Here is a 72,089-nt window from a genome sequence, read left to right as displayed (position 1 = left end):
TTTGTCCCCCTGACACCTGGGATGCACATTAATTGATGGAGGAATGACATAACACTACTCCCCAGAAATTCTGGTTACTGAGATGATGCATAAACCCGCCCTGTTAAAACGTCTTCCAGAGGTAGGGAAAAGGGGCTAGGACGGAAAAAGAAAAGTTTCAAGATTTTGCTACCTGTCAATAAAAGTCCAAAAGAATAATTGAAACAAATTTATTTTCTTCCTTCCAACAGGTTGGGAGGAAAGTATTTAGCTGTAAGCCAAATCAGGATGACTGGTAATTTAACAGTTTTCTAAACAATAATACTTAACCAGGAAAAGAAATACTCAATGCAATTGTACAATATGTGAACCCAAGCTATTATCATTATTAGTAAGAATCTAAATTTCCCCTTTGTTTTAACAGGTTTCAATAAATTTCAGTATCAAACATGGTCGCCGCATCTCAAAAAAGATATAATTGCAATGGAGAAGGTACAGAGAAGGACTACCAAAATGATAAAGGGAATGGAACAACTCCCCTATGAGGCAAGGCTGAAGAGGTTAGGGCTGTTCAGCTTGGAGAAGAGACGGCTGAGGGGGGATATGATAGAGGTGTTTAAAATCATGAGAGGTCTAGAACAGGTAGATGTGAATCGGTTATTTACTCTTTCGGATAGTAGAAAAACTAGGGGGCACTCCATGAAGTTAGCATGGGGCACATTTAAAACTAATCGGAGAAAGTTCTTTTTTACTCAACGCACAATTAAACTCTGGAATTTGTTGCCAGAGAATGTGGTTAGTGCAGTTAGTATAGCTGTGTTTAAAAAAGGATTGGATAAGTTCTTGGAGGAGAAGTCTATTACCTGATATTAAGTTCACTTAGAGAATAGCCACTGCCATTAGCAATGGTTACATGGAATAGACTTAGTTTTTGGTTACTTGCCACGCCAGGTTCTTATGGCCTGGATTGGCCACTGTTGGAAACAGGATGCTGGGCTTGATGGACCCTTGGTCTGACCCAGTATGGCATGTTCTTATGTTCTTAACTCTAACTTTGGTGCTTCTTACAGTTTCAGAGGATCACAATTCTTTTCTTAAAATCTTTTACCTCTTGATACTTTGCAGCTTTTCCTGGAAGGTAGGTATAACACCAAATGAGTACAACTGTAACTCAGTTACTAGGGAGTCAACTGAAGAGGCTTCCCCAAAAATAACGTAAGAGCTCTTTTGAGTGTCTAAAAATGTGTGGTGTATGTAGAAAGTCCATCTAGGACTCGCCAGTCGGCCATTTTGTGGTAGTGACTCTCCCACTTTGGTGGCTGTGAAAAATGTCACTTAATAGGGTTTCAGATGTTAATAAGAGAGTCACTATCAGATGTTATCAAAGCACTGACTGAGAGAGGAAAAATGTGACTGCTGGGTCTTCTTCCAAAGAGATATGGGACAGAACCCACCCAGGCCGTCTCCCAGGGATAGAGAGGGAAGACAGAGTCTTGATGGAAATAACTTAGATGGAATGCAGTTATAAGTAAAGAACTGGAAGCATTAACTTTTATTTATTACTCTTTAGCAAGTTTTAAGAACAAGAATGCAATAGCAGTAACACTGTCAGATCACTGTTTAACAATTTTCTTGTTATATTTTAGTAAATATCTACACAATAAAAAAAAATAAAATAAAAGAACTGATTCTTTACCCCAAAATAGTACTTATCAGATAAGTTGGCCATTTTTCTCGTTCTTTAAAAAAAAACCAAAAAAAACTACTTTTCTCTTTTGCAAGGTATGTTTGTTTACTGGTTCCCCTTAAAGAAGTCGAGTCTTTGTGTATACTTCTTGTTTTACAGGCATAAAGTATTACCACGATCTCTGAAGAAGGTATTACCTGTTATTACTCTCCCTTATTATTTGATGTTGGTGTCTTTCTTGATTGCTTTCTTTATATATGTGCATCACTCTATTTTTGTCTCTGTTGTAGAATGTAACTCTCTGTAAGTGTTCTCTTTCTCTCCTTTATAATATGTGAATTAGGGTTGGTAAATACGATAGTCTCAGTTTTTTTTCTAGAACCCCTTGTGTAAGTATTAGTGATATTTCAGTTGTTTTTTTTTCTGGTCTAGCTAGAGTTTTGATCTGGATTGCATGCACTTATCTGGTCTATGCTACTCTGACACTGGTCTTCGTCCCCTCCACTGATGCTTGATATCGTGGCTCGCTTAACACTTATTGAGGTCAAAGCTTGAGCAACTAGAGGGGCCCGATCACCTGATCAGTTGGGGAGCATAGTCTCCTTGCTTTCTGCCTAACTAAGCTTTAAATAACAAATAGAATGTGTTGCTAATTACACTGAAACTGAAATATATCTTCCACAAGTGTACTAATGGAGTTACCTCAAGCTGTGGTCCAGGAGTCTTGTTGAACTTGGTGAGTTAGACAAGAAGGAAAATCAGTTTTGTTTTTATTTATCTGTGCACAGTGGCTTTGGAGTGATTAGCGGTGAATACACACACTCACACTCCTTGCACGCACACACACTGATTTCACCTTAATATTTCTCAGGCCAGGTCTTTAGGTGGTATAAGGCTGAGTCAGTTTCTGTAAATATATTTCTCTTCAGGCTATAGAATAAGAACATAAGAAATTGCCATGCTGGGTTAGACCAAGGGTCCATCAAGCCCAGCATCCTGTTTCCAACAGTGGCCAATCCAGGCCATAAGAACCTGGCAAGTACCCAAAAACTAAGAAGATCCCATGCTACTGATGCCAGTTATAGAAGTGGCTATTCTCTAAGACATCTTGATTAATAGCCGTTAATGGACTTCTCCTCCAAGAACTTATCCAAAACCTTTTTAAAACCCAGCTATACTAACTGCACTAACCACATCATTAACTGCACTAACCACCACCCTTCCTACAATTAGAGCAGTTAGTAACTTTCCCTCCCATATACTTGTTAAGTATAGTCTTTACTGCATTGTAGATATTCCTTAAGGGGCCGATTTAAAATTTTAAGCGCGCGGGGTACATTTGTGTGCACTACCCAGCGCGCACAAATGTACACCTGATTTTATAACATGCGAGCGCTAACAGGCGCATGTTATAAAATCCGGGGTCGGCGCACGCAAGGGGGTGCACACTTGTGCATCTTGCGCATGCCGAGCCCAAGGGGAGTCCCGATGGCTTTCCCCGTTCCCTCCAAGGCTGCTCCTAACTCTCCTGAAATAAGAGTATCAGTATCCTAGACTTTTGGATAAATCCTACATCCCACACAGTCCTACCTAAATTGCAGTAGGCTCCAAACAGCTACACCCACCTGCGCCTGTATTACCGGTGGAAGATCCTATGGAGGGTCTTCAAGATTATTCCTCTTTCTCCTGTCTCCTTTACGTGACCCCTCAGTGTGAGAGGCCTGAGATAGAACTTCAGGACTGTGTGAATATAGCTCCAGTCCCAAAAGAGAAGGGGTGGAAAAAAGAATCTCCTCGAAACAAAATTTGGATCAAAGTTACTTAATAGCAAAATGTCTTCTCTGATCACTGTCACTGTAGCCCCTTTTTTCTTCAGAATAGGAGATTACAGGTCTTCAATTCCCAGGTTCCTTGATCCAGGGGATGACTTTTCCCAGAAGATTCCAAGTTCTTGCTTCCAGTCTCAAAAAACCTCAAGTATAACTCTCAGGTATTGCTGGCGGGGACCCTTAGGCCAAGATGGGGTTGATGCAACCTGCAGGGAGGAGTCCTGCAGGTCCCCACCGTCGGCAGATGGACTCAAATGAGGCAGAGGCCCAACTGGAGCTTCGCCTTTACCAGCCCTCATTCCCCTTGGGTTGAGCCTTCGGGTACAGGGGCTGGCAGGTCTTAGGAGAGGCCTCTACAGATGGCGAGGATTCTTTGATGTAGCAGAACTGAAGCGGACTGAGACCAGGAGAATCCTGAGACAGGCCGGGATCAGTGGCAGATGGTGATCAGAGAGGTCCACGAGTCAAGCAGTGGTTTGAGGCAGGTGGCAAGCTAGAAGGTCAAGGAGTCTAGCAGTGGTCAAATACCTAGTATCCATCCAAAGGGCAGGAGGATGGGTAGGCAAACAGGAAGGCAAGGAGCAGAGCAGGCAGGCAGACTAAGAGACAAAGATGAACTGGAGACTGACCACAGAAACTAAAGACAAAGACCAGAGAAGAAATGAAGATACTGGAATGGAGAGCAAAGTCACTGAAAAACTAAGGAGCGAAGGCAGGAACACTTGAAGGCACAGGAAATGAAGATAGAACATTTAGGTAACTTGCACTACTACAAGGCAGGCTGATATGTCCTGAGGCATGTTGCTATTCAGGAGTTGCCCTCTTATAGGGCAGTACTGGTGACATTGTCTTCAGAGGCCACGTGGCTTTTCCCACCAGACCCAGGGAGAGGGGCATGCTGCACAAAAGGCCCCAGCGACGTCCTGACGCGCCAGAGAATGGCGGCCCTGCTCAGGGAAAGCTGATGATAGCATCCCACCGCGTGCACTGGCGGCGCTCCACTGCAACTTGGCCAGGCCAGAGGTAAGTGCAGTAGTCCATGGGGCAGCCTGCAGACCGCCAATCGCAACATCAGGGTTGCCCCACACTAACAGAGTGCCTGGCAGGGAATTCCCTTAACAAAAAGAACAACTAATGAGGATTAAAGGCCTCATTTAAGCAGAAACTAGACAGAGCTCATTCCTCTTCAAGAAACTGCACCTACTATCCTCTCAACCCCTAGTTTTTAGCAAGGTACACCCATTCAGTCTGCCTAGAGGAGGAGCTGAAAAGTGGTATTCCTTGCATATGATTCATGGACTACTTGGGACATCTAGCGGCCAGCTGGTAGGGGTGCAATACAAGTGTGAACCATTTTTTTTTTTGATGGCTAGATCCCTATTGACCCCAGGGCCACATAGAGAGGCAGCAGGAGCCAAGTATTACCCCCATTAGACGTGAAGATTGGTGATGGTAAAGAGGTTTCTTTCTCTTTTATTTTATTAAATCAGGTTAGTATGTACCCAGCAAGGGGCTATCTATAAATGATATCACACTGATGGGCAGGGAGAGGTTTACCACTTTGGTGATGGGGGGGGGGGGGTTCTAAATTGAAAAGGGGTTTGGAGATTTATAACAAAGTGTGATGAGAGGAGGATGGGGGTTGATTTCATGCCAAAATAGTGTGATGTCATTTATGAATGGCCCCTAAGAGTCAAGAGACTCTTCGAGGGTTACAACATGGGAGCAACATCATAAGGCTGGCCCAATGCTAGCAACAGCCTATAAGAACATAAGAACATAATAATAATAATAATAAGAAGAAGAACATAAGAACATAAGAAATTGCCATACTGGGTCACACCAAGCGTCCATCAAGCCCAGCATCCTGTTTCCAACAGTGGCCAATCCAGGCTATAAGAACCTGGCAAGTACCCAAAAACTAAGTCTATTCCATGTTACCATTGCTAATGGCAGTGGCTATTCTCTAAGTGAACTTAATAGCAGGTAATGGACTTCTCCTCCAAGAACTTATCCAATCCTTTTTTAAATACAGCTATACTAACTGCACTAACCACATCCTCTGGCAACAAATTCCAGAGCTTAATTGTGAAAAAGAACTTTCTCCAATTAGTTTTAAATGTGCCACATGCTAACTTCATGGAGTGCCCCCTAGTCTTTCTACTATCCGAAAGAGTAAATAACCGATTCACATCTATCCGTTCTAGACCTCTCATGATTTTAAACACCTCTATCATATCCCCCCTCAGCCGTCTCTTCTCCAAGCTGAAAAGTCCTAACCTCTTTAGTCTTTCCTCATAGGGGAGTTGTTCCATTCCCCTTTATCATTTTGGTTGCCCTTCTCTGTGCCTTCTCCATCGCAATTATATCTTTTTTGAGATGCGGCAACCAGAATTGTACACAGTATTCAAGGTGTGGTCTCACCATGGAGCGATACAGAGGCATTATGACATTTTCCGTTTTATTCACCATTCCCTTTTTAATAATTCCCAACATTCTGTTTGCTTTTTTGACTGCCGCAGCACACTGAACCAACGATTTCAATGTGTTATCCTATGTAATGCTGTTATTAAGATAAAGAAGGGGAGAGGGTCAAATTATTTTTTTTGTTAAATATAATAGATGGGAAGATGCTTTAAAACTAAAATTTATTGTAAAATTGGCTCTCATAGTATAGGGTTTCAGGGTTCCCATCCCCAGCTCTTAGTAAAAGTTGGCAGCTGATTGGAGCTGTCATAGTCCATGCTGGAACCTAGGAGCTGCTGGAAACTGTCAGTGTACTGTATACATGGTAGCCCACGTGCTTCATGCTAAGCTGATAGGACAATTGTTGCAGTTGGGATTTGAGTCAGAGAGGGACAGTTAAGAGAGAGATGAGCAGAAGAGTTTTGTTTGTCTTAGCTCTACCAGAGCCTGCCTAGCCACTTTGACGAATAGTATAAAGCACAGAGAGGAAGGCACACACTATATAAAGTGTATGAGTTAAATTATTTTCATTGTTCTAATGAACTCCAGGTAAGAGTCAGAACAGAGTCAGTTAATTTGGTAAGAATAATAATTCTGGCTGAAGTATGGGTGATTTGGTCAGTTATTGATAGCAAATTCATGTACTACCTGAACCCGAGGAGCGTGATTGTGAAGTGAATTTAAGTTCACATCAGTAATACCACTATGTATATATCTGTTATAGTTTTGTTTCTCCTGTAGCAAGTGGAACAGGAGAAATTAAAGTCCAAGAGAGGGGTTTATCTCCTGAGAGAACTTCTGCTATGTGGTAATAAAATTCATGGTGAAAGGAGAAACATCTTCAGAATTATGTGACAAGGTTTCTGACAAGCTAATATTGGGTTTAAAGACCAATTTTCATAAACTGCTGGTCCAGTAGCTGGTAAGGTAAATGAGTACCAGCATTATACTGCAAGAGATGTACTAATAATAAAAAATAATAACTAATAATAGTGCAGTATTTACAGCAGCATTCCTGACATTAGGGAAACAAATCAAACACTAGAAGAGAGTAGTGTTCAGTGTTTTACACTCAGAATTATGAGTCTGCTGAGAATTAAGAAACAAACACCAGATACAAGTACAGTAGTATGATGTGATATACCTGTGCTGCAGGAAATGAGAGGGAGCTATTTTAGATTTAATTCTTAGTGGAACGCAGGATTTGGTGAGAGAGGTAACGGTGTTGGGGCCACTTGGCAACAGTGATCATAACATGATCAGATTTAAACTAATAACTGGAAGGGGGACAATAAGTAAATCTGCAGCTCTAACACTAAACTTTCAAAGGGAAACTTTGATAAAACGAGGAAAATAGTTAGAAAAAAACTGAAAGGTGCAGCTGCAAAGGTTAAAAGGGTACAGCAGGCTTGGACATTGTTTAAAAATACAATCCTAGAGGCACAGTCCATATGTATTCCATGCATTAAGAAAGGTGGAAGGAAGGCAAAACGATTACCATCATGGTTAAAAGGTGAGGTGAAAGAGGCTATTTTAATCAAAAAAACATCCTTCAAAAATTGGAAGAAGGATCCATCTGAAGAAAATAGGATAAAACATAAGCATTGTCAAGTTAAGTATAAAACACTTGATAAGGAAGGCTAAGAGAGAATTTGAAATGAAGTTGGCTATAGAGGCCAAAACTCATAATAAAAACTTTTTAAAATATATCTGAAGCAAGAAACCTGTGAGGGAGTCGGTTGGACTGTTAGATGACCGAGGGGTTAAAGGGGGCTCTTAGGGAAGATAAGGCCATTGCAGAAAGACTAAATGAATTCTTTGCCTCCGTGTTTACTAATGAGGATGTTGGGGAGATACCAGTTCCGGAGATGGTTTTCAGGGGTGATGAGTCAGACGAACTAAACGAAATCACTGTGAACCTGGAAGATGTAGTAAACCAGATTGACAAACTAAAGAGTAGCAAATCACCTGGACCCTAGGGTTCTGAAGGAAATAAAAAATGAAATTTCTGATCTATTAGTAAAATTTGTAAACTATCATTAAAATCATCCATTGTATCTGAAGGCTGGAAGATGGCCAGTGTAACCCCCAAATTAAAAAGGTCTCCAGTGGCGATCCAGGAAATTATAGACCAGTGAGCCTGACTTCAGTGCCGGGAAAAATAGTGGAAACTATTCTACAGATCAAAATCACAGAACATATAGAAAGACATGGTTTAATGGAACACAGTCAGTATGGATTTACCCAAGGGAAGTTTTGCCTAACATAGAAACATAGAAACATAGAAATGACGGCAGAAGAAGACCAACCGGTCCATCCAGTCTGCCCAGCAAGCCCCACACACCTGTTCCCATACTTAACTGTTTCTCCCGGCTCTTAGTAACCTTATGTTCTAATTCCCTTTTCACCCCCACCATTAATGCAGAGAGCAGTGCTGGAGCTGCTTCCAAGTGAAAATATTAAGTTTGATTAGTTGGGTAAGCGGCAGCATAGCTCTCTGCCATGAAGCAGAGGGCAATGCTGGAAATGTGTGAAGTATCAGTTTTTCTTTTCCCCTGTCATTGAAGCAAGGAGTCATGCCGGACATGCACCGAAAGTGAAGAATGCCTTGAAAGTCACATTAACTATCATCAAATATTGAAAAAGCCTAATAATTGGTAATACCTATAAGCCCATGACCCATCCCTGTTTTTTTTTCTTTTTTTCTGTTCTTTTTTAATTGGGAGATGGATGCCCTCATCCTTCTACTCTGTGAAGGTGGACACCTACCACCGGCCACTGGCATCCCGCTCCGTTAATGCCTCTGTGGCTACTGCCGCTCCATGCAGTGTTTTACTACCTGCTCTTTATATGCGTCCTCTAGAACTGATGGATCCCATCCCTGGGTTTTTTTATTATTTATTTAATTGGGAGATGACAGCCCTCCATCCTTCCGCTCCGTGAAGGTGGACACCTACCACTGGCCACTGGCATCCCGCTCCGTGAATGCCTCTGTGGCTACTGCCGCTCTGTGCAGTATTTTACTACCTGCTCTTTATATGGACACCTACCACTGGCCACTGGCATCCCGCTCCGTGAATGCCTCTGTGGCTACTGCCGCTCCGTGCAGTATTTTACTACCTGCTCTTTATATGTGTCCTCTAGACCTGATGGATCCCATCCCTGTTTTGTTTTTTGTTTTTGTTTTTTATTTAATTGGGAGATGACAGCCCTACATCCTTCCGCTCCATGAAGGTGGACACCTACCACTGGCCACTGGCATCCCGCTCCGTGAATGCCTCTGTGGCTACTGCCGCTCCGTGCAGTATTTTACTACCTGCTCTTTATATGCGTCCTCTGGACCTGATGGATCCACAATATTTATCCCATGCCCCTTTGAAGTGCTTCACAGTTTTGGACTTCACCACTTCCTCCGGAAGGGCATTCCAGGCATCCACCACTCTCTCCGTGAAGAAATTCTTCCTGAACAAATCTGCTTCATTTTTTTGAAGGGGTTAATAAATATGTGGATAAAGGTGAACCGATAGATGTAGTGTATTTGGATTTTCAGAAGGCGTTTTGCAAAGTCCCTCATGAGAGGCTTCTAAGAAAACTAAAAAGTCATGGGATAGGAGGCAATGTCCTTGCATGGATTACAAACTGGTTAAAAGACGGGAAACAGAGAGTAGGATTAAATGGTCAATTTTCACAGTGGAAAAGGGTAAACAGTGGAGTGGCTCAGGGATCTGTACTTGGACCGGTGCTTTTCAATATATATATAAATGATCTGGAAAGGAATACGATGATTGAGGTAATCAGATTTGCAGATGATACAAAGTTATTCAGAGTAGTTAAATAACAAGCAGATTGTGATAAATTGCAGGAAGACCTTGCGAGACTGGAAGATTAGGCATCCAAATGGCAGATGAAATTTAATGTGGACAAGTGCAAGGTGTTGCATATAGGGAAAAATAACCCTTGCTGTAGTTACACGATGTTAGGTTCCATATTAGGAGCTACCACCCAGGAAAAAGATCTAGGCATCATAGTGGATAATACTTTAAAATCGTCAGCTCAGTGTGCTGCAGCAGTCAAAAAAGCAAACAGAATGTTAGGAATTATTAGGAAGGGAATGGTTAATAAAACGGAAAATGTCATAATGCCTCTGTATCACTCCATGGTGAGACCGCACCTTGAATACTGTGTACAATTTTGGTCGCTGCATCTCAAAAAAGATATAGTTGCGATGGAGAAGGTACAGAGAAGGGCAACCAAAATGATAAAGGGGATGGAACAGCTCCCCTATGAGGAAAGGCTGAAGAGGTTAGGGCTGTTCAGCTTGGAGAAGAGACGGCTGAGGGGGGATATGTTAGAGGTCTTTAAGATCATCAGAGGTCTACAACAGATAAATGTGAATCGGTTATTTACTCTTTTGGACTAAGTAAGCAAGTAGAACATTTAAAGCTAATTGGAGAAAATTCTTTTTCACTCAACGCACAATAAAGCTCTGGAATTTGTTGCCAGAGGATGTGGTTCGTGCAGTTAGTGTAGCTGGGTTCAAAAAAGGTTTGGATAAGTTCTTGGAGGAGAAGTCCATTAACGGCCTCTGTTGGAAACAGGATGCTGGGCTTGATGGACCCTTGGTCTGACCCAGTATGGCAATTTCTTATGTTCTTATGTTCTTAAGGGGAAGAACTGACAAATGCAATTGAAATTGGCTTTATTACCCAAACTAATTTAATGGAAGTTAAAATCACAAATCTTTTAAGAACTGAAAATGCAAAGTCAAATTGTGGATAATGAGAACAGTAAATAACTTTCAATTTCACAATTCATCAGTGAAAGTTATGTTGGAAACCATACCAGCTTCCAGCGTCATTACTGCTGTTGTGTACATTTAAGTGTTTTATCAGTACAATATATCAGAACTTCCTCCGCTCAGAGAATTATGGACACTGAGATGAATTAACAGCATGGGAAGAGTGTGTTTGAGGTGTGGTGTCTGGGACCCTATCCAGGATTACCAGAACGGGGTTACATTCATCTATTATCATTGTTTTATTTTGTAGTACAGATGCTGTGATCAGTGCAGAAGTAGCACTCCTCCTATGTAAATCAACAGTGCCATCTACTGTTCAAGACTTAAATTTGCCTGTACATAAATTATAATATCTTTGAAGCAGATACTGCATAATGAATATACAAAGGGTTTTGTTCATGTCGGCATAAGTGTCACAGGCTATCTAAAATACGATACCACTAGCAAAGTATCTGACTTCAACTGATGAGATTTTTTTTCCTCGTCCATATGTCCCAGTGGTCACAATTCTACCATTCCTCATAGTTGAAGCAGAAACAGTTTTGATTCATCCAGTTACTGAATGGAGAAGAAATTTGTGAAAGAAAAGTTATTTGGGTTCAGTGAATAAAAGTAATCAAAACCTTTTATTAATAGGTCATCACTGAGAATCCCTCTGTTTTTCGGGAAAAAACAGTAACAAATAAATTACCTTTGCCCATGTCTTTGGTTTGGCCTCTGCTTAGAATCACAAAATACATTTTCTTCATTACAGAATATAGGTCATTCTTTGTATTTCTTTATTAGAAACATTTGTTACTCACCCTTATTGCAAAAATAGCTCAGGTTTATGAAAATAGCAGAAATGATAAATCCAAAACAGAAAATCCTAACCATTACAGAATAGCAGCAAAACATAACATATCAAAAACATAGGTAGTACTTAACATGGTACACTATGATATATGCAAAATCTGATTTGAGATCGATGGATCTGGACAGAGCGTTTCATTAGGAAGAGGAGATTCTTGCTTAAGATAAGTCCCCCTGAGATCACGTGATGCGGTAAGCAAGAGAGGATGTGCTCCACAGGGTTCCAGGTGCCACGCTCCATTTTTTTCCGTTTTTCACCATATTAAAACTATTTTGGGCTGCATAAACAGACCCCGGTGAATTTATGTCGATCACTTCCTACATGCAACATTCACCTTCGGGAATGCCAGTTAAGACCGGCAAAAAGGAAAAGGAGAAACCTAAAGCTGTTGAACCTAAAATGGCGACTGCGCCGGAACCGCAAGGCAGTAAGGGCTCTAACAGCAGTACACCTGGAGAATTTAAAGCAGAAATTATGGAAGCACTGGATGTTAAACTTGCATCGATATCTGCACAAATCTCTGAAGTGTGAATGGCATTGACAGAGCTTAATCTCCGCTTTGAACAGAATGAGGGAAGGGTGGTTGTGCTGGAGGATGATGGCCTAGCTATAACTACTAAACTGCTGGTGCTAGAAAAAATGGTTGCAGTGCAAACCTCAAAACTGGACGAACTAGAAAACAGAACCCGTCGATCCATCCTACGCTTCCTAGGCCTATCGGAATTGATTGCAGGCGAAATTTGGGATCCTTTTTAGAGTCATGGCTGTCAGAATCCCTGCATTTGACGGAGCTCCACTCGTCTTTTCGGATCTAAAGGGCCCATTGGCTAGGCCAGTGGAAAGAAAGGGACCTCAGGCCAAGAATAGTCAAAGCGAAAATTCTGAATTTCGCGCATAAGCAGGCTATACTTCAGGCTTACCGTAAAATCCTGGATCTCTCCTACAACTCAACAAGGGTCCGGATCTTTCAGGACTACTCAGCCCGGGTGTCAACTATGAGGTGGGGGTTCTCTCCAGTGTGCTCATCTTTATTTGAAAAGCAGATTAGGTTCTCGCTTCAGTTCTCGGCCCGGCTAAAGATATGGCATGCTGATACAATTAAATTTTTTGACTTATGTTCTTATGACTCAGCGGAAGAGGGGCAGAAATTTTTGGATTCAGCTATCCGCTGATACCATGCCACATTATAATCCTGCATGGTGGTGTCTTAATACGACTGCCTATGGAATTCCAACCTTACCGCCTAAGATTACTGCTTCAGGATCCGAGACAGACATTTTCATGTTTCTGTAACTACTTTGCAGGAACTGCAGTTGATTGTGATGCATGGCCCATGGCTACATTTTGTTTGGGTGAGACTGAAATCCAGATTTTCTCTTTTAGTTTAAAGAAAAAAAAAATATTTCCTCTAATTGGGATAAGACACAACTTACCTTCCTATGATGGAGTCTTATCGGACATTAATATGTTGGAGGGCTGGACTAATTATACATTTAGACAGTCCCTTGGTAAAATATATTTGCTTTCTGAGGCGGTGATCGGAACCGCATCATTAACATGATCTCTATCCCCGTTTTATGGGGAATTTTGCTTTCTTGTATGACTATGGAGATTGGGAGAGGGGAGGGAGGGAGAAAGGTTGGGATAGTTGGAGGGGTCGTATATTTGTGTTGTTTTGTGCATGTATGCAGAGACTGTCATGGTGGTATAAGGTGTCCTTGTGGTGAAAATTGGAAAACCGGAAAGGCTGTTATGAGAGGGGAGGTCATATCTTTTGTTGCCTCACGTAGATGCTAGACTAATAATACTATTTTGCAATTAGAAGCCCAGCTTGGGGCAGCCAAAAAGAATCTCATCTCAACCTTTGTCAGCCCATCATGCAACCTACTGTGCTATTCTACGAGATCTATATTTCTTATTACAACAGAGAGCCCATAAATCACTTCAAGTCTCTGAATATAATTTCTTTCGCTTTGGGAACAAAGCGGGTAAACACTTAGCCAATTTGGTCCATTTGCACAGAGGGAAAACCTTTATACCTCGTATGAAAACATCACATAACCAGTAGAAAAGATATCTTTGAGGTTTTTTGAATCTTTTATGAAACTCTCTGCACTGATGATGTCCAAGGGGGGACTAATGAAGAGGAAGTTTTTTTCAAGCATCTCCCTTTGTCCACTCAGCTGTCTTTTCTTAACAGACCGATCCTATCACTAGAGGTTTTAAATGTAATATCCAATAGTAAATCTGGAAAAGCCCGAGGACCAGATGGGTTCTCCTTTGATTTTTATAAACTCTTAAAATCTCAGTTGGCGGACCCATTAACGTCCTTCTTTACTGAGGCTTTCAACAAAAAGGCATTTCTATCTCATTTCAATATGGTACACATCACCATGTTCCCTAAACCAGGAAAGGATCCCCTGTTTCCTGCATCCTACAGGCCTATTTCCCTCCTCAACTGTGACTTAAAAATATTAGCCAAAGTATTAGCCAACAGATTGAGTATAATACTTCCCCATCTCATCTCAGAACATCAGGTTGGCTTTGTAAAAAACCGACCTGCCTGCTCACATATGGTTAAACTCATCACAGCACTTTCCTCCTGTATTCTTTATCAGAAACCTGCTTTGGCAATAGGATTCAATTCAGAAAAGGCCTTCGATATCTTTTTTCAGTGCTCAAAAGTTATGGGCTTGGCCGCATCATTCTCTGGGGCCGCATCATTCTCTGGGTCCAGCTTGCCTGAGGGGCCCGAAACGCCATACCTTGCCGGTTTCCGGATCTGCTGTTGTCGGTGACGTCCGAGAAGGAGGAGCCGGGTAGACTATAAAAACTTGTCTACCCCGGCGGACGTTGCCGCATCATTCTCTGGGTCCAGCTTGCCTGAGGGGCCCGAAACGCCATACCTTGCCGGTTTCCGGATCTGCTGTTGTCGGTGACGTCCGAGAAGGAGGAGCCGGGTAGACTATAAAAACTTGGCTACCCCGGCGCGACAGTTAAGCCGCGCGCGGTGAAGGGGCGCGCTCGGCTTTGTCCGGCTTCATCCGGATCGGACGGCATTGGGCGGCAATGGACGTAATTCCTCAATGAGAAGATGCGGTCTTAGTGAACGGCGGCAAGTTAAGTAAAATTGTTTTTCCTCCTTGTTTGATTTGGGAACAAACTTGTTCATTATTACTTGGTGAAGAGGTTACAAATTGCAATTGATTTGTTCTGGGAGTTCTGCCATGCCTCATTCCAAGAGGAAGGCAAAAATAAGAGAATTATCCATGACCTCTATCCCTGTGAAGTTATACCAGTCTACCATTCCTGACTGTTTCCAAACCCCCTCAGAGAGAACACCGGTTGGGGCCGCTAGTAATACGAGCCAGGAGCAGGAGAATATTACTTTGGCCAGTGAAACATCTCTAACCCCCGGTGCCCCGCAGAGACCGGCTCCCCCAGCCAAGGAACCTGAAAAAGCTATAATATCAGCGGAAGCCATACCTGAATCTCCTAGAGAAGTTGGGCTTCCAACAAAGGGCTCTAAGGACAATAAAAATCAAAAGTCCTGGGAGGGCAAGGGAGGCTTGGATCCAGGAGGAGGACCTGAGTGTTTGCAACAACTTGGAGAAACAGTATCAAAGAAAGCAATTTCAGAAATAATGGAGATAACTCCTAAGAAACTTACTCTAGAAGAGTTGGGTCTGATGATTATGAAAATGCAAAAATCGATAAATAATTTGACTCTGAATGTGCAGGAAGTTCTGAATAAGAATGTTTGTATGCAAAGTAACATAGAATGTTTAGAGAAAAATACTACTGTTCTAGATGAGAAACTGGGAGAAATAAAGAAAATTCAGGTTAACTTAATAAAGTCAGTTCAAGAACATGAAGGGAAATTAGAAATGATAGAGAACCAGAACAGGAAACTGAATTTAAGAATACTAAACTTTCCTATAGTTCATCTGGTGACACCAGTGGACTTGTTTAATAGTTATTTAAAAAATATTTTAAAGTATTCTGAAAATTCAATTCCTAAGCTGTCTAAATCCTATTACTTACTACAACAACAGAGTAAGAAAAATGATAATGTTAAATCTATGGAAAGCTTTAACCTGACAGAATTTCTGGAAAAATCATACGAATCAAACATTGATAATAGAGCAACCCTTTTGGTGCAGTTTCAATCTCAAGCAGAGAGAGATGAGGTGTTAAAACTTCATTTCGGACAACAAAAACAAAACTTCTATGGTGCTCCAGTGAGAATATTCCCTGATGTTATTCGCACAACACAGATAAGGAGAAAAAATTTTATAGCACTTTGGAAGGAAGTACAAGAAAAGGGAGCACAGTTCTCCTTACGATATCCATGTATGTGCTATATAAAATATCAAGAAAATTCATATATCTTTAATTTCCCAGACCAATTACGTGCATTTCTTGATACTCACTCCTAAGGGTTGTATGAAAAAGTGGGATAAATGGAATGTATGAGGGAGTACAAGGAGGTTTATGCTTGTAATATTTTTTCTTTTTATTTTGCTCCAATAGTTTACATCTTGTCAAGGTTCACTAATATTATTCTTAATATTATCCTAGCAACTGATATAATTCGAGGAAATTTTTGTATTGTAAGTGAATTTTTCTCAGTTTTCTTCTTTTTCCTTACCTCTGTATCAGAATTACTGTTTGTAATAAATTAAGAAATGCAATAAAAATAAAATTTAAAAAAAAAAAAAGTTATGGGCTTGATGGAAATATCCTTACCTATTTATCTCTCCTATATTCCAATCCAATCTCTCATACCGTTGCTAATTTATTTAATTATTTAGTGGTTTTTATATACCTATATCAGTTTGCACATCGTATCGGTTTACATAGAACTAAGAGAGCGACACCAGGTAACAGGGTGAGGCTTTTACTTTGAATATGGAACAGCAAACTTTTACAAGGAACATGGAATAATAACTGGTTACAAAGGCTTATATAAGGATAATGGCCTTAAATAAGCTAATGGCCTTAAATCATCAGATGTAAAAATTGGTTGGGGTGTCAGACAGGGCTGCCCACTCTCCCCTCTGTTGTACATTTTAGCTATAGATCCCTTATTATGGAAAATAGCCCAGACACAAGATATTGTAGGCTTTCAAAAAGGTCAACATATGTTTAAAGTAGCTGCCTTCGCTGATGATATTTTAATTTTCCTCATTAATCCAAAAACTTCTTTATATCCATTATTACGTTTACAGACAGAATATGGTAAATTTGCAGGACTGTGAATCATCAGGATAAGTTGGAGGCTTTGGATGTAGGTGGCTGGGTACGGCCTTCCTGGTGGGGCCCTTTCCCCTTGAAATGGGTTGATAGGGACATGAAATATCTAGGCATAAAAATCCCCAGTAAGTTATCAGACCTCTATCGAGCCAATATAAGGCTGTTGCTGCATAATACCTCTCAACTCCTAAAAAAAAAAAATGGCAGGGCCTACCTTTATCCCTTTCAAGTAAGATCCAACTATTTAAAATGATGGTCCTGCCCAAGTGGTTGTATGTCCTCCAGAGGATACAGTTGTGGCTCACTAAAAAAAGACTGTAAGGAAGTAGGGCAAATGCTTCAGACATTTTTATGGAATGGGAAGAAAGCCCGAATATATCTACAAACCCTTATGCAGCCAATCTCAATGGGAAGGCTGAATTGTCCTAACTTACACTTGTACAATCTAGCCTGTATTTTACAGTTCTTGTGAGACTTTATTACGGATACTTCATATTTTAGTCCTCATCAACAGCTGGTAGAATGGTTAGATTTTCCCTCACTCAATTATCTATTGCAGGCCAGCAAAGACATTCTGTCATCTCCCTTATCAACCCAACCAGATTATCGGCTTTACTAAGCATCTGCGACAACGACTTATGTCCACCTGCCAAAGGGTGCTCCATATGTCACAGATGGTGAGAGCTGGGTCTGGGGTTTATATTCCAATGTTTTCACAAAAAACAGGGCAAATACTAAGCTTCTCAGAACTGCAACAGGAATTTTCCTTGGATTTTTTTCCATATCTACAATTATGACATTTTATCAAAGCACACAAAAATTCGTTTAAACGTACGCCCCAATCCTTGACTCTCCATATTATTATCCTAGGAACCAGATCTCAGAAACCTCCCATAGCTAATTTTCATAGAGCTTTGCAGGTAGCCTTGGAGCTGGGGGACTTGCCAAAAAAGTATAACAAGTGGCAAGAATGGTCAGAATTTTCCCTATCCTTACAAGAATTTACCCGGTGTTTCATAGAAATCTTGTCTCTGTTGGAAAGTGTACTATACAGGGAATTGCAATTTCAATTTTTAAGACAATTCTATATGTCCCCAAATAAAGCCTTCCAGGCAATGATGACAATATCCCCGAATAGTGCTAAGTGCCCACAAACTTCAGGCTCCTTTTACCATAGTTTTTGGTCTTGCCCAGAGATACAGAATTTCTGGAAGATGATTATTTGTAAATATAGCCAAATTCTTAATATTACACTGCCAGGTGACCCAATGCTTTGACTCTTTGGAATTATACCCCAGACCTCAACAGGGGTGGATGTGCACATTTTAAAATTCTTGCAGAAAGCTAGTATGGTGGGGAGAAAAGTTACATTGTGCAAGTGGGTTGCCAATTCTACACTGCAGCTGGACCACTAATTTTGTTTGCTAATAAAATTGTACACGGAGTTTCTGAATGCAAAGTTTTCCTCATGCAAAAGCTTTATTGAAATGCAGTCCGTGTGGAATACTTTCAATTGTTATCTAAGGCCTAAGACAGCTTATCTGTGAACTTTCTTTATTCTTCCTATCTGGGTCTCCACCAGTGACCCTTTAAATCCAAAGATAAAAGATTGGAATTGTTAGATGCCATCTAGAAGTTCCAATAACCTCAACTCAGACTGGTTAACCTTCACTTAGTAGTGTTATCTTTTTTCATTGCCTGTTTATTCAGATGGTTGATCAGATCCTTCTAATATATAGTTGTTAGATCTTTCTAATACTTAGATGTCTAATCTCATCAGCTAATGTGTAATGTACACTGCATAGTGTGTTATATTATGCTAAATGATCAGTTTAGAGCAGATCAACCTAATCTAATAATAACAAGTATGACTTGTTTAAATACTTTATTGCTTTGTATAAGCCGGTGCATTTATTGCATATCTCATATTTTTAGTTCATGGTGCAATGTCTGCTAATGTTTTTGATCAGATGTATATTGAAAAATCAATAAAAACAAGTTACAAAAAAAAAGATGTCCCCCTGATGCAGGAGATCCAAAACACCAGGTGAAGTCAGGGTTTGGTGTCTCTTATATCATGTTGATTTTTCTGAGCAATTGCCGATAGGCATGTTTATGTGCATTAAAAAAGTGCTTTAAAAAAATGGACAGTAACACTGATAACATCATAGTTTAACTTATATGTAGGTAAATGATATAGAGGTCTGGGCTATACCACATTTTAGGTGGTCTTACACATCTGCCTGGCTTGCTGACACCCTTCATATATAACATATCTTATTATTTCTTTCACAGTTATCTATTGTGCTTTGAATTGTTCCTATTTTTCTTTGTACAGATAGGAACATCTGAAAAATAAGTATCACTAAACTGGACTGAAAATTAAACCAGATCCTAATACATAAGAAAAACTGATTTTTTACCGCATTAATTATTGTTTTATGGATACTCTAAGCCTGATGTAATTTGTCAGCTTGCAAAAGTAATGGATTCTATTGACTGCATTCCTGCAAAATAACAAAGCATTAGTAATATTATAAATTAATGCAATGAATATGGTAGTCTTCCTGTCATATTTTCAGAGAAAGTATGATGCTTTTTAACTGTGTACATTGAGGGTAGGGTCCTTTGTTTTCAATTTAAACCAATTTTCACCCATAAATTCCCAGATTGTTCCAAAAGTGAGAATTGGTTTAAACCAACTTTCACCCTTTTTTTTAGACTGATTAAAGAGCAGCTCCAGAGCTGCAGGTGCAGTGTCTGGAGGCCTCCAGCAACTTCTGGAAGACAGTGTGGGCCAAAGCATCTGCACCATTTCAAATCCCGCCCCCCACCAGTGAAAGCGCTCACTCGCCAGCATTGCTAATGTGGCACTGGAGACCAGTCGCTTCCCTTCAAGCCTGCTGCTTGGTGCTGCCAGTGCAGTATTTAAAGTGGGCCATGCCTACCAGAAGCACTTCCTGGCCAGCTCCTTGGCGTCACAAAAAAGCAGAAGTGCGGTGCTAGAGAGCGCTGGAGCCTCAGTAAGCGTGCTACTGAAGGGGAGAGGAGACGTGTGCAGTCACCACTAGTAAAGTGGTGGGAGGGAGATTCTCAGGGGTGAGGCGAGAGAAAGGGACATGTTAGGGGAAGGGGGTAGAGATAGAGATGTTGCTGAGTGGGTGACTGGTAAAATCTGCTTAATATTGTTTTATTTTCCTGGCTTATAATGAGTCACATTTTGCCACTAATTTTATCCTGTTTTGGTTCTTGTCATAATAAACCCTGTTACATTCCCAGGAAAAAAACCAAACTAACCAAAAATGGTCAGATTTTGGTGTGTAAATTAATATGTAAGTATTTGACTTTAACTTTTAGCAACACTATTTCTTACAGAAATATCATAATCACTGACACAGCTATTCTTTAGGTAAATTAGGGTTAATGTGTCCCTTGGATATAAAAATCACATTGAATAACAAATGCAGCCTCTTCTGGGCTCATACCTTCCCCTTCTTGCTGGAGGAAAGCTTTCTCCTCTTGTGATCCTATCACCTGCTCTCCACTTGCTAATCTGCTATTGGCATGTTACACAATGTAAATTGCCATTAGCTCTCCTGGCTTGCTGCCTACTCAGGGCTGGAGAGGGCAGTGTTTCTCGGCTCGCTCCTGGAGCCTTACCTAGCCAGTCAGGTTTTCAGGCTTGCACAATAAATATGTGGAACCCTGAATTTGGAGAATAAAGTTTAAGATATTGGGACTAAATCTCATACAATACATAGTTACAATCCACTCTCTTCAAGCCCCACACAGTGGAGCCTTCATTTGACAGGGATAGGAAGGTTATCCTCCAGGGCCCAAGGTATTAAGTGTGCCAATCACTAAATGCATTAAAAAGACCCAGAGGGACATGCGATTGGTGTTCCTACAGTCTTTACTGAAGCAATTGTGAAATAGGAATCTGATACAGAATCCATTTTTCCTTTGCTATATCCACAATCCAGAAATAAATACTTGATATGGAACTGTCTGATCCCTACTCTCTGTTTCTGGGGTCCCCTTCATTTCCTTCTGAAATGTATGGTCTCCAACAGCTAATTCAACTGGAATTTAAGGACTATTAGGACTCTATACAATGGATACTCTTCTAATTTAGAGCTCCTTGTAAATGTTAACTGAATAATGCTGTAGCTCTGGTTGGATCCTTTTCTTTACTTCCCCTCATCTGTCTCTCTTTTGTACCAATTAGATACCTCCTTGACTTTCATGTGTATACCGGATGGATGTATGCTGTGAATAAGCCCTTTGTGATTGTCACTTCTCCTCTCTCCTGACTCTTTTGCTTCCGTGAGATACTGGAAGAGTATCCTCACCTTCTCCAAGATGTCTGCTATGTGGCACTGACTTTATCAAGCTGAGTGAATCAGACAGGAAATAAACAAATTCTCAAACAAAATGGTGAAAAACTTCCTTTCAACTAAAGATCCAAGATAAAGAATATTCTCTAACTTCAAAAGGTAAACTCAATCAAAGTCTCTTAAATCTCTACAAATCCATGTCGCACTGAATTGGACAAGATATCTCTAGGAAAAAGGGAACTGGAAAAACTGTCCTGTCCTTTCTTACAACTCAAAAATCCACAACTCTTCTAGGGCCTTTGTCTTGTATAGGCCCAGGAAACAACCATTGCAGCAGCCTCACATGGGGGTGCTGTGGCTTGCATGGTATGTTCCTCGCTCCTGCTCTAAATGCACAGCCTTTCAATAAGGCCACACCTTCTAGGGATCCCAATTTGACCCTACATTTTCTTGAGATAGATTTGCATACACTGGGTTTCTAATGTATGCACATCTATCTCAAGCATATTTGTTTATAGGTATTATGAAAACCAGACCGGTTAGGTTTGCCTCCAGGAGAAGGTTGGGAAACATCGCGATAGGGAATGGGGGGAGAGAGACAGAAAAAGAAATCTGTCTACTGCTGCATCAGGAATACTATAATCTGTCTCCTCTGGTCTTCCAAAGACTACTCCATTGGAAGAAGCAGAGGAGGTACTAAGAGAAATCTCTGCTTTCATAGGGGGAAAAAAGTAATGAGCATTGTTTCAGGAATGAAAGTATTCTGGTTGCAATCACACATTGCCCATAGCTTTCTCACAGTCTGATTCACAAAGAATTGTCTCCGTTTTTTGTGTCTATGGGAAAAAAGTTTTTGAATCAAGTCCTAATATGTAAGTTTTTCATGTCAATCTGCATTCTAGTTAGTGTTCTTACTTTATACTCACTGTTGGAACTGTGGACCCTTGGACCGGGATGAGAGTTGGTGCTACCAACGAGAGATGGCCCCCAATGGTCCTCATCACCAGGAGGAGGTGCAGGTGAGGACGACCCGGCTGGAGCTTCACTTATACCAGCCCTCGTTCCCCTCAGGTTGAGACCTTGGGTACCGGGGTCGGCAGGTCTTAGGTGCGAGTCTCCTCAGTGAAGGCAGGTCCAGCGGTAGGCGGAGTCAGGAATCCGGGTCGAGGCTGGCAGGGAAGGTGCAAAACAAAGAGCCAAGCCGAAGGTCAGGGGCAGGCAGCAGACGAGCAGAGACGAGGTACCAGGTCAAGGGTCAAGATGGGCAGCAGACGAGCAGAGACGAGAAAACAAGCCAAAGTCAGAATCAGGAAATCAAGCCAAAGAAAGAGGAAGCAGGAACGAGAAATGGCATGGGATCAGGAACAACAGGAACACTGGATCAGGAACAGCAGGAACAAACAGGAAACATGGAGCGCATGCACATATGTAACCCAAGGTTTTGACTTTTACAAGATGACTTTCATCATCACTGGAGATCTTTTGTAAGATTTTACAATCACATCAGCAGGAAACCAGTCTATACTAGTTTTACTCTTGTATTTACAGCATCTGATTATCCCCTGTAACTAAACTACTGTTTCACTAGTGTTAATTATATGTTTGTGATTATATTTCTGGTTTAAGCTGTCTGAGCTAGTCAGATCTTGGAAAGAGGGAATATATATTGCAACTGGATCCTAAAGAAGGGAGAATAAATGCATGGCACTTAAAATAACTAAAATATATATTTAGATATATATTGATATATATATAAAAGATATATATTGTTCTCCATTCTTCCAGGAAGAATGGAGAACAATATATATCTCAAATTGAGTCTGTTGGGCGTGAGGGACGAAGGCATGGTGAGAGGGACAGGGTGAAAGTAATTGCTGACATGACAAAGAAAAACAAATGGTATTGCACAAAAAACCCCAAAAAACACTAGGAAACCTCAGGAAGTTTTCCCCTTGAATTTTTAACTTGATGGAAAAATAATGCTTTTTGTCTACCCAGAAAAGCCCTTAGGGGAGAGAGAGAGGGAGAGCAGGAAGACCTAGAGTTGGCAAAATATTCAGTTTGAAGAGAATTTGATGTGGCATATTCAAATTTACTTTATCACATGTTGGGGAACTATTCAGGTCCTGAAGGTTTTCCCATTTTTTTTTCTCCTACTACTATTGGGCTTAGGGTTTCTCTTGCTCTTCCTACTTGTTGGCCCCTGGAAGTACGGGCTCATGGTTTCTCCTGTCCTCTTTGCCTTTATAGGAGCATAAGCCAAGGCTTCTATGATTCTCCATGCAGGTAATTGTGATGCTGAAGGTTCTTCTGTTTTCTTTGTTTCTGCCAATGCAAAGACCCAGGGTTCTCCTATCCTCCTTACCTGGTGTTGATTAGGACCTATGCCACTGATAGTTTATTAACTTTCTCCCCTTCCACTTTGTAGTTTAGATTTCTAGTCACTCTGGTTTCTCCCCTCTACATCTAAGAAGTAGGTCCAAGATGTCCTGGTAACTTGCCTACTTGGTGCAAAGGTGGTGGATCTCATGTGTCACCTAGATAGGATTTTAGACAATGCTGGGGAGGAGCCGGCTGTCGTGGTACACGTGGGCACCAACGACATAGGAAAATGTAGGAGGGAGATTCTAGAAGCTAAATTTAAGCTCTTAGATAGAAAGCTTAAATCCAGAACCTCCAGGGTAGCATTCTCTGAAATGCTCCCTGTTCCACGCGCAGGTCACCAGAGGCAGGCAGAGCTCCGGAGTCTCAATGCGTGGATGAGACGATGGTGCAAGGAAGAGGGATTCAGTTTTGTTAGGAACTGGGGAACCTTTTGGGGAAGGGGGAGTCTCTTCCGAAGGGATGGGCTCCACCTTAACCAAGGTGCAAAAACAGGCTGTTGGAGCTCAACTTTAAAAAGGAGATAAGCATAATCTTAATACCAACAAAAAACACACTTTGAAATGTTTGTATGCTAATGCCAGAAGTCTAAGAAGTAAGATGGGAGAATGTTTGTATAGCAGTGAATGACAAATTTAATTTGCATCTCAGAGACAGAGAGAGAGAATATCCAATTAGATAGTGCTATACTGGGGTACAAATGATATCACAATTTCAGAGAGGAGCATCTGGGAGGTGGGGTGGTGTTTTATGTCCGGGATGGCATAGAGTCCAACAGGATAAACATCCTGCATGAGACTAAATGCAAAATTGAATCTTTATGGGTAGAAAATCCCTTGTGTGTCGGGGAAGAGTATAGTGATAGGAGTATACTACCGTCCATCTGGTCAAGATGGTGAGACGGACAGTGAAATGCTAAGAGAAATTAGGGAAGCTAACCAAATTGGTAGTGCAGCAATAATAGGAGATTTCAATTATCTCATCAAATAATGAGGGCAAGTATATAATCAATTTCAAATAAACCTAAACATATTCTTTAAAAAATATTTTTATTCTCTTGAACAACTTACAAATCAATTATAGAGATAACTAAATATAATTCAACTTAAATTTATGTATAAAAATGTATATAATAAATAAAAAAATATAATGAAAAGTAGATAAAAATCACAAACACATACACACATCTTTAGTCGGGCTGCCATGGTGCAAATTGTAATTTATTGAGACATTTTGCTATTTGGAGGATTTGGATTGATTAGCAGCTTTTCTGCAGCTTTTTTGGCAATACAACTTTCTCTGCCCGATAAAGAGTAAGACATGTGCCCCGTTGCCGGAAAGCAGAGCCATGATGCTGGCTAATATTGCTGCTGTTGGAACAAGTTTGATGTGGACAAGAAGTGTTGATGCATGATATTTGAGGATCTTTTTTTGTGAGATACTGGTTTAAAAATCACTTCCAGGCTGTGGTATATTATACTTAAATCTGTTCCCCTGAAGCAGCCTCATTCCTGAGGCAAAACTTGGGCCCTGGTTGGGATTTTTTCTTATATGAAGTTTGGGATCCTTTTTCATCCTTTTAACATTACCCAACCCACAAAAAATCATCAACCCTGGTACACGACTGAACTAAGATCCCTAAAAAATACCCTCAGGCAGCGAGAGAGAAGCTGGCGTAAAGCCCCCTCACCTCAACTCGCCTCAAGTTTCAAAACTACCCTTCACCAATATAGAATAACCACCCTCAAAACAAAAAGAGACTACTTTTCAGCTAAGATCCACCAATACATGTACAACCCGAAAGCCCTTTTCAATTATGTTGCCAACCTCACCAAATCCTCTCAGCCCACTATCTCTGAGAATGATGCCTCCACTAAGAGCGAAGAAATCGCCCAGTATTTCCTCACAAAAATCACCAACATCCTCTGCAGATTTCAACACCCTTCTCCATCTACCTCCCCTTCCCCCTCCCTCCAACCTTCCCCCACTTCACCCACCCTCCAAACCCTTGACCTGACTTCCGCTAAAGAAGTGGAATCTATTCTCAGAAAACTCAAACCAGCTTCCCACCCTTCAGACACTATTCCAACAAAATCCCTCCTCTCCATCCCGAATACTATATCCAAACCCATCACAGACATCATAAACTCCTCCCTCTCTTCAGGCTCTGTCCCAGATGCTCTCAAACAAGCTATTGTCAAGCCCCTCCTAAAAAAACCAACACTAGACCCTAAAGACCCCGCTAACTTCCGCCCTATCTCTAACCTGCCCTTCCTATCCAAAATTATGGAAAAGATTGTAAACATCCAACTTACAGAATATCTAGAAAGCAACAACATTCTGCATCCAGCCCAATATGGCTTCCGTAAATACCTTAATACAGAAACCCTCCTGCTCTCCCTCACGGACCACTTACTCATAGGCATGGACCGAGGCAACTGTTACCTCCTCGCCCTACTCGACATCTCAGCTGCCTTTGATACCATCAACCACAACCTCCTCATCAACCGGCTATCCGAAATAGGCATCTCAGGCCTAGCCCTACTATGGTTTAAATCCTATTTATCTAACAGAAAGTTCTCCGTCAAGATAGGAAACGCCAACTCCACACTCTACCCCTTGTCTCAAGGTGTCCCACAAGGCTCCTCCCTCTCCTCCACCCTTTTCAACATTTATCTCACACCTCTATGTCAGCTCCTCACAGACCTCGGCCTCAAATTCTACCTCTATGCAGATGACGTTCAAATCGTCATTCCCATTCACAACTCTCTCTCAGATGCCCTTGCCTTCTGGAACACATGTCTTGCCAACATAAATGACTTCCTCACCAACATCCACCTCTCTCTAAACTCCTCCAAAACAGAGCTGCTCCTTATCTCTCCTCACCTCCCTCCCAAACCACCGATCTCCAACGATCCAGCTTTCAACGTCATAACACCCCAACCCACTGTAAGAGACCTTGGGGTTATCATAGATCAACAACTCAATCTCAAAAAACAGATCAACTCCATCCTCAAAGAAGGTTTCTTCAAGCTTCACATCCTGAAGAAACTCAGACCCCTCCTCCACTATCATGACTTCCGCACCGTCGTCCAAGCCACCCTTTCCTCAAAGCTGGACTACTGTAATGCCCTCTTCCTCGGCCTACCCTCCTCCACCACCAAGCCCTTACAAATGCTCCAGAATGCCATCGCCAGGGTCATCACCAACTCAAGGAAAGCTGATCACATTACCCCTATACTCAAAGAACTCCACTGGCTCCCCATCGCATCCCAAATTCTCTTCAAAATTCTAACCATAGTGCACAAGTCCATCCACTCGCACAATTCCAATTGGTTGGATGAACCCTTTCGTCCTATACGCACTGAACGACCCACTCGCACTGTCAACAAAGGCACCCTCTCCATTCCCCCTTTGAAAAAAGCCCACCTCTCCTCTACTAGGGACCGTGCACTATCCATTGCAGGCCCTAAACAATGGAACGCCCTCCCTACCACTCTCAGGCTAGAGCCATGTTACGCCAAGTTCAGAAAAAAACTTAAAACATGGCTCTTCCGACAAGCCTACCCTGATTAAATACACTGACTTCCGCAAGTATCTTGCCTACGCCTTGTATATTCCTGTAAATAGTCCGTTGCAGTTTTACTTATTGCTTTAATTCCTCCTCCTCCTGCTCTTTGTATACTCCTCCTTGTTCGCCCTCCCTGTTCATTGTAATTTCTGCCTTTTAAGTTACATTGTAAACCGGTATGATGTATGCATACTAATACCGGTATATAAAAGTTTTTAAATAAATAAATAAATAAATAAATAAATATGAAAATTTATATCTTGGATTTAAAAATGTGGGAATTTTTGACTCTCATGAAGGTTTACGTCCTGGGTCAAAACTTGGATATCCATTGAGGAACAGTCTGCATTTTGGAAATATTGTACAGACTGCCCATGCTTCTATAAAAATTACATATATTCAGGTTTTACTCTTTGTAATTCTTTTTATAACTTTAAACTGGATGTGTATGGGAGTGAGTGTTTTGGGATGTATGTGTTTGTGATTTTTATCTATTTTTCATTATATTTTTTCTTATATACATTTTTGATATTTACATATAAGTTCATATATATTTAGTTGTCTATATAATTGATATGTAAGTTGTTCAAAAGAATAAAAATATTTTTTAATGAATATGTTTAGGTTTATGTTTAGGTTTATTTGAAATTGACTACACATGCACTCATTATTTGATGAGATATTGTTTTAGGGAAATAATTTTTGTTTAGATCAATATATATTTTTCTCTCTACTGATTTAAGATTTCAATTATACCCCCAACCCCCTCCCCCTCCCCCAAATAAAAGTGCCCTCTCTTACAGCGGTATAAATAGTAAAGTTACATATTGGTCTCACTCTCTCTCTCCCTTTGAACGGGGGAAATTATCCTAACCATGACCCCCTTTTTATCACGGGTGCTATTTTCCTATATTTATTGCTTTTTGATGAATCTAGGTCTAAGTGGACTAACATGGCAACCACACTATGACAATTCATGTGCCTGTGAACATTTTTTTAAATTAAGACGCATAGAATGAAAAGCAGCAGACGTACGAGGACGTTACTACTTGGAAAATGGTGATGATGTGTATGAGGATATGGTGAGGAAAAGATGACTATGAGAGACGTCAAAATCAACATGTTTTGGCAATACTAGAAATTTGGGAGGGGGTGAAAAGAAAAGGAAAAGTCAAAAGGCTGTGAAAAACAACTAAAAGTACAAAATTAAGTAAAATATTTCTAAAGGCATTCAATCATTTTTGGTAGTCCATTTAAAAAGTAAGATATTTTGTGACAAATTCATTTACCTATTAGTAAGTATACCCCACCAGGTTTAGCCTTAGCCACTAGTCCGAATGCACTATAGATATACATATGTGTATTTCTTGAGTGATTTCAGCCCAAATGCGCTCCATGAGTGAAAGCGAAACAGGAGAAACAAGAAAAAAAATATAAGACTGAAGTGGGGAAGCAAAGCAAGGTAGAAAAGAAAGTCTTGAAACTTTGAAGATAGGCAAGGGTGACAGGTCCACCACAGGGCAGCTAGAAATAAAAAGTAAAGTGGCATGTACAAGGGATGCCTTAGGAAAGACAGACTGGAATGAAACCGGAGAAGATTAAGTGGAAGATCACACAGAAAAATAAGCAATTAAATAAGTGCACGAAATGCTGAGAAAGTAAGAATAATGACACTGAAGCAGATAAAACAGATAACTAAAAAGAAGTTGAGACAATGAATAATTAAAGTTTATTACATGCACAATCACTGAATTGTTTTTTTTCCATGTGATAGCTGAAACATCTCCGTGGATGGATTTACTTTCCCTTTGCATTGCTCTTACCTTATGAACATTTTGCTAACAGTGCCAAATAATAAAAGGGTTACCAGATAGTTCCAGTCAGCAGGGACAAGCTGAACCAGTCTTTGTTTTGTCCCATTACATCTACAAACAGGATTGTGTCACATTTCTGATAATCTGGAGTCATTTTGTAACTCAAGAATAATTGTAAAGGCAATGAAAGATCAAATGAGTGTGAAACTATTTCCAAGTCTATTGAACAGGGGAGGCCAGCTTGGGTCTTCAAGAGGCACAAACAGGCCAGGTTTCAGGATATCCACAATGAATATGCATGAGATACATTTGCCGCACACTACCTCCATAGTATGCAAATCTATCTCATGCATATTCATTGTGGGTATCCTGAAGACCAGGCCTATTTGTGGCTCTCGAGGACCGGAGTTGGTCACTCTTGCTATAGAATATCCTCTGAAAAATTGTACTTAAATCACATGACAATGTGATTTGTGCAAAGAAACGATTCCTAATCACGACGAGTACAATTTTGAAAAGTTTTTACATGGGAAATACATGTTTGCCCGAATAAAAATGGTGTTTCAAATGAACCACACCTTAGTGCAGGGCTTCCCAAACCTGTCCTGGGGACACCACAGTCAGTTGGGTTTTCAGGATATCCACAATGACCATGCATGAGATACATTTGCATACCATAGCGATTTAGAATATGCAAATTTATATCATGCAAATTCCTTGTGGATATCCTGAAAACCCGACTGGCTGTGGGATCTCCAGGACCGGTTTGGGAAGGCCCTGCCTTAGTATGGGCAGAACTCCATGTGTATCACTAGGGTTAGCTGCAGAGAAAAGTGGGCAGGGTTAGTTTGGAGAAGGGAAATGCATGGAGTTGAAATCCTCCATGAATTTTGTACAAAATACTTAGGTATAAAAGTAGCCATGTTCCCCCTACCAGCCCACACTTGCAGGAAGATGGTTGCAAAGTACCTGTGAACCTGCAACCTCCCTGGGCAATTTCACAATTGTCCCCAATAAGACTGACTTTCTGCTTGTTCTAAATACTACAGCGTGACAATGATGCAAATGAATCAGATAGTCACTTACAATAGTATATGTCAAGTGATCTTTTCCCTCTGTTGGATTTCTGTTTTAAATCTGGGTATGGAACTTTCTTTTGAAATAACAGGGTATATGTTAAACTTACATTTCGTCTGTGGGAGAGATGGGAGTTTGGGGATGTTGTAATGGGTGGGATGATTTTAATATAGAAAGCATACTACCATAGTAGAGAAATATTACTCAGTACAATTGGGATCAGGCATTAATAAGGTACCAAGACTCAGAATTAATATAGGGCCAGATTTTAAATCACCTACATGCGTAAAACCCGGGCCTTACGCGCACCGGGCCAATTTTCAAAGGCCCGGCCACGCATGTAAATCCCGGGGTTTGTGAAAGGGGCGGTCCCGGGGAAGGGGGGGTCGGGGGCTAGAGGTGCCCGGCACAGTGGCCATTTGCTGCTATGCCGGGGGATCGCGTGCCAGCAGCAGGCGCAAAAGGTAGGTTAATGACTTTGGGGGGGTTTGGGAACGGGAGGGAGGGCAGGATAGGTGAAGGGGAAGGGAGTTCAGTCTAGGGGGTTGGGAACTTCCCTCCCAGTCTGCTCCTTAATTGGAGCGGACTGGGAGGGTACTGGGGATGACCCCGATACGTCGCTGCGTGTAACTGTAAAAATCCCCTCCCTTGCGTGCGTTGACCCGGCATTTTGTAATGTGCGCACACCATCGCACACATGTTATAAAATCGCGCATCCATGTGTGTGCGCTGGGTAGCACGCGCGCAATGTTTAAAAATCTGCCATGATATTGCTTTCCAGTGTTCAGCTTCCATGGCAGTATCCCTGAATTAGAATCTAACGAGATGATTGAACCTCTCAGAAGTTAGAGATAAGTGCTTCCCAATACTTGTGGCACATTTGGAAAGACAATTCAATGGCATTTGCATTCTTTTAAGATCTATAGATTGCCTCAATATTGTTTCCTACGTACGGCACATTATTAGTCTGCCTGTACCTGAGAACAGAAAAGGCAGCCTGTTGGAAATTATCTCCAATAACTGTGTACAGTACTAGATTGGCAAACGTATTTAGTGCAGCTATCGGTCTAAAGATGATATAGATGGCTTGAATCTGCTTTTCAAAGTAGCAGCTGACTGGATGTACTCTCATTTCAATCCATATGCCCCGAAGAATGTGAAAAGGTAAAAAGCACACATAGAAGACCACCAAGAGAGTGGCTACAAGAGTGCGTGCCCTCCTTTTGTAGCTATCACGGGTGTAGGGTCCATTGGCTAAACTGTAAATAATTGATGTGTAGCACAGAGTCACAACCAGCAGAGGCAAGAAAAAGCCAAGCACAGTCAAAAGCCAGTTGTACCACCTGACCCTGTCCAGTTTGCTTGAGCTGGTAAAGTCCAGGCAGGCAGAAGAGCCTTGTACCTCTGTTGAAGTAAACATAAAAGACATTGGAATGACTGTCATAAGGGCTACGATCCAAACTGCTGAGCAGGCCACCACAGCCCATTTCCTCTTGTGAATAGAGTGGAACTTCATGGGATGCACAATCACGACATAGCGGAAGATACTGAAGCACGTGAGCAGCAGGATGCTGCCGTACAGGTTCAAGTGAAAGACGAAGCGAACTAATTTACACATGAAGTCTCCCAGGCTCCAGTGCTCCTCGTTGGCGTTGTAATACACCAAGAAAGGAAGACTCGCTAGGTAGGACATGTCTGTGATAGCCAAATTAAACATAATAACTGTGCTGTTTCTCCACGGTCTCATCTTGAAGAGGTACACAAAAATTGCAAAGGCGTTGCCTGGAAATCCCACCAGGAAGGTCACACTGTACATGGCAGGGAGATAGTATTCCTTCATTAGGTAGTCTATATGTAAGTCTGTGCAGTTTGGAAAAATATATAAAACGCTTTCCAATGCAGTCTCGTTTGTCAAGCCTTCTGACAAATGCGTCATGATCTTCCTGATGCACTAGAGAAAGAAAAGGTTAACTGTTAATTCCCAAAATGGTACAAAGGTGCTTCAGGTAACAGTGAAATAAATCAGAGTGATGTCTACCTGCTCTGTCAATGTGCACAACACGATCCTAGCATCGTGAGATATGTTGTGGGGCAGTTAAACAAATGGTATGCCTTTCTCTATACTTATTTCACAGGGAAGAATTCAGGTCTGTGATAAAAGATAGCTGTCAAATGTCACTAGTCCTAATCTGACCGATTTAATTTCAGCTTCTCTGTGAGATGTTTCACAGTTAGGAATGTGCTTACTTTTATTACCGCCTTAATTATATTTTCATGATTACACTTGATATTGGCTAAAGGCCAGTCACCCTACTTCTCGCTTTGGAAAGCAATCACTTTATTCAGTTAGGCATCTATTTAGCATACTATTTAGCATGCGTACTTGGCAGAATGCCTAAAGACATTTGGCATGCAGCAATCTTTCTCCTGCTGCAGAAAAGATACATAATATAATATCTCCATGGGCGCAATAATCTTAAACTCCCATTACCACCTCCTCTTTTCTGCAGAATGGCAATGCCTGTTTTATATAACCTCTAAAGTAAAGGATAAAAACCTGCTTTGCAAAGTGAACAAAAAATGATTGGTGGCAATATCTTTTCATCACCCTGTGAGAATTAATGTTAACAAATTTGCATCTGAAACATAGCACTGATGCACCAAAAAACTCAGATGAGATTCAATGTGGACAGATGAAATGCTAAAATGACCTGGGCTATAATCTGCACACCAGAAGGGAGTGCTCAATAAAGATTCCACAGTCCCAAGGATTCAAATTATTTGTAAATCCAAAAGTAGTTTTATTTTTTATGGCGGCAACTCCACTGTATAAAAATGTATTTTTTACAACCACAGGTCCCCCGACACGGACCCGTGTTTCGCCAGGGGCTGCATCGGGGGGGACGCACAACGAGTTTTAAATATAATCTGTAAACAAAACAATAGAAACAGGACTGTGTAAGGAAAGGCTTGCCAATGCCGTACATAAAAACAGATAATACACAAATGGTATGAGGTGGTGACTTTGATGCTCATCTTATTCGTTGTGAACAGCGGTGGATTCACCGTTTAAATACTGTTGTCCCAGGAGGTCTCAACAAAGAGATTGAATGGGTTCATTTTATCTGATTGTTTATTCATTTCATGTATCTGGATGCTGATTGGATATAGAATTCTCCGCCCGGATTGGTGGAGGGTTATCCCCAGCTGATTGGTTGGTAAATGCTTTTTGGCGCCGTTTGCAACTTTAAAACTCCATGTTTAATGTCATACAATGCGCTCCCCTGCTATACGCCTGTATAAACTTCAACTTGGTAAGTGAAAGTGTATTATTTGTGTATTATCTGTTTTTATGTACGGCATTGGCAAGCCTTTCCTTACACAGTCCTGTTTCTATTGTTTTGTTTACAGATTATATTTAAAACTCGTTGTGCGTCCCCCCCGATGCAGCCCCTGGCGAAACACGGGTCCGTGTCGGGGGACCTGTGGTTGTAAAAAATACATTTTTATACAGTGGAGTTGCCGCCATAAAAAATAAAACTACTTTTGGATTTACAAATAATTTGAATCCTTGGGACTGTGGAATCTTTATTGAGCACTCCCTTCTGGTGTGGATATTATTTAGAGTGCTCTCTAGTGCTTGGTGGTTTCTGGGCTATAATCTGATCATATTGCCAAATAATTTAGTGGCCACTGTTGTAATCTATAACAACTATGGACATCTATTCTGCAAACCTTTGAATAATGCAAAAAAAAAAAAAAAAAAATTATGAACAGGACAAAATGATAATCTTCATAGGACACTACTGAATATCCCATAAACCGGCCCCAAAATCTTTTATGCAAAATAACATATCCAAATATCCAGCTATTTATGTGGCTCTGGAATTTTGTATGACTGAGGCCTATAATGGGAGAGCACCACACATTTTGTTAAAGAATATTACCATACATAAATACTGTAACCCCTTACCATAAGAAACTGTGATTTGGAAACAGAAACTGTTTTAAAAGTCAGTTCTCCATTTTAATGTCTTACGGTTATACCTATAATTGCTTCCAAGAATAGCACTGAGAATTTGGCTTCTGAAGCCACTGCAGAAATATAGCTCCATATATTATGCCAGTAATTTATTCGTTGAATTCGTTATATTTTATGGAAATTTTTCTATGTTTTGTTAATCGCTGTGAGTACAATAATTCATAAATGCAAATATAAGTAAATAAATAAATGAAAAGGAAATAGAGTTGCAATGATGTTACTGCTGGATCTGCCTATCTTTTATAAGCCAAGTTGCTATCAGTTCAGTATTCTTAACAAGTTCCTATTATTGTAGTTACACGATCCATAATAAAATGTTTCTTCTTTTAAAGAAGGATTTAGTTTTAAAACCAATGCTACTTCTGAAATAATTTCCTACAGTAAGATCACACTGTTAATAGAATCTGCAGTTGTCCTCTCTTATGTTCTGGATGAAATGTGCATTTTCCAGGTGAGTGGTCACGTGCTCTCCTGTGCAGGCCTGGATTTGCTAATAAACACACTAGGCCTCTGCCTAGGACAGCAGCAATCTAGGAGGCAGCTGGCTGAAGATTTGCTGCCTTGCAGCTGTGCTGAACAGATTTCGGCTTCCATAACCAGCCCTTCCTCTCAGTGACGTAGCCACCTGACACCAAACGAGGCCTGGACATCGCAGTGGTTAAAGAAAAATAAGGCCCCGCTGAAGCAAGGCCATCATGGGAGCCTATTTCCGTGGTGGCAAAGAAGTCTGACCCCGCTGAAGCAAGGCCGCCATGGGAGCTCCCCCCTGTGGCGGTGAAGAAGAAGGCCCACCACAGTAAAGCTGCAACGGGAGCCCATCCCTGCGGCGACATAAGAGGTTTGGCGGTAAGGCCCTTTGTGTGCAAGTGAGCACAGGAGCCTGAGTGTAGGTGTTTGTGCGTGAGAATGGGAGCCTGGGTGTTTATATGCAAGAATGGGAGCCTACGTGTGGGTGTTTGTATGTAAAAGAATGGGAATCTAAGTGTGGGTGTCTGTGTGTGAAAGAATGGGAGCCTGATTGCGTGAGTGAGAGCTTGTGTGTGTGGTAGAACATGTGAAAGTGAGAGCTTGTGTGTGTAAGGGAGTCTGTGAGAGAAAGCATGAGCCTTTTTTGCTCTTTAGTGTTCCACTCTTCAGAGTCTGGTTTCTCAGACTTTTATTTCAGTTTTGTCTGTGTGTTTCTATTTCTAATTTGTAGTCCCTTATTTCTGTATTAGGTAAGGGTCGGTCTGTGTTCTGCCTGTGTGTGACTGAGGGGCACTATTGCTGCTAGCATGTAGTTTCTCTGTAGGAATTTGTAGCAGTCCAGCTTATTCTGTTATCCCAGTAGGTGGTGTATTAATGTTCTAGGGCCTGGTGTAGTATTTTCATTGCTTCTTTTTCATAAGGTTGCTGTTATTTGAGTCCTGAGTCAGTGTATTATTTCACAAAATATTTAGCAGTGGAGGGAGTCTTTTGTTTGGCTTAGGTGTCTTCAGAATTTGTATAGAGCTTTTGTTTTCATTTGGGTTGTAATGTGAACTGTCATAGTTTTGCTGTGCACCCACTCATGATTTGATAGGAATTGTGGACCCTTGGCCTGAGGTGCTGTTGGCCCTACCTGAGGGGGTTGAGCCCCACAGGTGTCCCCACTGTCGGGAGGTGAGGCCAGCCGGGAAACAGAGGCCAACAGGAACTTCACCAGTACCAGCCCACGTTCCCCGCAGGTTGAGCCCTTGGGTGCCGGGGCCGGCTAGCCTTAGGTGGGCTTAACATAAGAACATAAGAAATTGCCATGCTGGGTCAAGCTCCCTCAAGCCCAGCATCCTGCTTCCAACAGAGGCCAATCCAGGCCATAAGAACCTGGCAATTACCCAAACACTAAGAAGAACCCATGCTACTGATGCAATTAATCGCAGTGGCTATTCCCTAAGTATAATTGATTAATAGCCATTAATGGACTTCTCCTCCAAGAACTTATCCAAACCTTTTTTGAACCCAGCTACACTAACCTCACTAACCACATCCTCTGGCAACAAATTCCAGAGCTTTATTGTGCGTTGAGTGAAAAAGAATTTTCTCTGATTAGTCTTAAATGTGCTACTTGCTAACTTCATGGAATGCCCCCTAGTCCTTCTATTATTCGAAAGTGTAAATAACCAAGTCACATCTACTCGTTCAAGATCTCTCATGATCTTAAAGACCTCTATCATATCCCCCCTCAGCCATCTCTTCTCCAAGCTGAACAGCCCTAACCTCTTCAGCCTTTCCTCATAGGGCAGCTGTTCCATCCCCTTTATCATTTTGGTTGCCTTTCTGCGTGGCTGGTTGCCCTTCTGAGTGGCTGGTCCTGGAGAAGCGCCCAGATGAGAGAGGGAAAACCAGGGAAGTCAGGTCCGGTCCAAGGTTGAGAGCAGGCGGCAAAAAGCGAGGGTCAAGTCCAGTCCGAGGTTGTGGTGCCTTCGAAGAAAGAGTGAAGCAGGCACCGTGGAGCAGGGGTGCTGAAGCAGGATCCCATGGAGAAGGAGCGCTGAAGTAGGATCCCATGGAGAAGGAGCGCTGAAGCAGGATCCCGTGGAGAAGGAGCGCTGAAGCAGGATGCCGTGGAGAAGGAGCGCTGAAGCAGGATGCCATGGAGAAGGAGTGCTGAAGCAGGATCCTGAGGAGTAAGAGCGCTGAAGCAGGATCCCGTGGAGTAGGAGTGCTGAAGCAGGATCCTGTGGAGTGCTGAAGCAGGCACCATGGAGTAGGGGTGCTGAAGCAGGATCCTGTGGAGTAGAGGTGCTGAAGCAGGATCTCGTGGAGCAAGAGTGCTGAAGTAGGATCTCGTGGAGTAGGAGCACTGAAGCAGGATCCCGTGGAGTAGGAGCGCTGGAGCAGGATCCCGTGGAGAAGGAGCACAGTAGCAGGATCCTGCAGAGTAAGAGCACTGAAGCAGGCTCCGTGGAGCAGGAGCACTGAAGCAGGATCCCGTGGAGCAGGAGCGCTGAAGCAGGATCCTGTGGAGAAGGAGCGCAGTAGCAGGATCCTGCAGAGTAAGTGCGCTGAAGCAGGATCCTGTGGAGAAGGAGCGCAGTAGCAGGATCCCGTGGATTAGGAGCGCTGAAGTAGGATCTTGTGGAGTAGGAGCGCTGAAGTAGGATCTTGTGGAGTAGGAGCGCTGAAGCAGGATCCTGTGGAGAAAGGAGCGCAGTAGCAGGATCCTGCAGAGTAAGAGCACTGAAGCAGGATCCCGTGGAGTAGGAGCGCTGAAGCAGGATCCCGTGGAGAAGGAGCGCAGTAGCAGGATCCTGCAGAGTAAGAGCACTGAAGCAGGCTCCGTGGAGTAGGAGCGCTGAAGCAGGATCCTGTGGAGAAGGAGTGCAGTAGCAGGATCCTGCAGAGTAAGAGCACTGAAGCAGGATCCCATGGATTAGGAGCACTGAAGTAGGATCTTGTGGAGTAGGAGCGCTGAAGTAGGATCTTGTGGAGTAGGAGCGCTAAAGCAGGTTCCCGTGGAGAAGGAGCGCAGTAGCAGGATCCTGCAGAGTAAGAGCGCTGAAGCAGGATCCCATGGAGTAGGAGCGCTGAAGTAGGATCTCGTGGAGTAGGAGCACTGAAGCAGGATCCCGTGGAGTAGGAGCGCTGGAGCAGGATCTCGTGGAGAAGGAGCACAGTAGCAGGATCCTGCAGAGTAAGAGCACTGAAGCAGGCTCCGTGGAGCAGGAGCACTGAAGCAGGATCCCGTGGAGCAGGAGCGCTGAAGCAGGATCCTGTGGAGAAGGAGCGCAGTAGCAGGATCCTGCAGAGTAAGTGCACTGAAGCAGGATCCTGTGGAGAAGGAGCGCAGTAGCAGGATCCCGTGGATTAGGAGCGCTGAAGTAGGATCTTGTGGAGTAGGAGCGCTGAAGTAGGATCTTGTGGAGTAGGAGCGCTGAAGCAGGATCCCGTGGAGAAAGGAGCGCAGTAGCAGGATCCTGCAGAGTAAGAGCACTGAAGCAGGATCCCGTGGAGTAGGAGCGCTGAAGCAGGATCCCGTGGAGAAGGAGCGCAGTAGCAGGATCCTGCAGAGTAAGAGCACTGAAGCAGGCTCCGTGGAGTAGGAGCGCTGAAGCAGGATCCTGTGGAGAAGGAGTGCAGTAGCAGGATCCTGCAGAGTAAGAGCACTGAAGCAGGATCCCATGGATTAGGAGCACTGAAGTAGGATCTTGTGGAGTAGGAGCGCTGAAGTAGGATCTTGTGGAGTAGGAGCGCTAAAGCAGGTTCCCGTGGAGAAGGAGCGCAGTAGCAGGATCCTGCAGAGTAAGAGCGCTGAAGCAGGATCCCATGGAGTAGGAGCGCTGAAGTAGGATCTTGTGGAGTAGGAGCGCTGAAGCAGGATCCCGTGGAGAAGGAGCGCAGTAGCAGGATCCTGCAGAGTAAGAGCACTGAAGCAGGATCCCGTGGAGTAGGAGCACTGAAGCAGGATCCCGTGGAGAAGGAGCGCAGTAGCAGGATCCTGCAGAGTAAGAGCACTGAAGCAGGCTCCGTGGAGTAGGAGCGCTGAAGCAGGATCCCGTGGAGAAGGAGCGCAGTAGCAGGATCCTGCAGAGTAAGAGCACTGAAGCAGGCTCCGTGGATTAGGAGCGCTGAAGTAGGATCTCGTGGAGTAGGAGCGCTGAAGTAGGATCTCTTGGAGAAGGAGCGCTGAAGCAGGATCCCGTGGAGAAGGAGCGCAGTAGCAGGATCCTGCAGAGTAAGAGCACTGAAGCAGGCTCTGTGGATTAGGAGCGCTGAAGTAGGATCTCGTGGATTAGGAGCGCTGAAGTAGGATCTCGTGGAGTAGGAGCGCTGAAGTAGGATCTCGTGGAGAAGGAGCGCAGTAGCAGGATCCTGCAGAGTAAGAGCACTGAAGCAGGCTCCGTGGAGTAGGAGCGCTGAAGCAGGATCCTGTGGAGAAGGAGTGCAGTAGCAGGATCCTGCAGAGTAAGAGCACTGAAGCAGGATCCCATGGATTAGGAGCACTGAAGTAGGATCTTGTGGAGTAGGAGCGCTGAAGTAGGATCTTGTGGAGTAGGAGCGCTAAAGCAGGTTCCCGTGGAGAAGGAGCGCAGTAGCAGGATCCTGCAGAGTAAGAGCACTGAAGCAGGATCCCGTGGAGTAGGAGCGCTGAAGCAGGATCCCGTGGAGAAGGAGCGCAGTAGCAGGATCCTGCAGAGTAAGAGCACTGAAGCAGGCTCCGTGGAGTAGGAGCGCTGAAGCAGGATCCTGTGGAGAAGGAGTGCAGTAGCAGGATCCTGCAGAGTAAGAGCACTGAAGCAGGATCCCATGGATTAGGAGCACTGAAGTAGGATCTTGTGGAGTAGGAGCGCTGAAGTAGGATCTTGTGGAGTAGGAGCGCTAAAGCAGGTTCCCGTGGAGAAGGAGCGCAGTAGCAGGATCCTGCAGAGTAAGAGCGCTGAAGCAGGATCCCATGGAGTAGGAGCGCTGAAGTAGGATCTTGTGGAGTAGGAGCGCTGAAGCAGGATCCCGTGGAGAAGGAGCGCAGTAGCAGGATCCTGCAGAGTAAGAGCACTGAAGCAGGATCCCGTGGAGTAGGAGCACTGAAGCAGGATCCCGTGGAGAAGGAGCGCAGTAGCAGGATCCTGCAGAGTAAGAGCACTGAAGCAGGCTCCGTGGAGTAGGAGCGCTGAAGCAGGATCCCGTGGAGAAGGAGCGCAGTAGCAGGATCCTGCAGAGTAAGAGCACTGAAGCAGGCTCCGTGGATTAGGAGCGCTGAAGTAGGATCTCGTGGAGTAGGAGCGCTGAAGTAGGATCTCTTGGAGAAGGAGCGCTGAAGCAGGATCCCGTGGAGAAGGAGCGCAGTAGCAGGATCCTGCAGAGTAAGAGCACTGAAGCAGGCTCTGTGGATTAGGAGCGCTGAAGTAGGATCTCGTGGATTAGGAGCGCTGAAGTAGGATCTCGTGGAGTAGGAGCGCTGAAGTAGGATCTCGTGGAGAAGGAGCGCAGTAGCAGGATCCTGCAGAGTAAGAGCACTGAAGCAGGCTCCGTGGAGTAGGAGCGCTGAAGCAGGATCCTGTGGAGAAGGAGTGCAGTAGCAGGATCCTGCAGAGTAAGAGCACTGAAGCAGGATCCCATGGATTAGGAGCACTGAAGTAGGATCTTGTGGAGTAGGAGCGCTGAAGTAGGATCTTGTGGAGTAGGAGCGCTAAAGCAGGTTCCCGTGGAGAAGGAGCGCAGTAGCAGGATCCTGCAGAGTAAGAGCACTGAAGCAGGATCCCGTGGAGTAGGAGCGCTGAAGCAGGATCCCGTGGAGAAGGAGCGCAGTAGCAGGATCCTGCAGAGTAAGAGCACTGAAGCAGGCTCCGTGGAGTAGGAGCGCTGAAGCAGGATCCTGTGGAGAAGGAGTGCAGTAGCAGGATCCTGCAGAGTAAGAGCACTGAAGCAGGATCCCATGGATTAGGAGCACTGAAGTAGGATCTTGTGGAGTAGGAGCGCTGAAGTAGGATCTTGTGGAGTAGGAGCGCTAAAGCAGGTTCCCGTGGAGAAGGAGCGCAGTAGCAGGATCCTGCAGAGTAAGAGCGCTGAAGCAGGATCCCATGGAGTAGGAGCGCTGAAGTAGGATCTTGTGGAGTAGGAGCGCTGAAGCAGGATCCCGTGGAGAAGGAGCGCAGTAGCAGGATCCTGCAGAGTAAGAGCACTGAAGCAGGATCCCGTGGAGTAGGAGCACTGAAGCAGGATCCCGTGGAGAAGGAGCGCAGTAGCAGGATCCTGCAGAGTAAGAGCACTGAAGCAGGCTCCGTGGAGTAGGAGCGCTGAAGCAGGATCCCGTGGAGAAGGAGCGCAGTAGCAGGATCCTGCAGAGTAAGAGCACTGAAGCAGGCTCCGTGGATTAGGAGCGCTGAAGTAGGATCTCGTGGAGTAGGAGCGCTGAAGTAGGATCTCTTGGAGAAGGAGCGCTGAAGCAGGATCCCGTGGAGAAGGAGCGCAGTAGCAGGATCCTGCAGAGTAAGAGCACTGAAGCAGGCTCTGTGGATTAGGAGCGCTGAAGTAGGATCTCGTGGATTAGGAGCGCTGAAGTAGGATCTCGTGGAGTAGGAGCGCTGAAGTAGGATCTCGTGGAGAAGGAGTGCTGAAGCAGGATCACATGGAGCAGCGCTGAGGCAGGCTCCGTGGAGCAGGAGCACAGTAGCAGGATCCCACAGAGTAAGAGCACTGAAGCAGGAACCCGTAGAGCAGGAACAACAGGTCAGGAAAGCTAAGGCAGAACCACCAAAGCAGGAACCAGGGAATTCGTTGCCAAGTTAGTTAGTGGGGGAGAGAGGCTGTCCTTAAATAGCCCAAGGGTCTGATGTCATCACCTGGGGAGGGCTTTGAGGTTCCCGCCGTTGGCCCTTTAAAAGGAGGGCTGGTGCGTGCATGCGCCTAGGGTGGACCCAAGTCGGAGCGCCGGTTGGCGTCATCCCGGCCGCCACGTGGAGTCCTAGATCCGCGGTGGAGTGCGGTGGCAGTGGCCACGAGAGCAGCAGGAGCTAGGAAGAGAGTGAGGCATGGGGTGAGTTGTGCTGGCCACGGGTTACCGTGGCCGGTGGGTGTAACATGATTATTGTTATTTTATTGTAGTTATGATGATCTCTGCTTTTCTGGAAAGAGGATTCGTGAGATAATCCATTGATATTTGTTTTATGACATGATTGATTGGCTCTGATGTTTTTTGCTTTTTACCTGATATTCTTGTGTATTTATAAATTGCAATAAATATAAAATAAAGATACAGATTAATAAGGAATTTTTAATATTGGTAAGTGCTTGAAATATTGATTTATTTATTTTTAACTTTTATATAATGATGTTCCTGTATAGGATACATATCGCACCGGTTTACATGAAACTGAACTGTCGCCTTGGGGCGAGTACAAGGAACATGGAACATGTAATACCAGGTAAAATAATAGTAAAGTCTAACAAAAAATATCAGGTTAAACATGAAGCCACTTCAACAACATCTATGGTGAACTCAATAATTCTGCGAAGCTAGAGTGGCTACGTGCCAGGCGGTTGGACAGTGTTTGAACGTGGTGTGACAGAACCAGAGTGTACGGCAAGAGTTTTTAATTAGGGGGGGGCCTGGGGACCTCTGTGAAACGTCATGTCTCTGAAAAGGCCTGACTGAAAAGCCATGTCTTGAGTTTCTTTTTGAAAACCAGCGGGCAGGGTTCTTGTCGAAGGTCCGGAGGGAGCGAGTTCCAAAGGGGAGGCCCAGCTGTGGACAGGGCACGCTTCCTTAGTGAGGTTTTGGCGGGTGGGGTATACAAAGTGTCTTTGTATGCGTTTCTGATAGGTCTGCTCGAGGTGTGTGGTCGTAGTTGGATACTTAGCTTGAGGGGGGAGATGTTATGCAAGGCCTTGTGGATCAACATGAGGACTTTGAAGAGAATCCTGTATTTGATTGGTAGCCAATGGAGGTTTTTAAGGATGGGGGTGATGTGTTCTCTTTTATTGGCATTGGTAATAATTAAAAGATTCTAAAACGTTTCACTAATGATGCATAAGGGCTGTTGTAGACTATTTAGGAAGCGACTGGAGTACATTGACTAGGATTCAGACCTGTATGCCTACAGTCCACTCTTGTTAACTTTGGACCCACCCATAAAAATCAGTTCTGGCTATGCCACTGCTTCCTCTTCCAGGCAGGGGATCATTTTGGAGAAATTAGGAGGTGCTGATTGGGGGATTAGTGGGGGGCATTTCTATGTTACAGAGAGAGGGGAATGGGGGAAGAAGGCAGTATTTTGGGGTAAGAATGGATTGGTGTTGGGGGTGTGTGTGAGGGAGGTTAGACAGGGGAAGCAAGGGAGAGCATGGTGGGGCCACTCCCTTCTCTTTACCTCACTCCCACAGTTCATATCCTGTCTTTTATGGTCTTGGATTCTATTCTCCAGATCCAGGAACCTGTAGCCTCCCCCTTCTCCCCAGATCCTGGAACTCCCTCCTAATCCCTCCTAATCCCTCCTCTCCTCCTCTCAGAATTTCCCTCCCATCCCAGATTCCTGATCTCCCTGCCTCAGTGTTCCCCATCTCCAGCCCTCTCTCCTCCTCCTTCTCCTTTCTCCTCTCCCCCTCCCTGGTCCTTTCCCATCTCCCTTATCCTTTTACTATCCCTGGGATCTCCTCCCTGTACTGATACATGAGATCCCTTTTCCTCACCCAATAAAAGGAAAATAAATTACACAGACCTAAGCAAAGTTTTATAATGTAATGCCAAAGATGGAAATGTTTGTCAGTGTACTTCTGAATTTTATGCTTCAGAAAATCAGAATCTATCCTTGAATCCGGGCTTGTTCCTTAGGCCTAGTTCTTGTTGTCCGACCTTAAGGTGGGAGGATCAACAACAACACCATCAATGCCTAGGGGGAGAGAAAATCTAAATCCGTCGCTGCTCCCCTGCTGCCTGGGACTTGCACATTCTCCTTTCCAAAAGTAGCTAAGCATCTTCTCATAATATCCTGTGGTACCGCAGCTATTTTCTTTGAGATTGACATTGTCATACAAGTAAACTAATGTTGCCATTCCCCTTGTAATCTTCACCACTAGCCATATGGCAAACAATGACAAATGGTCAGTAACTGCTCTAATCAAGATTTAAAAAAAAAATAAATTGAGGATAGGGATTATCAAAATGTTTTTAAAAGTTATTATCAACCAATTTCCCTAGCAATGAGAGTATGTCTTTTGTTAAGTTCACCAATTTGAAAAAAATCAGTGGAAAGTATTGCATCATTTCATTTAAGAGGCAATTTCTAGTCACTAATTGAACTTAAGTCACTGATTGAACTTAAGAGAAAACTGGAATCTTGTATTCTTAGTAGTTGCCAGCCAAATCTTATCAGCTTAATAAAGCACGTAGCTTACATTTTTCCATGAATTTCTGGCTCCTAATCTTCATTTCACAGAAGACTATTAAGGATTAAAAGCCAATGAACTTCTTTGATTTGGGATATAGTCTTAACATTAATAAAAGTATAGCTGTCTTTCTGTATTGTAAAATAAAAGCAGACAGGAAAATATAAAGGATGCTTCTCTTCCCATATCTATACCAAAAATATTTACCAAATTGGACCTTAACTAGAGATGAAAAATGTGTAGAAGAAACAACCATTTAATCTGTCAACTCTTTTGGACATTTCAAATTCAGGAAAGCAAAAATACAATATAGTAATTACAGTAAGAATATTTATCCTTTGCATCTCTAATGGATAACTTTTTAATCAGAATTAGTGGTTTAAGTAGTAATCATAAATTTTTCTCAGTTTTTTATTACTGTTATCTCAAAGTGTAAAAAGTACATGAAAGTAAGGAAGAGCTGCTTTGGAAGTTCTAAGTTCCTCATAATCATAAATATCTTGAAGAAATAATTCCTCAAACAGCCACAAGATTGTTGTCTGCAAAGCAAGGTGATTATTTGTGATAATGTGCTAAATCACATTCAATTCAATGGGCCTATTTACTAACAATGCATATTATCTAGTTAGACAGTAAAGGCAAATGCATGTAGTAGAAATGAATAGCAATAAGTGCCAATATAGATCTTATTCCAAAAAGATTTTTGCCATAGGCATAGAATGGGGAAAGGAAGTTCTTTTTGGATAAGGCTCATAGCCTGCTGTCCAAAATTCAATGAAAAATAACTTTTAATATTAGTTTTACACAGTTTTGGGGGGAAAGGATCTGATTTCCATCAAGCTTCCCTTTCAGATCAAGGGTCATTTATACGAAGCATTTTTCCCATAGACTATATTTTGTATATAGGCATCCAAGTCTGCTGAAATTCTTTACTGATTAGCTAGTACAGGTGGTCAAAGAGCACCATCATCTCAAATTCACAAACAATAGTGAATGATTTTGCACATTTACTGGAAAAAAGCATTTGAAAACTACTACTTGTATTTTCCATAAAGGGAAGCATAGTTAGTGATGATCTACTGAAAAGCAATGGGGTGAAGTATCACAAAAGCAAATTGCATTACATTTTGTCCACAACTATATTACAGCATTCTGTTTAGTGTTTCTCCATGTAACAAGTTATAGGTGCTGTACCTTACTGGAAAGGTCCTACTGCTCCTGCAACAATTAAATGCCGGCTTCCATGTATTGGTTTCTGGTCCTCCTGATAGCCAAGTACGGTCTGTCTGCACTCTCTTCCTTTTCTGTGTTTGCTGGCACCACACTGACTATAGGAAGACACAGAGCTGGCACATGCCAATACCAAGCAATGTCTGGGTGGAGCTTACACTCTCCCTATTCCATTCAGCATTCTTGCATGATTGCCATGGGTCTTATCTCTTGTGAGCCCTCTCTGTTTGAAGCTCTGCTACTCTTTGGAATATCAATCAAAATTGCTGAATTCACTAGTACTTTGCAATCAGATTTGAAAAAAATATGTGGAAAGCTACACTAGATCACCTGCAAAGAGATGCTGTATTCAGAATTACAACATGTGTGGCATTCAGGGAGAACATTTTTAAAATGGCACATTATAACTCTTCATTGAAATCCATTGCATTGGATTGCTAGTGAAAAGCACAGCACAGATCCCCAAAAAAAGAACTAAAAATTAAAGTAAAGGAGGTTTAGCATCTAGTAATTGGAAGAGGAGAGCAACTTAATATAGTATTGTGTTGTTTTGCTTTTATAATATTTTGTAATGTTTCATAGTACATCCTCCCTGTTTAACATAAACATAAAAGTCACATCACCTCACTTTTGTGTACTATTGATGCATGCATGCATGTGTACACTACATGCTGGACTCATATAAACAGGGTGTCAGCAGTCTCACTCCTTTTAACTGTGACTCAGCAGTCACAGGCTTTCTCTTACGCTTGCTTCTTTCGCGTTAATGGACTCCATCTCACTTATTAACAACAAGGATGAAAGCTACTTGCATTGATTATTGTATCCTATCAGCTATGATTAAAGCCATACAAAGGGCAGAGCTTGGTTTGGTTTCTCACATTTTCGGCCTAGAAGATATTAGTACTAATGGGCATTAGTGTTCCTGTTAATACATGCAAACATTACTTCCAGTTTCCCAAAGGTAATGCTAACATGCATGCAAATGAGAAAAAAACAAAAGAAAATGTAAATCAGCTTGCTAGGTATTAATGTTGGATATACACTTCAATGTTATACCTAACAAATGTTTCTACGGCCCATCTCAGGAGGGGTACTTAAATTTGGTGGAGGTGGGCCATATGAAGGAGCAACGTGAGCTCCACCAGTCCATTATTTATCGCTTCTTTGGCCTGTCAAGGTGTCAGCCAGTAAAAGGAAGTATGTTTCTCTCCTGCCCCACCAATTTAGCATTCAAAATTGGGCCAGCTGGCATTGTGTTGTCAAAGTACAGCATGAGGTTGCCCGGCACCATTTAGAATTTGGTACGAGCCAGACAGAAGAGAAATACTCTCCCTCCAGATGCCTAGCATGTTTGAAGGCCATGCTGGGGGAGAGGGGAGGGGAAGAAAAGGCAGTTGAGAAACAGATCTAGGATGGGGAGAAAGGCCCGTAGGCCTTTTGCTATACTGAGTGAGGAAGTGTGAGATGGGGGTAAAAGGAATAGAGGCCTTTTTCTGTACTGGAGAAAAATAAAGCCCAGAGTGGAATGGGGTACAGAAAGAATTAATCCTTTTGCTATATTAGGGGTGGTGGTGGGTGAGAAGAATATCAGAGGAAAGGGAGTCAATGTGGAGTGTTTGTGTCTGGAAATGACTTCTGTTGGAAAGAGGGAGTTTTTCTCTGCTAACTGGCACTTTGGGCCAATTAAGACAGGGAAACCTGAGCTGCCACATCTGGCAGCGTCGGGGTCATGATCAAGATGGACAAACACAAAACACCAATTCCCCAGTAGAATTTTATAACTTTTCAATTATTGAGTTTGTAGGACCTTCATGAATACAACTTGAAAATATCAGCAAGCCGTATAAACCTCTGGTCCAACTTAAATTTATTGTATTATCAACAGTTCAAAAAAATTAGTTTTTGTTTTTGTTTTTATATTTTTTAAAAATATCATGAAGGACCCGGGACAGGTACTCCGCAAAGATTTCAACCAAAGCGGCAGAGCAAAGAACTTTCAAAACTTATCTTGAGTGTCCATCTTGATCACGACCCCGACATGGCCATGTTTCGATAGCGTTCTGCTTCAGGGGGTTCTCTTTCCAAATTCACTGTGCTCTCAATTTCTATTGCAATACGTTTGAGTCCCGAACTGTCCCCAATCCTTTCCTCCATCCACTTTTTATATATATATATAAGACCTTTAAAAATGGCGTCAGACTCTTTCATTCAAGCGTCAAAAAGCGTAATGATGTCATCAGTTAAATCAGAGAATACCAATTAATAACTTCATTAAGACCTTCAGGTGCCACTGCATTTAATTGAAAAATCCAGAATTGTTCTCGTCTGTTCAAAAATGCCATGCCATCCCCTCCTCGGGGTGAAGCGCTGATTTTCTCCAAAATAGTCCACCTAAAATCACAAAATTGGTGATTTTTATCTTTACAGTGGGAAACTAATGGAGCGGTCAATTTCTGGGTTTTAATGCAACTTTTGTGCTCCACAAGTCATGTCTGGATTTTCCGCTTGGTCCGTCCAACATAGATCATATTGCATGGGCACTGTAGGACATAGATGACATTTGTAGAGTTACAATTTGTGGAATGATTTAAGAAGACCTTGCGGTTCGAACCCAGATGGTTCCACACCGTTCCTTTTAAACACAAGTCTCACATCTCACAAGCGCCACAAGGGGAATTACCTAAGCGTTGATCTTGGCATCCTTCTTCAGCTATAGGTTTTACAAGGGCCCTCACTACTTTGTCTCGTAAATTGCAATTTCTCGCAAATGCAACCCGGGGAGTATTTTCCAACCCCTGATGTAGGGATATTGTGTCCCAATGTTTCTGCAAGATATCAACAATGTTTGGGCTCTAATGCTAATGTGTAATACACACACAAACTCTTTGGACTCGCGAGTGGGTTTATACCCCAACAAAAGTTCCCTATTAGCAAACAGTGCCCGTTTGTATGCCTTCTTAATAACGGGCCGGGGGTAGCCTTGTTCACAAAATCTAGCCCACATGTCTTTAGATTGAATTTTAAATTCATACAACGGACACAGCCTTCTCAGATGAAGGAATTGACTAATCGGCAAACTGTCCTTAAGTTGTCTTAGATGGCAACTAGAATATTTCAAAAACTGATTCTGATCCGTTTCTTTGTGATACAATGTCGTGGATAATCGGTCACCAACTTTTGTGATAGTAATATCTAAGAATGCTAAGGAAAACTTACTCAAATAATGTATCAAGATGATGGCGTAGGAACCAAGGAGTGGCAATGCTAGAAGATGTAAATTGTAACAAGTTACACAAATGGCCACAAGGAGCAAAGGAAATTTATAAAGAATGTTGATGGCTCAAGGGATTTACTTAGTCAAAAAGTGAACCTGAAATCTCATAGGCAGTGCAAGGAATGTACTACATGAGGTGCTATAAACACCGCAACCGTGGAATGGTGGGGGGAGCTCACCGCGACATGGGACGGGTTGCAGACCTGAAAAATTCCCCCCTCTGCGTACGCGCAATTGTTATAAAATCGGTGCATCCATGTGCATGCGCCAGGAACTGCGCGCACACGGATGCGTGCACGGGCCTTTTAAATTCTAGCTTTTAGGGCAGAGTAACCCAAATTACAGGTACACAATGCAAGGTTCCACATTAGGAGTCGTCCTTCAGGAAAAGGACCTAGGTATGAACGTTGATAATACGTTGAAAGCTTCTGTTCAGTGTGCAGCAGCAGCCAAGAAAGGAAATAGAATGCTAGGAATTATTAGGAAAGAAATGGAGAGTAAAACAGAAAATATTATAATGCCTCTGTATTGCTCCATGGTGCAACCTCATTGTGAGCAGTTCTGGGCATTACAGTTAAAAAAGGATATAGCAGAAATAGAAAAGGTATAGAGAAGGGTGACCAAAATGATGAGAAAAGGCTGAAGAGATTAGGACTCTTCAGCTTAGGGAAGAGAAAGCTGAGGGGAGATATCATAGAGATCTATAAAATAATGAGCAGGATGGAATGAGTAAACATTAATCAGTTGTTTACTCTTTCAAAGAGTACAGTGAAGTTATTAGGTGATACACAAATTAATAAGAGAAAATAATTTTTTATTCAATGTATAATTAAGCTGTGGAATTCATTGCTAGAGGATGTGGTGAAAGCTTTTAGTGTAGCTGCATTTAAAAAAGGTTTAGACAAGTTCCTGGAGAAAAAGTCCAAAAAACATTTTGAAGATGGAATTAGAGAAATCCATTGCTTATCCCTGGAATAAGTAGTATGGAATCTATCTCCCCTTGGGATCCTGTTAGGTACTTGTAACCTGGCTTGGCCACTGTTTGAAACAGGTTATTGGGCTTGATAGACCTTTGGTCTGACCTGGCATGGCAAATCTTATGCATTTATATACTTACTGTATGTACTTATGACTGGAGGATAAGAAATGAAGTGTAACTTACTTTTCTTGCAGCCCTCCTCCGGAGATGCACCGCGGCTCCCCTGCCTCCCGGGGGCAGCCGGCGGCAAAAGCGGCCCCGCCGGCGAAGATGGATGCCTGCACGGGCCCTCTGACACGATCACTCCCGGGAGAATCCTTTACTGAGCTGCGGCCACTTCTCCTGCTTGCATTCAGCCTGGGCGTGCAATTTGGCCGCTCAAGGCGTGACGTCACTACGTTTGGCATCTCGGCGTGTGACGTCGGCATTCGCTAATGCACTGCCTTGAGCGCTGGCGAAGGTGAATGAATGCAATTTGGGTGCTCAAGGCAGTGCATTAGCGAATGCCGACGTCACACGCCGAGATGCCAAACGTAGTGACGTCACGCTTTGAGCGGCCAAATTGCACGCACAGGCTGAATGCAAGCAGGAGAAGTGGCCGCAGCTCAGTAAAGGATTCTCCCGGGAGTGATCGTGTCAGAGGGCCCGTGCAGGCATCCATCTTCGCCGGCGGGGCCGCTTTCACCGCCGGCTGCCCCCGGGAGGCAGGGGAGCCGCGGTGCGTCTCCGGAGGAGGGCTGCAAGAAAAGTAAGTTACACTTCACATGTCGTTTCGCTTTTCTCCTTTTTCACTTTTTGTTGCTTCGGGAGGAGGGTAGAGAGGACTGGGCTGCCCCGGAGACCAGCACCCATGGACACGGCCAGGGCAGGTGAGCAAGGGCTGGGGGAAAGTTTGCCACCTACCCTTACCCCTGCCTCTAATGCAGGGGTAAGTGTAGGCGGTAAGTTAGCAGGTTAAACGCGTGGCAAAACTGCAGGTTTAAAAAGCAATAATCGGGCCGCGCATTACTGAATGGGAGGGAATAGCTAATCCGATCGTTTACATCTCATATACATGTCGCGGGCGGAAGGGGTTACCCTTTGATTTAAAGAGGCGGTAAGGATGGGTTAAAAGGGTTAGTGAATCGCGGGTTGGACTAACGCGGCCAAATTGTGAGTAGAAAGCGGGTTAGAAGCAGGGTAACCGCGGCCGCACTTTACTGTATTGACCTGTAACATTATTTATTTATTTATTTGATTAGTTTTTTTATACTGGTGTTGGTGCATACCTTCACTCTGTTTAACAATGTTTTATAAGATAGTAAAAACATAAAGGGGTAGATTTTCAAAGGGATATACGCGTACCCCTCGAAAACCTACCCCAAACCCCCCCCTGCGCGTGCCGAGCCTATTTTGCATAGGCTCGGCGGCGCACACAAACCCAGGGATGCACGTAAGTCCCGGGGCTTGCATGGAGGGGCGTGTTGGGGGGGCGTGTCAGGAGTGACGCGGCATTTCGGGGGCATGTCCGGGGGCGTGGTTCAGGCCAGGGGGCGTTCCGGGGGTGTGACAGCGGCTCCTGGACCAGCCCCCGGACCGGAACATGGAGCGCGGCAGCCGGCCCGGTGCGCGCAAAGTTACGCCTGCTTCGAGCAAGCGTAACTTTCCTGATAGAGGTAGGGGGGAGGTTTAGATAGGGCCGGGGGGTGGGTTAGGTAGGGGAAGGGAGGGGAAGGTGGGGGGAGGGCGAAGGAAAGTTCCCTCCGAGGTCGCTCTGATTTCGGAGCGGCCTCGGAGGGAACGGAGGCAGGCTGCGCGGCTCGGCACGCGCAGGCTGCCGATTTTGGGTAGCCTTGCGCGCGCTGACCCCGGATTTTAATGGATACGCGTGGCTACGCGCGTATCTATTGAAATCCCGCGTATTCTTGTTCGCGTGTGCGCAGATTTATAAAATCTGCCCCAAAATACATAAAAAGGAATAAAAAGTACATGAATGTCATAAAAAACAAGAAAAGCAATCATCAAAATACTAATACCTAAGTAAATTAAAAAAAGAAACTCAACTCTAAAACTAAAATTATGAAAACGAACTAAACTAAAATAATGCTTCTAACTAGCTACTGCTTGAAAAGCTTGAAGAAATATCCAGGTCTTCAAAGCTTTCTTAAACTCTTTTAAGTTGTCCTGAAGCCTTAATTCAAGGGGTAGGGAATCCCAAAGACCTGGACCTGCTAAGGTGTACAGAAGCATGTGGGTAAAGAAGAGCTTATTGATAAAGAGTATTTGGATTTACAGAAGGCATTTTACAAAGTCCCTCATAAGAGACTCCTCAGTAACCGAAGTATAAACTCTAATTTACACTTAGTTTCTCTTATTAAGAAGTATGTTACCATTCCATGTCTGCACATGTTTAATTTGTAATCTACACCAATCATATTTGTATTTTGTGCTTTTATGTAAACCGTTGTGATGGTGAAATAACTTAACGACGGTATAGAAGAGTTTTTAAATAAATAAATAAAAAGCCATAGGATAGGAGGCATTGTCTGAATGTGGATTGGAAAATGGTTAGAAGACAGGAAGCAAAGAGTATTATTGAATGCTCAGTTTTCCCAGTAGAGAATGATGAAGAGTGGAGGATCCCAAAGATCTGTCCTGGGACCAGTGCTCTTCAACTTATTTATTAATGATGTAGAAAAGAGAGCAACGAGTCAAGTGATCAAATATGCAGATGACACAAAAATAATCAGGGTAGATAAAACACAGGCAGATTGTGAGGGACTACAGCAGGACCTTGCGAGACAGGAGAATGAGGCATCTAAACAGCAGATAAAATTTAATGTGGACAAATGCACATAGGGAAAAATAACCCTAATTTTAGCTATATGATGATAAGTTAACAGTAACCTCCTAGGAAAAGGATCTAGGAGTCTTTGTCAACATTGAAATCCTCAGCTAACTGTGCAGTGGTGGCCAAAAAAGCAAACAGAATGCTAGGAATTATTTGTAAAGGAATGGAGAATAAAACATAGAACATCACAATTTTATTTTTATTTATTTATTGTTACAATTAAATTCCACTACATCCATACAGTAAGATCTGTGTGGATCACAAACAAACTAAGACTGCAGTTTGGGTGGAGTGTAAGGGACATCATCTCCAGAGTGACACGAGACGGGATGACAAGACCAGGGCAGTGCAGTAAGACTGTAGCAAGGCTTGGACTATCAGGTAAGTCATGCAAGCAATGGTGGAACAATGTGGAGGTAGGTCTGGAACTCAGGGACGGTGTGCAGGCAAGGCTGGAACACAGGAACAGAGTGCAGGTAAGACTCGAACAGAGTGCAGGCAAGGCTGGGACACAGGAACAGAGTGCAGGTAAGGCTGGAACAGAGGAACAGAGTGCAGGTAAGACTGGAACACAGGAACAGAGTGCAGGCAAGGCTGGAACAGAGGAACAGAGTGCAGGTAAGACTGGAACACAGGAACAGAGTGCAGGCAAGGCTGGAACAGAGGAACAGAGTGCAGGCAAGGCTGGAACACAGGAACAGAGTGCAGGTAAGACTGGAACAGAGGAACAGAGTGCAGGTAAGACTGGAACACAGGAACAGAGTGCAGGCAAGGCTGGAACAGAGGAACAGAGTGCAGGTAAGACTGGAACACAGGAACAGAGTGCAGGCAAGGCTGGAACACAGGAACAGAGTGCAGGCAAGGCTGGAACACAGGAACGGAGTGCAGGCAAGGCTGGAACACAGGAACAGAGTGCAGGCAAGGCTGGAACAGAGGAACAGAGTGCAGGTAAGACTGGAACACAGGAACAGAGTGCAGGCAAGGCTGGAACAGAGGAACAGAGTGCAGGTAAGACTGGAACACAGGAACAGAGTGCAGGCAAGGCTGGAACACAGGAACAGAGTGCAGGTAAGACTGGAACAGAGGAACAGAGTGCAGGTAAGACTGGAACACAGGAACAGAGTGCAGGCAAGGCTGGAACAGAGGAACAGAGTGCAGGTAAGACTGGAACACAGGAACAGAGTGCAGGCAAGGCTGGGACACAGGAACAGAGTGCAGGCAAGGCTGGAACAGAGGAACAGAGTGCAGGTAAGACTGGAACACAGGAACAGAGTGCAGGCAAGGCTGGAACACAGGAACAGAGTGCAGGCAAGACTGGAACACAGGAACAGAGTGCAGGTAAGACTGGAACACAGGAACAGAGTGCAGGCAAGGCTGGAACACAGGAACAGAGTGCAGGCAAGGCTGGAACAGAGGAACAGAGTGCAGGTAAGACTGGAACACAGGAACAGAGTGCAGGCAAGGCTGGAACACAGGAACAGAGTGCAGGCAAGACTGGAACACAGGAACAGAGTGCAGGCAAGGCTGGAACACAGGAACAGAGTGCAGGTAAGACTGGAACACAGGAACAGAGTGCAGGTAAGACTGGAACACAGGAACAGAGTGCAGGCAAGGCTGGAACACAGGAACAGAGTGCAGGTAAGACTGGAACACAGGAACAGAGTGCAGGCAAGGCTGGAACACAGGAACAGAGTGCAGGCAAGGCTGGAACAGAGGAACAGAGTGCAGGTAAGACTGGAACACAGGAACAGAGTGCAGGCAAGGCTGGAACAGAGGAACAGAGTGCAGGCAAGACTGGAACTCAGGAACAGAGTGCAGGCAAGGCTGGGACACAGGAACAGAGTGCAGGCAAGACTGGAACTCAGGAACAGAGTGCAGGCGAGGCTGGGACACAGGAACAGAGTGCAGGTGAGGCTGGAACACAGAAACAGAGTGCAGGCGAGGCTGGAACACAGGAACAGAGTGCAGGCGAGGCTGGAACCCAGGAACAGTGTGCAGGCGAGGCTGGAACCCAGGAACAGAGTGCAGGCGAGGCTGGAACCCAGGAACAGTGTGCAGGCGAGGCTGGAACCCAGGAACAGAGTGCAGGCGAGGCTGGAACACAGGAACAGAGTGCAGGTAAGACTGGAACAGGCTGGGACAGAGACGGACTAAGACAGGGCAAGACAAGCACAACATAGAACATGGCATATTAAGCCTGACAGCAGCAATACAGGGAGGCCCTGAGGGGCAAGACAGGAAGAGGCTTAAAGAGGCCACAGAGCTAAGCAAGGCCTGGACAGGCCAGAGGTCAGGAATGACCTAAAAACCGCAGAGCAAGAAAGAAAACAAGAAGGCCCTAAGGCAAGGCTAGACTGAGGTCAGGAGGCCCAGAGGTCACAAGACAAGATGAGAAAAGGCCTGGGTTTACCACAAGGAAAGGTGGCTAAGACAGGGAGCCAAGAGTTGCCCAATACAGAAGCACTGAGGCAAGGGACAGATAAGGTTAAGTAGGGCTGAAATCTGGATGTGGTGCAGGCAGGAAGGAGGAGGAGGAGTTTGGGAAGCCTGTAGCGTATGCTCACTGAGGTCCCCTGGTGGAAAGGATACTGCACAGCAGCTGGCATCATAATAATATCCCCCCATAAGACTCCCTCCTCCTGGGTCCCAATTTCCATGGGTGTCACAACTGGTTGTGTAAGGCAAAACCTGACTGAGAGGTTGTTGACCAGGGCAGAAACTTCTTGCTAGGTTGAATGTGAACGGATGCTTTATCCTGGGCAGATTGACTGTGGATGGATGCCCTCTCCTGGGTGGACTGGCTGTAAACAGATGCCCCCTTTTGGGAAGATTGACTGTGGGCAGGTGCCCCCTACTGGTCAGACTGGCTGTGGATGGGTGCCCCCTGCTGAGCGAACAGACTGCAAGCAGCACCCTCTTCTGGGCAATCAGGCTGTAAAACAGTGCCTTCTGCTAGATGGATGAGGGTCAGGCTTTGGATAGATGCCTTCAGCTGGACTGGCAGTATCAGGATGAGAGTTCTCTGTTGGACTCGCTGCATCTGGGCGAGAGACCTCTGCTGAACTGACTCCATTGGGGCAAAATTCCTTTGCAGGGCTGACTGGAACATAGGTGGAGCCCTCTTCTGAGCTGGTTGCATCTGGATGAGAACCCTCTGCTGGACTAGCTTCAACTGTGCTGGAGCCCTCTGCTGGGCTGGTTGCAGCTGGACTAAGGCCCTCTATTGGGCTGGTCACATCAGGGTCAGAGCCCTTAGCTGGGGTGACTGTATACGAATGAGGGCCTGTTGCAGGGCTAATTGGAACAGAGCTGGGCCCTTTGCTGGGCTGGCTGGAACAAAGCTGGAGTCCTTTAGGATAAAGCATAAGCGTTGGTAAGTCAAGAACATAAGAAATTGCCATGCTGGGTCATACCAAGGGTCCATCAAGCCCAGCATCCTGATTCCACAGTGGCCAAACCAGGCCACAAGAACCTGGCAAGTACCCAAACACCAAGAAGATCCCATGCTACTGAAGCAATTAATAGCAGTGGTTATTCCCTAAGTAAACTTGATTAATAGCCGTTAATGGACTTCTCCTCCAAGAACTTATCCAAACCTTTTTTGAACCCAGCTACACTAACTGCACTAACCACATCCTCTGACAACAAATTCCAGAGCTTTATTGTGCATTGAGTGAAAAAGAATTTTCTCCGATTAGTCTTAAATGTGTTACTAACTTCATGGAATGCCCCCTAGTCCTTCTATTATTCGAAAGTGTAAATAACCGAGTCACATCTACTCGTTCAAGACCTCTCATGATCTTAAAGACCTCTATCATATCCCCCCTCAGCCGTCTCTTCTCCAAGCTGAACAGCCCTAACCTCTTCAGCCTTCCTCATAGGGGAGCTGTTCCATCCCCTTTATCATTTTGGTTGCCCTTCTCCATCGCAACTAAATCTTTTTTGAGACCAGAATTGTACATAGTATTCAAGGTGCGGTCTCACCATGGAGCGATATAGAGGCATTAAGATATTTTCCGTTCTATTAACCATTCCCTTCCTAATAATTCCTAACATTCTGTTTGTTTTTTTCACTGCTGCAGCACACTGAGCCGACAATTTTAAAGTATTATCCACTATGATGCCTAGATCTGTTTCCATCCAAATGGCAGATGAAATTTAATGTGGATAAGTGCAAGGTTATGCATATAGGGAAAAATAACCCATGCTATAATTACACAATGTTGGGTTCCATATTAGGTGCTACAACCCAAGAAAGAGATCTAGGTGTCATAGTAGATAACACATTGAAATCGTCGGTTCAGTGTGCTGCGGCAGTCAAAAAAGCAAACAGAATGTTGGGAATTATTAGAAAGGGAATGGTAAATAAAACGGAAAATGTCGTAATGCCTCTGTATCGCTCCATGGTGAGACCGCACCTTGAATACTGTGTACAATTCTGGTCGCCGCATCTCAAAAAAGATATAATTGTGATGGAGAAGGTACAGAGAAGGGCTACCAAAATGATAAGGGGAATGGAACAACTCTCCTATGAGGAAAGACTAAAGAGGTTAGGACTTTTCAGCTTGGAGAAGAGACGACTGAGGGGGGATATGATAGAGATGTTTAAAATCATGAGAGGTCTAGAACGGGTAGATGTGAATCGCTTATTTACTCTTTCGGATAATAGAAGACTAGGGGGCAGTCCATGAAGTTAGCATGGGGCACATTTAAAACTAATCGGAGAAAGTTCTTTTTTACTCAACGCACAATTAAACTCTGGAATTTGTTGCCAGAGGATGTGGTTAGTGCAGTTAGTATAGCTGTGTTTAAAAAAGGATTGGATAAGTTCTTGGAGGAGAAGTCCATTACCTGCTATTAAGTTCACTTAGGGAATAGCCACTGCCATTAGCAATGGTAACATGGAATAGACTTAGTTTTTGGGTACTTGCCAGGTTCTTATGGCCTGGATTGGCCACTGTTGGAAACAGGATGCTGGGCTTGATGGACCCTTGGTCTGACCCAGTATGGCATTTTCTTATGTTCTTATGGAACCTAACATCGTGTAACTACAGCAAGGGTCATTTTTCCCTATATGCAACACCTTGCACTTGTCCACATTAAATTTCATCTGCCATTTGGATGCCCAGTCTTCCAGTCTTGCAAGGTCCTCCTGTAATGTATCACAGTCTGCTTGTGATTTAACTACTCTGAATAATTTTGTATCATCCGCAAATTTGATAACCTCACTCGTTGTATTCCTTTCCAGATCATTTATATTGAAAAGCACCGGTCCAAGCATAGATCCCTGAGGCACTCCACTGTTTACCCTTTTCCACTGAGAAAATTGACCATTTAATCCTACTCTCTGTTTCCTGGCTTTTAACAAGTTTGTAATCCATGAAAGGACATCGCCTCCTATCCCATATAGTGAAAACCTAGTCTTTATTCAGTTCTAAGCTTAACTTTTTTTAAACACAGGGATAATAATTCAAGTACATGGGTTCACTTCATCGCGGGAATGACGGCTACTACCTGGTAGGGATGTGAATCGTGTCCTCGATCGTCTTAACGATCGATTTCGGCTGGGAGGGGGAGGGAATCGTATTGTTGCCGTTTGGGGGGGTAAAATATCGTGAAAAATCGTGAAAAATCGAAAAATCGAAAAATCGCAAAACCGGCACATTAAAACCCCCTAAAACCCACCCCCGACCCTTTAAATTAAATCCCCCACCCTCCCGAACCCCCCCCCAAATGACTTAAATAACCTGCGGGTCCAGCGGCGGTCCGGAACGGCAGCGGTCCGGAACGGGCTCCTGCTCCTGAATCTTGTTGTCTTCAGCCGGCGCCATTTTCCAAAATGGCGCCGAAAAATGGCGGCGGCCATAGACGAACACGATTGGACGGCAGGAGGTCCTTCCGGACCCCCGCTGGACTTTTGGCAAGTCTCGTGGGGGTCAGGAGGCCCCCCACAAGCTGGCCAAAAGTTCCTGGAGGTCCAGCGGGGGTCAGGGAGCGATTTCCCGCCGCGAATCGTTTTCGTACGGAAAATGGCGCCGGCAGGAGATCGACTGCAGGAGGTTGTTCAGCGAGGCGCCGGAACCCTCGCTGAACGACCTCCTGCAGTCGATCTCCTGCCGGCGCCATTTTCCGTACGAAAACGATTTGCGGCGGGAAATCGCTCCCTGACCCCCGCTGGACCTCCAGGAACTTTTGGCCAGCTTGTGGGGGGCCTCCTGACCCCCACGAGACTTGCCAAAAGTCCAGCGGGGGTCCGGAAGGACCTCCTGCCGTCCAATCGTGTTCGTCTATGGCCGCCGCCATTTTTCGGCGCCATTTTGGAAAATGGCGCCGGCTGAAGACAACAAGATTCAGGAGCAGGAGCCCGTTCCGGACCGCTGCCGTTCCGGACCACCGCTGGACCCGCAGGTTATTTAAGTCATTTGGGGGGGGGTTCGGGAGGGTGGGGGATTTAATTTAAAGGGTCGGGGGTGGGTTTTAGGGGGTTTTAGTGTGCCGGCTCACGATTCTAACGATTTATAACGATAAATCGTTAGAATCTCTATTGTATTGTGTTCCATAACGGTTTAAGACGATATTAAAATTATTGGACGATAATTTTAATCGTCCTAAAACAATTCACATCCCTACTACCTGGAGATAATACCCTTATTCAATAAACATACACACGGTTAATGCGACTCCAACATTGCTCTAAGCTTCAGCGGCAAGAGGAAATATGGAAAAAAGGATTTGCATTCACAAAAAAAGCGGGGAGTAGCTTGCTTGTTACGGCGGTTACTACCTCAAACCAAATAAGCCTGATACTTCACTTTCAATGCATATCCAGCATAGCTCTCTGCTTCAACAGTAGGGGAGAAAGACTGATACTTCACTTTCAATGCATATCCAGCATAGCTCTCTGTTTCAACGGCAGGGGAGATTGAAGAAAAGTGGATCTAATACAGATAACAACCAACAAGGACTGAATTACATAGTCTGAGTAAACAAATAAGCATGGGTGTAGCTTGCTTATTGCAGCAGTTAATACCCCTAACTAATTAAGCTATTTCACTTAGATGCAGTTCCAAAACTGCTCTCTACATTAATGGTGGGGGTGGAAGGGAAATAGAACCAAAAGGTTTCTAAGGGCCAAGAGTAACAGATAAGTATGAGGGGGAAAAAAAGTGCGAAGCTTGCTGGGCAGACTGGATGGGCCGTTTGGTCTTCTTCTGCAGTCATTTCTATGTTTCTAAGTTTCTACATTTCAACAATTTGGATACAAGCTCTCTTCAAACATGGGTAGGAATCATGCATGTTTTTATTCTATTTTTTTTTTGCCTTTATTGCATGTTTTATTTCATGTATTTATTTTTACTCTTGTGGATGTTTATCTTTTTATTGACTGTTAATCCTCCTTAAAATGGTTTTTAGCCATAGAAGACAGACTATAAATCTAAGAATTAAATTAAACTCAAACAAGGTCAATATCTTCAGTGCCGATCTTAGATACATCACATCTTCAAGTAGGCACTCACAACCAGGTCCTGTTCTAAGACCATTAAGTCCAGGTAATCATAATTCCAGTACTCTCAATACTCAAATATAAGTATGTAGTGGAGGTGTAACCTAGTTGTTAGAGCAGCAGACTAAGAATCCGAGAAGACAGGGTTCAAATCTTGGTTCTTCCATAGACTCTCTGTGAACTTGAGCAAGTCACATCACACAGGTACAACTTAGACTGTAAATTGCATTGGGCTAGGAAAAGTACAGTACCTGATCTATAATATGTCTTGAGCTCAGATTTGGAAAAGGCAAATAATTATATTTGAAAAGGTATATAATAATTCACATCACAGAGCTCACTCTCCAGACATGGCAGCACAGTTCTATGTAGCCCTTGAGTTGCTAAGAGCATCTTCTTAGCAACACCTTTTCTAGTTTCAAGGATCAATTTCTTTCTCTGAGAGCAGGATCCTTGGTTCTTCCAGTAAAGTCAATACACAGTTCCACCTTTTGTGTTAGCTTACCTTGCTCAATTCCCTTCAATGGTTCAGGAAGCAACAATGGAAATTCAACAAAATCCATAGCATTTGCCTCCTTGAGGTGATTTTTTTTAAATTTATGCTTTATTGGATTTTGTACAAAACATTACAATATATAACAGAAGTATAATAACATATCAGAAATATCTTCAAACAGCTTGTTGAGTCTTGTTGAATCTGCTCCTTTCCATTTCTTTGCATTCCTCATCATTCCTCCCCGACCTCCTTCACTACCAGCCCTCCATGTTTACCCTCCCCTTTTCTCCCATCCCCCCTTCCTTCTCTCCCTCCCCAAACCACCCAAATCGTACCCACAGATTCAGAATTATGCCAACTGTAATCATTTGCTAAGTGTGGACTATAACAAGTGTGTGCCTGAAATGTTTGTGTATTGTGGTGAAGCCTTCTTTCCCTGGATATAGGGTCCCATATTCTTTGAAATTGGGGTATGCGGTTATTCCGAATTGCCGTAAGATAACCCATATAGTGAATCTTATCTAACCTAAAGCTAATATCTTGGCATACAGCTTAATTTACAAGAAGGCTGAAATTATCTGTTGAATGTTAAATTAGATTGAGGCCTTCTTTCATACTAGTGACCTAGATAACCAAAACTAGATAGATGCAAAACAGTAAAAATCTGAGCTGTACTGGGACCATGGAAAAATTAGAATTACCCGTATATAATGATTGTCTAGCATTTTGCTACAGCTGACTTCATTAGTGAGAGATGCACAATCTTATAAACATTTCTTAAAGCTAATCAAAGCAGCATTACTGGCTAGAAGTGAACAAGCCAAAAATATGATAGGAGAAACAAATGAAAGCCAGAGCATAAACTGGTCTTATGCTAATATCATTTTTGTTGTGTTTTAATCAAACAAGCCTAACCAAAAATTAAACAGTCTTCCAACATTTTTAAAGTATGTATGGTTTGATTTATCCTCGCATCTCTTCCCTTAGTCTTCACATTTCAGTTCTCTTGCTGGTTCTTCATTCCTTTTTTTATTTTTCAATGATTCTCATCTCCTTGTTTTTCTGGGTGGGGCAATAGGGCTGAATACCTGGCTGCCTCAAATAACTTGGGTGTATGGCTTGGCCTTGTGCTGCCTCATGCTGAGGAAGATAGGAGCAGGGATGGAGTGAGGGCCCATCTGGATGCTCTGTTGCTCCCATGTGGATTTCAACCATGCAGTGTGCATATGCGGCTCTTCATTGGCTCAGGCAGTATAGGGGAGCAAGGGAGTAAGCACTAAGCAGCTGTAGCAGGGCTGTAAAGGGATGGAGAATTGCCTTCCTGCCATTTTCCCCCAGTTGTAAAAGGGTGCATCACTCTCCAATAGCTGGGAGGTATCACTTGTAGCCACAGATAGCTAAGATTGAAGGAAGGCTTCCACAGTAGCGTGGGATTGCCGATAAGGTCAGTGAGGCTAGAATAGAGTCTGGTTGGCAGCATGAAGCAGGATGTGAATTTTGCTGGTGGAGATTGTTAATGGTGCATAGAGATCCACTGAGAGGCCCCCAACAGACAGCGTCTACATCTTCACTGGCTGAGGGGACCGAAAGTGGGGAACAGGTTTTGGCAGTGGCAGCATGAGGCCACTGTGGAATCCACAGTGGAACAAGGGCGGTATAGTCTGTGATGAGTCCAGGTCCCAAAGCTCAGTCAATGGGAGATAATGGCATGGTATGTGGGTAGGATGTAACTGAGCCGGAAGCGGTGTGATGTCAGCATGGGGGTGGAACAGAGGGAGAGGTGCCTGATGCTAGATCCTGGTGTGGAAGGTGCAGGATATCAGTGTACAAGGTTGGGGACTGCACTGGGGAAGAAGGCAGAATGGCAGGTCATATAGTGATAAGGAGTAGGGGTTGTCAATGGAACCACAGGAACGAGTGGAGCTGCAGGGCTTGGCCGGGGAAGAGTGAGTAACAGGAGATATGGAGGGGCAACACAGCTTGTGGAGCACAGCTTAGAGACTGGGGAAGAGTGTCTTTACAGAAGAGAATGTATGGGAAGAGCTAGGAAAACTGAAAGTGGACAAAGCCATGGGGCCTGATGAGGTTCATCCTGGGATACTGAGGGAGCTCAGAGATATGTTGGCGGATACGCTGCGTGACCTGTTCAATAGAGCCACCAATAGAATGGTGCCAAGTGATTGGAGAAGAGCGGTGGTGGTCCTGCTTCACAAGAGTGGGAGCAGGAGGCTGGAAACTACAGGCCTGTTAGCCCCACCTCAGTAGTGGGAAAAGTAATGGAGTCGCTGCTGAAAGAAAGAATAGTGAATTATCTACAGTCAGAAGAATTGCTGGACCAGAGGCAACATGAATTCACCAGGGCAAGGTCCTGTCAGACAAACCTGATTGACTTTTTGATTGGGTGATTAGGGAATTGGATTGAGGAAGAGCGCTCAATGTCATCTACTTGGATTTCAGCAAAGCTATTGAAACAATCCAGCACAGGAGGCTTGTGAATAAAATGAGAAGCTTAGGAGTAAGTGCCAAGGTGGTGGCCTGGATTGCAAACTGGTTGATGGACAGAAGACAATGTGTGATGGTAAATGGAACTTACTCTGAAGAGAGAGCAGTGTTAAGCGGAGTGTCACAAGGATCGGTGTTGGGACCGGTCCTGTTCAATATCTTTGTGAGCAGCATTATGGACAGGATAGAAGGTAGGGTTTGTCTTTTTGTGGATGATACTAAGATCTGCAACACAGTGGACACACCAGAAGGAGTGGAGAGAATGAGACGGGATTTAAGGAAGCTGGAAGAGTGGTCGAAGATATGGCAGCTGAGATTCAATGCCAAGAAGTGCAGAGTCATGCATATGGGGTGTGGAAATCCAAAAGAACTATATTTGATGGGGGGGTGAAGGGCTGATGTGCACGGAGCATGAGAGAGACCTTGGGGTGATAGTGTCTAACGAACTGAAGTCGGCAAAACAATGTGACAAGGTGATAACTAAAGCCAGAAGAATGCTGGGCTGCATAGAGAGAGGAATATTTATTTATTTATTTAAAGAATTTATATACCGGGGTTCCTGTATAGTATACATATCACCCCAGTTTACAAGGAACCATAACTATCGCTAAGGAACCGTAACTATCGCTTCATTTAGCGGTTTACATTGAACATTTAGTGGTTTACATTGAACATCTAGTTTACATTGAATATCTAGTAAGTGAAAGGAAGTGATGATCCCCTTGTACAGGGCCTTGGTGAGGCCCCACCTGGAGTACTATGTTCAGTTCTGGAGACCATATTTCCAAAGGGACAGAGACAGGATGGAGGCGATCCAGAGAAGGGTGACCAAAAAGGTGGAGGGTCTTCATAAAATGACTTATGAGGAGAGATATTGAAGAACCTAAATATGTATACCCTGGAGGAGAGGAGGAGCAGGGTTGATATGATACAGACTTTCAGATACTTGAAAGGTTTTAATGATCCATGTTCAACAGCAAACCTTTTCCTTTGGAAAAAAATCAGTAGAACTAGGGGTCACGATTTGAAACTCCAGGGAGGAAGACTCAGAACCAATGTCAGGAAGTATTTCTTCACGGAGAGGGTGGTGGATGCTGAAGGAAGTAGTGAAGACTAAAACTGTGGATTTCAAAGGGGCATGGGATAAACACTGTGGATCCATAAATGCTAGAGGATGGGAATGAAGAGAAGAGCCATGGGGGTGGCTTGCTGGAATGGTGACTACTACCTGGTGATTACTACCCTTACTCAATAAGCCTTCACACGGTTAATGAAGCTCCAACGTTGCTCTCTGCTTCAACGGCAAGGGGAAATGTGTAAAAGAGGATTTGCATTCAGACAACAACCAACAAGGACTGAACTACACAGTCTGGGTAAACAAATAATCATGGGGGTAGCTTACTTATTGCGGTGGCTACTACCCTAAACCAATTAAGCTTGATACTTGACTTTGAATGCATATCCAGTGTTCCTCTCTGCTTCAATGGCAGGGGGAAAGGTGGAAAAGAGGATTTACATTCAGACAACATCCAACAAGGCATTGATCTATGCAGACTGGGTAAACAAGCATTGGTGTTACTTGCTTGATGCAGCGGTTACTACCTTTAACCATTAAGCTTTATGCTTTATCTTTGATGCAACTCCAACATTACTTTCTGCATCAATGGCAGGGTGGCTGGAAATTTGAATCAAACAGTTACCAACAAGGGCCCTGAACTTGGTGGTCGGTGAAACAAGTATTTTTATATTCCGAAGTTTGGAACAGGCCTTCACTCCGGTTTACAAGTATAACAACTTTTTACAGTAAAGGTCAAAACAGATAATTTTGTACAATAACTGATATAGGGGGTGGAGGAGAGAGAGAGAGAGAGAGAGAGAGAGAGAGAGAGAGAGAGAGAGAGAGAGAGAGAGAGAGAGAGAGAGAGAGAGAGAGAGAGAGACTTGCTATAATGTCTCTTCCCTAGACAGCTATTTGTATCCCTATGAGAGGCTCACCTAGTAACTCGAGGTGGGGATTAGGTATGAGTGTAGGGGGTTGGGGGCCACTTTCACATTCAACATGAGACGTACGAACAGAACAGTGGTCTCTTGTGAAGATTTGCTGGCCTTCGGAGTGAGGAAACTCACTCCAAGATGAGATTTGGGCAATGTTCTCTCCACCTAGCTTGTTGTTGCCCAGGTAGAGTGTCCATCAAGCTAGTTTGAGAGAACATTGCCCAAATCTCATCTTGGAGTGAGTTTCCTCACTCCGAAGGCCAGCAAATCTTCACAAGAGACCACTGTTCTGTTCGTACGTCTCATGTTGAATGTGAAAGTGGCCCCCAACCCCCTACACTCATACCTAATCCCCACCTCGAGTTACTAGGTGAGCCTCTCATAGGGATACAAATAGCTGTCTAGGGAAGAGACATTATAGCAAGTCTCTCTCTCTCTCTTTTGCTCTCCCCTGAGAACACTGAAATAGGATGTCTGGACACGTTCATGCACTGCAATGATGCTTTGGGTGTTTTATCGCACAGTGGGGAAACTTCGTGTGCTGCTATGTTTTCGTTGTTTGCGGAAAATGTATTCGCGAATCGTGAACACATCGCGTCATGCGAAGTTTCCCCACTGCACGAAAAAAGCCTCATTTGCATGGGAAACGCCCCTTAATGCGTTACCAATGCGATATTGGTAAATGAGGCCCATAGTTTGTTAGTTTTTAACTTTACTAACAGTAACATGGCAACTAGTAATATAAAGATTAATATTGTTGACAATTTCTATTCAGCCTATTAAGTGTGAGAAATTTCTTAACTTGACTGTGTTGTTAGTGGGTAGGAGGGTATGGGTGTTGTCGGAAGGGTAAGGGGGTGGTAAGGGGGGAGGGGTGGGTATAACGGGGGGGGGGGAACAGATTGTGGGGAATGGGATCCAGGGGGGAATTGGGAAAAGGGGTGTGGGGTTCAAGGGGGTTAGGGGAATGAGGGGTTCTGTCTTCGGGTGTGAGGGAGGGTGGGCTTCTTTAATCATAAGTCTCTATTGAGTACAGGTGATTACTAACAAATGCCATCTTTGTAGGTTTGTAGAAATAGTCATGTTTTAAGTTTTTTGAAAAGCTTTGTGTCATTTTGTAACCTTAGGTTTTCAGGTAAAGAGTTCCAAAGGCAAGGTCCCACTATCGAAGCTGCTCTTTCTCTCTGTTATGGGGTTAAAGCTGATGGGATAGCAAGACTGATGGGATAGCAAGCAGGGCTTTGTTGGCTGATTTTGTGTTGCATTGTGGAATGTTTTTTTGAAATATGGTATTCAGAAATTTGTTTTCATTTTTATTTATGTTTTTGTGTATGATGGATAGCATTTTGTATTCTATGCGTTTATTTATGGGTAACCAATGGCGTTCCTTTAGTACTGGGGTGATGTGATCGGATCTTTTGTGGCTTGTGAGTATTCTCGCTGCGGCATTCTGTAGTATTTGCAGTGGGCGTGTGGTTGATTTGGGAAGTCCTAGTAGCAGTGAGTTGCAGTAGTCAAGGCTGGTGAGTATTAGGGATTGAAGGATGGTTCTGAATTCTGGTTGGTTTAGTAGTGGTTTTAGTCTCTTAAGGATTAAGAGCTTGTGGAAGCCTTCTTTGGTTTTCATGGCTATGTGTTTTCTGAAGTTGAATTCGGGATCGAGCCTATGCCAAGATCTTTTACGTTTTCACTTAGTTTGATTATGGAATTGTCTATTTGAATTGTGTTCTCGGTGTGGTTTAGTTGTTTTTTTCTTTCAAGTAGAATACTTTTGGTCTTGTCCATGTTAAGGCATAGTTTCAATTGATATAGAGTGTTCTTTATGTTGTTGAGAGTGGTGGCTGCTAGATTGAGCGCATTCTCGACGGTGTTTGTTACAGGAATGATTAGTTGTATGTCGTCTGCGTACATAAAGTAGGTGATGCTAAGGCTTGATAGCAGTTGGCATAATGGGAGGATGTAAATGTTGAATAGTGTGGCGGATAGGGCTGAGTCTTGTGGGACTCCAGTTTCAAGTGGAATTTGTTCTTAAAGGGAGTTGTTGATATTTACCTGAAATGATCTGTTTAGAAGGAAAGAGGTGAACCATTTTAGTGTTTTTCTAGCTAGACCAATTTCAGATAGTCTGTGAAGTAGTGTTTGGTCGACTGTGTCGAAGGCTGCGGATAGGTCTAGTAATATGAGAATGTATCTTTGTCCTTTGTTGAAACCTCTTAGGATTGTGTTGGATAGGTTGAAGAGTAATGTTTCTGTGCTGTGTTGTTTCCAGGATCCGTGTTGAGTGGGGGATAGAATATTTTTTAGTTCTAGATGTTCATTTAATTGTTTCAGTACCACCTTTTCTGTTAGTTTAGCCAGAAATGATGTTTGAGATGGGGCGGTAGTTATTGAGATCATTGGGGTCAAGGTTAGGTTCTTTTTTATAATGAGTTTAATTATTGCCATTTTCAGTTTGTCTGGTAGCTCGCCTTCTTCAAGTGATTTGTTGATGATTGATGTAATGATTGGGGTGATGATGTGCGATAGCTCTTTTAGGGTTCTAGTGGGTATTTTATCGAGTTCATGGCATGCTGGGTTAAAGGTTTTGATTAGCTTCTCTTTCTATTGACGATATGGTTTCAAGGGAGGACCATGGGGTTAGGTCTTTGTTGATTAGTTGTAGTTTTTGTGTCAGGATTTTGTTCACGTTTTCAGTGATTTTACTAATTTTGTTTTTGAAAAAAATGGCTAGATCTTGGCTTAGAGTTTTGTTTGAGTGAGTGAAGGTGTTGTTTTTGTCTGAGGTTAGGTTTTTAACTATGTTGAACAGAGTTTTTGGGTTGTTTGAGTAGTATTGTATTTTTTTGTTGTAGTAATCTCTTTTAGTGTTGTTTACTGAGTTTTTGTAGTATGCTAGGTATGTTCTGTATCTGGCTAGTGTTAGGGGGCATTTGTTTTTGCGTCATTCTTTTTTTCTTAGCGTTGATTTGGTATCTCTTAGGTGCTTATTGAACCATGGGTTATCATTTTTTCTTTTGTTATCTTTTTCATTCTTTCTGGGTTTATATTATTGGCGATTTCTATGGTTATTTGTTGCCATGAGTGTGCAGCATTGTTGATGTTAGATAGGTCTATGTTCTTTAATTGTTTTCCAAGTTCTTGTTGTAGGGGTTCTAGGGGGAAAGGAGGTCTGTATTTGAAGGAGTGGGGCTTTTTTGATTCTGAGGTAAAGCTGTTTACAATTAAAGTCTTGCAATTTATGAGATAATGGTCGGACCATGGAACTGGTGAGCAGTTTACTGTGGGATTTGCGAGGAATTTATGATTAGTAAATATCAGGTCTAATGTGTGGCCTGCTTTATGTGTTGGTTTGTTTACTAGTTGTATGAAGTTGGAAAGGAAATCTATCAGGGTTTGGGCGGTGTTAGCTTCGTGGACCCTTGGGCCGGTCAGGACAGAAGATGATGGCACTGTGGAGGGCCACAGCGAGCGTCCCGATCGGGAGGCGGCTTGACGGGCTTGGGGAAGGCTTGGACAGTGAACCAAGGTGGAACCCTATACGACCAAGGGCTTCGCAGCGGGACGGAGTGTGGACGACGTTGGGCCCTGTAGAACGGAAGACCTTCATCCTGGAGACCGGTACTCCCCCGAGAGGAGCTCGTAGGAGTCCGGCCGCTGGGACTTTTGGAGATTCGCCCTGGAAGCCGGAGCCCCCCCAGGAGGAGCCCGTAGGGGCCTGGCCACTGGGACTTAGGAGAATCTTCGGGGCCAGCGGACAGAAGAACCAAGGAACAACGAAGGTCTGAGACAGGGTCCAGGAGCCAAGCCGAGTCGAAAAGCCAGGAGAGAGACAAGAGGCGGAGTCGTGGACGGAGCCGGGTCAGTGCCAGAAGTCAGAGGTGTAGCCGGAACCAAGGGGAGAGGCGAAAAGCGGAGTCGTGGACGGAAACAGGTTGGAGCCAGAAGTCAGATGAAGAAGCCAAAGCCAAGGGAGAAGACGAAGGACGAATCAGGAGTCAAGCCGGGTCGCAGGAGCAGATCAAGTCAGGAACGCAGCAACTAGACGTCAGGAAACCCTGAGGAACCTCGTTGCAAGGCAAGGAAGGCTCCAGCTGCAGGGCTAAAATAGCCCTGCAGCGTCTGACGTCATCAGCTTGTGGATTGGTGTTCTCCCGCGTTGGTCCCTTTAAATCTGGGGCTCTAGCGCGTGCGCCTAAGGGGGCGGGGCCAGCCGCGGGAGGACGCCAACTGCTCCTCCGGAGCAGGAGCGCGGCGTCAGAGGCCTGTGCAGGTCAGGAGGCCCCCCCCAAGCTGGCCAAAAGTTCTTTTTGGGCCGAACGAGCCGTCCGGCGCGAATGAGCCGGGAATCACGTGACGCCGGCGTCACTCGACGTGCCGCCGACGTCACATGCTTCTCGCCAAGGATTGCAGAAATGGCGTCCTCACTCCGCTCCATCACCAGGGAGTTGTGGTAAGTCGGGGGGGGGGGGGGGAGATTAAGGAGGGTGAGGGGGTTTATATTTTTATTTTGGCTCAACAATCGCGATTTCCCACATATCGAACATATCTATGTTCGATATGTGGGAAATCCGATCGTTTATGTCGAATCAATTTTTAAAGTAAAAAAAAAAAAAGAGTTGCGTTTCACTAATGCGGTCAATCCGAATGCACACCCCTATTTGTAACCTCTCTTCTGGAGATTTGTTGCTCCTAGGGCATATAGTATAAATTAGCTCTTTGGGGCTACTCCGGCTAGCTGACTCCATACCAAATTCCACTTTTCATCCCTGGGGAGAGATTCCTTTTATGGGGAGAGATTCTCATCTATGGCCCAGACAGTGGTGTGATTTCCTTGTGTGTGTGGTGGTAGCTGTGGAATCCCCTGAAGGGAGATGCTGGGAATAAACAGGTAGGACCAGATACTGGATATTAAATAATAATTCACTGATTGATTAAAGGCAAAGTCTATCTTGAAATGAGTGTGCAAGTACATGCTGTATCCATTACATTTAGGGTGCCTCCATCTGGATAGGTATCCTTTCCTTCAGCAAACTGGTTGAGCCTCCCATGGTGGTGAAAACTGTTCACTCAAGGCTCTCCCAGCAGCTTAATTTGGTATTCCTATGTTAGGGATCCCTTTCTAGCATAGTGAAAATCCTACCTCAGTCTCCAGCATCTCCCTGAACATCCAGCCCTGTATCCTGGTCCCATGTTGTTGGAGATCCTGATGGGGTCTCCAGGTTCTTACTTGATGCTTTTAGTTCTTCTGAAAGGTGACTCCTTGGGTTGAAAAGTCTGAGGGTGGGAACCTGCTGACCCAGCCAAGCACCCAGTATGGAGGGGTGGCCAAAAAACCTCCTTACAAACAAAAGAGATATACCTTCTTCTATAAAACCTTCTTAGACTGGACTTCTGCTGTCACAGGTGCTTGCCACATTCATGGGGAAAATGGGTTCACTGGTCTTCAGTCAAGGAATGCAAGATCCAAAAGGATTCAGGCTAAAAAGATATCCTTACTATAACTAATTACCTAGAAACCACTGGCAGGTTGTGAACAGCGAATCCCCCTCCAAAACAAAAGGGACACTGATGAGGCAGGGAGATCTCGCCAGGTAGGGACAAAAATCGACATCTTGACTCTCTGATGTCTGCTCTGCACTGACTCTAACCACACCTGAATCTACAAAATGACTGGTTATAAAAGGCATGAGCTTCCAGTCCCGGCTCTCCTGGGTGGGAGGAGGGCAAGGGGGATGGATGGCTCAAGATGTTGAAGATGAGAGAAATGGAACTAAGACATACAGTGATGGACTAGGGGGTCCAGTCACACACTGATATATTTAGGATTTTGAAGGGCCATCACAGCAAAAAGAAGGAAGGGAAGCAAAAAAAGTCCAAGCAGGTGTTTCAGGGTGTTCAGAAACAACAATTTGACAATTTTGAATTAGATTAGGTGTTTCCTGTGACTAGCCAGTTTAGTGGGTCATCATGACTTGTCTCAATATGGGGTGTTATTGGCCTATGCTGACATGATTTTGTCAGCTAATAAGGATCATGGTTGGGCCTGGCTGAACTATGATGCTTCTGGAACAAAATGGAGGAGAATAATTTTAGATCCTGGAACACACAGAATGTGGGTCTCTGGCTTGCTCAGATGACTAATAATGTGACTGAGGAGGGACAAGCAGTGGTAGACACTACTTCAGCAGTGGCTCGGTCCTTCCAAGGGGCAGCTGCACCTGAAAGGACAAACAAAAGTAATTGGATGTGTGCTGGCAGTTTAACAGATCTGTCTGCATCTTCCAGAAATGTAAATTCAAGCACAATTGTTTGGTATGTTGGGCCAATCATCCTTCCAGTATGTGCACCAAATGGGCAGAGGGGGTCCTCCTGGGTGATCCAAATAGTCCTAGGTTTACAGTGGCTTCCATGCCTTTTAATGTGACAGCCAAAGAGATGCGTCGACTTTGTATAATGGTTTTCGATAAGGTTTTAGGATTCCATATATGGGTTCTCTTGTGGGAACTCCAATTTCAGTCCAAAATGGGGAAGATGGTGCAGGAGAATTACAGGGTAGAACTGCTGGGCCTTCAGGGAGCTCCATTTCCAGAAAATAATTGTCACCATTGGCAGTGATTCCTAAGAAGGAGTTTGATAAATTTTGAGTGATTCCCATAGGGAATCTCGAATCATGATTTTGCTCCTCGGATGTTATGATGGTCCGTAGGTGTGGGTGAGGTGCACTGATGTCTGTCTTTCGTCTTTTGCAGGTGCATCCAGAAAGTTTTCCGTGGTTGGGTTTTCATTTTAGGGGCCATTATTTTGATAACTGCATGCGCAGTGGCTTGCGCATATTTATTTTATTTTATTTTTTATTTATTTATGTGCTTTTATATACCGTTTGGAGCTGGCCTTCACAATGGGTTACAGTAGGAACAACAGTACATATAACGTTGCATATAAATATAACAGTACAGTAGGAACGTATAAGTATAAATATAAACATATAAAATATAACAGTACAGTTATAACGTATACAGTATAATGTATATGTATAAATATAAATGTATAAAATATAACAGTACAGTGGGAACAATGGTACATATAACGTTATTCCGGTGAAACAGTAATACATAGGAATGATTAACAATAATACATAGGAACGTTTAACAGGAAGAAAAGCTTAATAAGGTTTAACAAATTGTAAAGTGTAAAAATGTAATTGATTGTTGTATGTGATGAATGTGGAAGATTATAAATAAGAGGAACAGGAGAATTCTGAAGGGTGGGTTGGTGGTGGGTTCAGAAGTTGGTAGTGAGTTGAATGAAGTTCGTTGATGAGCTATGTGCTAAGAGGGTTTTAGCG

General features: G+C 43.6%; 1 protein-coding gene across 1 annotated transcript; it reads right to left on the bottom strand.

Moving 5' to 3' along the window:
• Nucleotides 1–30,601: 30,601 nt before the first annotated feature.
• On the bottom strand, nt 30,602–45,403 carry LOC115091704 (2-oxoglutarate receptor 1-like). The gene is made up of 2 exons (XM_029601861.1): nt 45,126–45,403; nt 30,602–32,000 (listed from the first exon to the last, which is right to left on the bottom strand). The coding sequence occupies exon 2, from the start codon at nt 31,983–31,985 to the stop codon at nt 30,963–30,965; it is 1,023 nt and encodes a 340-aa protein (XP_029457721.1). The 5' UTR covers nt 31,986–32,000; nt 45,126–45,403; the 3' UTR covers nt 30,602–30,962.
• Nucleotides 45,404–72,089: the final 26,686 nt, after the last annotated feature.

Source organism: Rhinatrema bivittatum, chromosome 5 (genome assembly GCF_901001135.1).
Source record: "Rhinatrema bivittatum chromosome 5, aRhiBiv1.1, whole genome shotgun sequence".
Taxonomy (NCBI): domain Eukaryota; kingdom Metazoa; phylum Chordata; class Amphibia; order Gymnophiona; family Rhinatrematidae; genus Rhinatrema; species Rhinatrema bivittatum.
The sequence above is the reverse complement of the archived record's forward strand: the minus strand, read 5'-3'. Positions and strand labels throughout refer to the sequence as shown.

What these genes read in the sequence shown, in the direction of transcription:
- LOC115091704 (XM_029601861.1), bottom strand. Translation starts at nt 31,985, where the DNA reads ATGACGCATTTGTCAGAAGGCTTGACAAACGAGACTGCATTGGAAAGC.